Genomic DNA, 72,089 nt, shown 5'->3' on the forward strand with positions numbered 1-72,089 from the left:
TAACATATTTTATTCAATTTTTTTACACACAAAAAAATTCAATTCACTTTGTAAGTCATGTTCAACTCAATTTTGAATGAACATTGTCAATTTTTAATATACATGACATCCATTGATGTAGGTAATTTGATAAAGAAAGTTTCCATTTTCGATTAGTTCATGAAATTGTTTTTACAGCATTATCAGACAGTACAGACAAAAACGACAAGCAGATTCTGAGTGTGGTAGACTTTGGAGGACAATGTGCCTACTACGCCAGTCATCAGGTGTATCTCAGCAGAAGGGCTTTCTATCTACTGGTGATAGACATGTCAAAATTTTTTACAGAAAAAGTTGACGAAAATAAATGTGAGCAACAAGGAACAATGTTTGCAGACTGGACATATGGAGGTAATAAAAAGTTTTAACGATAAGATAGTCAAAGTGTCTTTTATATTTTATTATTAGTATAAAGAACATTTGATAATTAAAAACGAGAATATTTGGCGCAATAGATATAAGTATTGAAGAAATAGCGAGCCTCAGTTCAAGTTTAACAAAAGCGATTTAAATATTGTGATATAAGTGATTTATATTTACAACCATTCTTTTTTTGTCCCATATAGATTTCGTTCATCAATTACACCTAAACAACTATATATTAAGTAAACAACTAGATAATTATGTGTCGGCTGTTCCAACAATGAAACATGCCATAACGTACAAATTGATAATACATACTTTTCTACTTAGATTCATTATATCTTATTACTAGTATCTAGACTGTCGCAAATATTTAATAATGATAATGTGTCTTGTTTTTCTTAAATGCGGGATTAACGATTGCAGTCAATGCAGAAATAAAATATGAAGTCCGCTTAAGCGACCTTTTTTTCTTCCATACTCACCATATGTGCCGTATATCATATTCCTCCTCTAATTATGTTCCCCAAACGAAGTTGGGGAACATATTGTTTTTACTCTGTTTCTTATTAAGGTCTTCCGTCTTCACGGAAGACCTTATAGTGATTCTACTGTTTCTTATTATTATTCTTATTTTTTAGACAAATTTTGTGCACGCGATATCTCGAGAACTATTCATCGGTTTTTCATCAAACTTTCAGGGATGATGCGCTCTTATATTATGCCATTGTTACATTTGGAAGAATTTTTGAACAACTCGCTTTCGGTGCCAAGTTATGGCCATTTTCCTGATTTTAAAATGAAATTTTGTCAGTTCGAGATCTAAAGAACTACTAAAGATATGAACTGGAGACTTGTTGGAGAACATAGGGCAGGACTTCTAGATATGCGGAATGTCCTTTTCGTGAGTCGTCAGTACTTCCGGTCGCTAACGGAAGCGAATTAAAAAAATCAAAATTTTCAACTTTTTTGTTTTTCAATATTTTTCTTTGATTTTTATAAAGATAATAGAGACTCTTTAAAGAATGTGAAATGTGCAATTTGTTTTAGAATTGAAAAATCCCATCTCGAGATATTCGCATTTAAAAATTTGAAGCGGGTTCAAAATGGCGGCTCTCTCTGTCAACTTCAATATTTCGCGATAGGGGTTTACGGAGGCAGCTTAGCGTTTGCTTGAACGAAGGTAACATAAGGATAAATGAAATGTAAAGGAATACTTGGATTGTCACGTCGTAGTTACGTTGCAATTCTGTCTCAAACTAACGTCTTCTATAATTGTAATTGGTTGGTTCTCAAAGTAAAAAAAGAAAAGACTAAATGTGCAAATGAAATTCGATATGTAATATATTTTTTGCACCACGGAATAACAGATCTAAATGATAGTTATAAGTAATTCTTTCTCAAGGAAGAATATCAATGAATGTTTGAAGTATAAAACTTAACAACGGATTTTTCCTTGCAAACTTGTGTCATATTTTGATTATTGGAAAAGACAAAAGTAAGAAACCTATTATTTGAAAGTTCGCTTAATGGAGTTTATATTAACGTTTTTTTTTTCTTCTCAAAGATGTGCTTCAAGTTATTGAGCATAAATGATAAATTTTGAATACTGACCTGTCTTACATAATTCTAAGTCAGAAACACTTTTTCAGAAGTATATGTAAAAGTAGATTTGCAGCAGAGGTCCCAATAGCGTACTTTTAAGCGTATTGGATTTTCATGCTGACGACTAGTGTTAAATCCTCTTCATGTGCAAAATATTTTTTTCTTTTCAGCTCGATTTTACGTTTTCTTTCCGGAATCGGACGGAAGACCTCTCGTTGCTCGCAACGAGTTTCATATCTAGTTATGTTCCCCAAACGGAGTTTGGGAACATATTGTTTTTACTCGGTTTCTTATTATTATTATTATTAAGGTCTTCCGTCTCCAACGGAAGACCTTCTTGTTATTCTTCGGTTTCTTTTTTCCCTATTATTATTAAGGTCTTCCGTCTCCAACGGAAGACCTTATTGTTTTCGTTCGGTTTCTTTTTCCCTTTTATTATTCCAACCGATTTTGTGCACGCAAGTTCTCAGAAACGACTCGTCCAAATTTCACGAAACTTTCAGATCTGGTAGGTATTGATCTGAAACTTATTGGAAATTTTTTTGATTGATGACGTCACTTCTTATCTCGAGATATTTAGGATTTTCTGATTTTCAGAGGGTCGGCTTGTCCAGGAAACTCCTCCGAAACGACTCAAGATATCGACTTAAGATTTTCAGTGAAAAGAAAGGAAGGTTTGATGAGTTGCAATTGGGTCTCCAAATCTTTCTAGCGCAAAAGGCGCCGGAGCTCGGTAGGGCCCTGAAAAAATGTCTCAGAAATATCTCACAAGATTTGACACATTTTGTTTCAGATCTTCATACCTGTTCATAATTTGTTAAAGCATATTGAAAAAAAGATGTGCAAAATTACAAGACCTTTCATTTGATACAAAAAAAATGGGGCTGACCCATCAAATTAGGGGCTCAGAGGGACCAAAAGTCTTTCATCTATTACTCTCTAATGATCGATATTTTGTTATATATTACTGAAGCAAAAGTAGTCATCTTAACAGTTTGCAACAATATATGATAAAATTTTGATCATATGTTACGTAATTAGGGGTCACAAGGGGCCAGAATGTCAAATCTTTGACGCTTTATATCTCAAAAAGGGGGAATATTTTTATAAGCAATATTGAAGAAAAGATGGTCAGAATAATGTTCTAAGCAATATCCATACTTTGAATTTTTGTAAAACGGCCCCATTAAGGACTTGTAGGTGTGGCCCCTAAATATTTCCATTTAGCATATCTCCACAACGAAAAGAAATCTCTGAATAGATACTGAATAAAAAATCTTCAAAATCACAAGACCTTTCATTTAATACCCAAAAAATGGGGCTGACCCATCAAATTAGGGGCTCAGAGGGACCAAAAGTCTTTTATCTATTACTCTCTAATGATCGATATTTTGTTATATATTACTGAAGCAAAAGTAGTCATCTTAACAGTTTGCAACAATCTATGATAAAATTTTGATCATATATTACGTAATTAGGGGTCACAAGGGGCCAGAATGTCAAATCTTTGACGCTTTATATATCAAAAAGGGGGAATATTTTAAATAGCAATATTGAACAAAAGATGGTCAGAATAATGTTCTAAACAATATGTATACTTTGAATTTTTGTAAAACGGCCCCATTAAGGACTTGTAGGGGTGGCCCTAAATATTTCTATTTAGCATATCTCCACAACGAATAGAAATTTCTGAATAGATACTGAATAAAAAATCTTCAAAATCTCAAGACCTTTCATTTGATACCAAAAACATGAGGGGGGGGGGGGGCTGACCCCTCAAATTAGGGGCTCAGAGGGGCAAAAACTCTTTAATCTATAACTCTTTAATAATCAATATTTTGTTATATATTACTGAAGCAAAAGTAGTCATCTTAACAATTTGCAACAATATATGATAAAATTTTGATCATATGTTACGTAATTAGGCGTCATGAGGGGCAGAATGTCAAAACTTTGACATTTTATATCTCAAAAAGGGGGAATATTTTAAAAAGCAATATTGAACAAAAGATGGTCAGAATAATGTTCTAAACAATATGCATCCTTTGAATTTTTGTATAACGACCCCATTAAGGACTTGTAGGGATGGCTCCATAACATTTCCGTTAAGCATATCTCCACAACGAATAGAAATCTTCGTTTAAATGGGTTTAAAAACAAATAAATACTGAACAAAAAATTTTCAAAATCACAAGACCTTTCATTTGATACCAAAAAAAAAAATGGGGCTGACCCCTCAAATTAGGGGCTCAGAAGGGCCAAAACTCTTTAATCTATAACTCTCTTATGATCAATATTTTGTTATACATCACTGAAGCAAAAGAATAGTCATCTTAATGATTTGGAACAATATATTATAAAATTTTGGTCATATATTATGGATATAAGGGTTGCAAGGGGCCAAAATGCTATATTTTTTATGCTTTACGTCTCGAAAAGGGGAAATATTTTTTAAAGCCATATTGAACAAAAGATGTTCAGACTATCGTGATAAATATCAGAAACTTTAAATTTGATGAAGAAAAAGTTAATGTCTTTCTCCTTTAACTAATATCTCAGTCAAAATCACATCTCATCTTATCGAGAAATTCAACGGAAGACCTACTCGTTGCTCGCAACGAGATCTCATCTAGTTATTATTATTATTATTATTATTATTCTTACCGATTTTGTGCACGCGATTTCTCGTAAAGTACTGGACCGATTCTTATGAAACTTTACCATCTGATAGGTACTGATCTGAACCTTATTGGAAATTTTTTTCGTCGATGACGGTCGTGAGATATGGACGATTTTCTGATTTTAAAATGCAATTTTGTCTTGATTTAGTAGCGAAAACTGCTTTAGATATGAACTGAAGATTAATTGTAGATGATAGTTCATGACTTATAGCGTTGCAGAATCGCCTTTTCGTGCGACGTCAATACTTCCGGTCGAAACCGGAAGCGAATTTAAAAAACGTAATTTTTCAACTTTTCTTTTTTTATATTTTTGTTTTAGAATTGGATAGAGACCCTTTTGCAGAAGCCAAATATGTAATTTGTTTGAAAATCGAAAAAGCCAATCTCGAGATATTTGCATTTGAAAACGCGAAGCGGCGATCCCGATGGCCTAATGGTTAGCGCGTTGGATTGTCACGCGGGCGACCCGGGTTCGATCCCCCGTGTGTCCAAAAAATTTTATCACTTTTTCTGCTCGATTTTTCGATTTTTATTAATTTTAGACCATTTGCAACAACATATTTTCAACTTTTAGGAATATCTTACGTAATAAGGGGTCACAAAGGGCCAGAATGCTAAATCTTTGACGCTTCATATCTTGAAAAGAGGAAATATTTTGATAAGCAATATTGAACAAAATATGGTCAGAATAATATTTGTAACAATATGCATACTTTGAATTTTTGTAAAATGGCCCCAGGACTTTAAGGGGTGGCCCTTAATATTTCCATTCAGCATATCTCCCAAACAAAAAGAAATCTCTGAATAGGTGTTAAAAGAAAAATTCTTTGAAATCACAAGACCTTTCATTTGATATCAAGAAAAAGGGGCTGACCCCTCAAATTAGGGGCTCAGAGGGGCCAAAAGTCTTTCATCTTTAACTCTTAAATGATCAATATTTTGTGATACATTATAGAAGCAAAGGTATTCATCTTAACGATTTGCAACAATATATGATACAATTAGGACCATATGTTACGTAATTAAGGGTCACAAGGGGCCAGAATGTCAATCTTTTACGCTTAATATCTCGAAAAGGGGGAATATTTTGATAAGCAATATTGAACAAAAGATCGTCAGAATAAAATTCTTAACAATATGCATACTTTGATTTTTTGTAAAATGGCCCCATTAGGGACTTGTAGGGCTGGTCCCTTAATATTCCCATTCAGCATATCTCCACAACGCAAAGAAATATCTGAATAGGTGTTGAACAAAAAATCTTCAAAATCACAAGACCTTTCATTTGATATCAAGAAAAAGGGGCTGACCCCTAAAATTAGGGGCTCAGAGGGGTCAAAAGTCTTTCATCTTTAACTCTTAAATGATCAATATTTTGTGATACATTATAGAAGCAAAGTTATTCATCTAAACGATTTGCAACAATATATGATACAATTAGGACCATATGTTACGTAATTAGGGGTCACAAGGGGCCAGAATGTCAGATCTTTGACGCTTTATATCTCGAAAAGGGGGAATATTTTGATATGCAATACTGAAAAAAAGATGCTCAGAATATCGTGATAAAAAAAGAGAAACTTAAAAAATAATGAAGGAAAACTTAATGTCATTCTCTTTTAACGAACATCTCAGTCAAAATCACATCTCATCTTATCGAGAAATTCAACGGAAGACCTACTCGTTGCTCGCAACGAGATCTCATCTAGTTATTAAGGTCTTCCGTCTCCAACGGAAGACCTTATTGTTTTCGTTCGGTTTCTTTTTTCTTATTATTATTATTCTTTTTTTTTCTTACCGATTTTGTGCACGCGAGTTCTCGAAAACGGCTTGGTCGATTTTCACGAAACTTTCAGATCTGATAGATATTGATCTGAACCTTATTGGAAATTTTTTATAAGTACGTCGTCACTTCCGGTCGTGAGATATTGACGATTAACTGATTTTTAGAGGGTCACCTTGTCCGGGCAATCACTCAAAAACGAATGAAGATATTGACTTGAGATTTTCAGTGAAGGTAGAGAAAGGATTGTTGAATTGCTTTTTTGAGTCTATATCTTTTCCGCGCAAAAGGATATGAAGCTCACCTGTGCTCGAGAAATAGGCTCGGAAATATCTCGCAAAATTAAATATGTTTTCTCTGATATCTTCTTACCTGTCGATCATTTGTTATAAGATATATAATAAAAGTTGTGCAAAATTAGATTTTCTTTCATCTGATATGAAGAAAAGGGGTGTGACCCCTCAAATAAAGGGCAAAGAGGGGCCAAAAGTCTTTCATCTATAACTCTTCATTTATCAATTTTTTGTTATGAATAACTGAAGCAAAAATGTATATCATGACAATCTGCATCAATGCATTGTTAAAACTTGATATTATGTTATGTAATTAGGGGCCATTAGGGGACAAAATGCTCAATCTTGGAATCTTTATATCTACAAAAGGGGAGATATTTTGATAAGCAGTATTGAATAAAATATGCTCAGAATCGTCTTTTAAACATAATACAACCATTCTATATATGCAAAAACGTCCTATTAAGGATGTAAACGGCTGGCCCCTAAATTTTTCTATCCTACATAGATCGAAAACGAAAAGAAATATCTGGATAGCTGTTGAAAAAAAATCTTTAAAATTAAAACCTTATCATTGGATAGGAAGAAAGGGCCTGACCCCTCAATAAGGGGCTCTTAGGAGGCGAAAAGACTTTCATCCATAACTACATGTATGTAATAATTTTATAAAAAGTAAAGAATTTAATCAAAAGAGAGAAGTCTTGATATCATTATGATCTAAGAAAGATCATCATCAAAATCATATCCTGTCGAAAAATCGGACGGAAGACCTACTCGTTGCTCGCAACGAGATCGCATCTAGTTATTATTATTATTCTTTTTTTTCTTCTTTGTTCTCCGGTACTTTTTTTGTCCGCGAGTGTTCTCAGAAACTGTTCACCCAAAGTTAAAACCTTTTTAGGGTTAATAGGTGTCAAGTGTAGGTGTGCACAACGAAGGTCATTTTGCGCGCATACGCATGCACGTGCGTGCGCGTGAAATGAGTGAAATGACTGATATACTTATTATAGCCATAACTTTTATATTTTTTATTGAAATGCTTTGAAACTCATTCTATAAGGATATATTAATAGTCTAGATAATATGACATGGTCAAATTAGCACGAACTCACGTGCATGCACGTGCGCATCCCTCTGATTGACTGAAACAAAGATTTCAATATCTCTTTTGTTTTTTGACGAAATGCGTCATGCATTAGGATATACTACAATATAATATATAGCAGGTATCATGAAAACACGTGCATGCACGTGCGCTGCAATCTGATTGGCTTAAACTTTAAATGGGTATAACTCCTTTGATTTTCAACCAAACAGGATGGGACTTAGAACATAGATATACATAGTAGATACATACAAAATGGTAAGGTCATCATGCACATGCATGCACGTGCATGCACGTGAGATGGGTAAAATAAAAAATACACTTGATGAAGCGTATTTTTTAATACTTTTGGATTAAATACTTTATTATTTTATATATTAATGTATATATAGATAGTGTAGACAAGAGAATATGGTCATTACGCACATGCATTTACATGTGCACGCGTGCAAATGCTAAAATTAGAATATACTCGGTATACTTCAGGGAAAAGTTGTTAAAGTGTAAAATACATAGAGTTTGTCGTTTTTAATGAAGCTTAAAGGGAGTATGGCACCAAAAGGGAGTTGGGGAGCGTTTGGGGAACATCTGTAACGGTTCCCGTTACAATTAGCCCTAGTTATTATTATTTTTCTTCTTCTTCTTCCTGGGTACTTTTTTGTTCGGGAATGATCTTGTAAACTGTTCATCCGATGTAGGTAAAACCTTTTTAGGGTCAGTAGACATGTTATGTAGATTTGCCTAGTCAAGGTCATTTTGCGCACACGTGCTTGCAAGAGCGCTCACGTGCAACACGTGAAATGGCCAATATGATAGATATTGCCGTAATTTTTCTACTTTTTATGAAATGCTTTGAAACTGATAATGTGAGGACATATTAGTAGTACAGACATGGTGACATGGTCAAAATAGCGAGATCTCACGCGCATGCACGTGTGCTTCGCTCTGATTGGCTGAAACTAAAGTCTCAATATCTTTCTTGTTTTTTGACAAAATCCTTTGAAATTTTAAACATAGACATGTATTAGGATATCCTACAATGAAATATATAGCAATTATCATGAAAACGCGTGCATGCACGTGCGCTGCAGTCTGATTGGCTTATGCTTTAAATAGCTATAACTCCCTTGGTTTTCAACCAAACAGGATGGGATTTGGAACATCGATAGATAATGGACTTCTACAAGAAGATATGGCCATCATGCACATGCATACACGTGCATGTACGTGCGCTGCAATCTGATTGGCTGAAACTTTGAACAGCTATAACTCCCTTGGTTTTCAACCAAACGGGGTGGGAATTAGAACATAGATAGATGTAATGGACTTCTACAAGAAAGTATGGTCGACATGCTCATGTGAGCACGTGAAATGAGTAAAATAAAAAATACACTTGAATTAGCGTATTTTTTAATACTTTTGGATTAAATACTTTGATATTTAGTATATTAAAATCTATAAATTGTGAAGACAAGATTATATGGTCATTACGCACGTGCATTCACATGCGCACGCGTGCAATGCTAAAATTTGAATGAAATTGGTACACTTCTGGGTAAACGTTGTTAAAGTCTCAAATGCATACAGTTTGTCTTATTTAATGAAGCTTATAGGGAATATGGCACCAAAAGGGAGTTGGGGAGCGTTTGGGGAACATCTGTAACGGTCCCCGTTACAATTAGCACTAGTTTTTTTTTTATTCTGTACATCCCGTTTTGAAATTAGATTTTAAATCATTCGCAAACTATGTTAAGGAAAGGATTGCAAGGGGTCGTGAAAAAATTCTGCCCAATGATTTTTTCTCATTTTTACATATAACGTTCCTAATGTCAATGATACCATTATATCAAAGTATCAAGCATGGTCATCAGGCTTCTAAGGAAGTTATGGTTGCCATGGTAACCAACATTTTTTTATCTTTTGATATTTATGAGGTGAATGTTTTATAATGCCATACATGCAACAAAATTGAAGTAAATTAAATATTTTCCTGCAGATATTTCAAAATATGCTTTATATTTATTGAAATTAAAAATTGTTTCGGAAACTATTGATAAATGTAGTAATGCCATTGTTTTTTGGGGAAGTATTAATTGTAAATTTGCAGTAATATTTTCATCTCAAAAGCAGTTTTTAACGTCTAGACAAAAAATTACCCAATGAATTTTCCCAAAACTAATATATGCTTTACTAGTCATTATAAGTGACTTATGGTTAAAATATGAAGTAAGGTAATCAGATTAATTTTGAAGCTACACGCATTTCAGTACCCCCCCCCCTTCCTAGAATATTAAAAGATTACACAGATTTTCATACATGTATGTTGGTTTGTTGTTGGACCTTAAATATGCATAATCTGTTTAAAGACAATAAAGGCCATATGTATAGATAAATAAATACTTTTTCTCTGAAAATCTGGCAGCTGATGTTCATTTTAAGCACAATAATTTACTTATCACCAACAGTGGTCTTGAAAATAACTTCTTTTTTTCAAACTCAGTTTTTCATCGCCAAAACATTCATTCTGTTACTATATCAGTATAAATAAATAATATATTATAAACCAGTGACCAGTCCTCAAAGGCCTTATTCTTCGTGCTTTGAACACTCAGCGATGTTTCTTCTTAGTGACCTCGAATCGGGGGGGGGGGGGTCAGACATTTGAACACAGTGAATGAAAAGACGTTATTTTACATTGTACTTGTAACTGCATTATATATTTTTTTTATCAAATAAATGTATTCAACAATAAATTATCTTATTAGACAAATTATAGTAATTCTAAATATTCACATTTACAAATAGTTTTCCTTCCGATTCTATTCAAGAAATTACACTTCATTTTCTCCTGTACATGGATGAGCGCTATCTCCATTGTGACGTCATAATGACACAATTGACGTCAAAACTATAAATCTACTGTTTTGATTCAGAAATAGGGCCTAACCATTGATTGAAATAACTTTCCGTCGCTTTATGATATATGCTAGAGTGAAACATCTATGTTCATGCCCATATGATTAAAAAAAAAACATTTTTCAAATGTAATCCAATAAGCATGATGAGTTCACATGTTTCTTTTATTTATTTATGTACATATCTTCCCTGGTATTCTTTCAGAAGAAGTGTGTTGTGTATCAATACGAAGCATAAAACATTTTACAACAATCGTTTACAATATATGTGCGACGATGATCGAATGTTTACACGGTCGATGTCACTGCTGAAAATGCTTCAGATCTTATAGGAGAAAAGAAAATCCTCTGCGATATTTTTTTTAAAGATATCTAGGCATAAGTGGTCTTCGCCGTAACATGTTTATAATCAAAATCGCCTTTCATTCATCAATATTTATACATGTATCTAGTAAATCACGCCGTCTGAATTGTTGGAAATTATCTGTATATAGATGTAGATCCTATGATAAACAACAATCTTAAATAAAATTCTAATTTTTAAATGAAGATATAAACTCAAGATATAAATAAAATTTATTTTTAATGAAATAGATTTCAATGTTCAGAGATATATACAATAGACAGACGTGTTAAATCGTAAAATATGCACGTAGATAAAAAATACACTGTATGATCAACGCTCACGAACACTCTCAGTGCATCGTAACAATCTTTAATACCGTATAAGTAGAAATTTTAGCGAGGATTTAATTTTGGCATTATTAGCGAGGCTGTTGAGATCGCTAAAATTGAATATCGCTAAAAATATATTGCGTGCTATATGTACTAGCTTCTTGCAGGAGCATTTTAAAATCGCTAAAATTACTTCTCGCTAAAAATTAAATACCCATTTTTAAGGTGAAATCGCTAAATTTGCGTCTCGCTAAAATTTCCACTTATACGGTATCTTATACTTTCACTACTTTAGAAAATAAACCCCTTTTGTCATGAGCGCAAACATTCCGGAAATAGTTACAGCAAACATTCTTTTTTTATTCACCAAATGACGTGATCACGTGACGCCGTGCAATCGCGTCCTTAAGGGGATATACTTGAATCAGCATATCCGTCTGTTAATCAGTACCTCTAGCTGTTCCTCTGTTTGTAAACTGGATTTTGTCCGGACCTGTTCTCGGAGATTATTGCATAATTCTGTCAGAAATTCTATTCACTCATTATTCACCTTGTAAAGATATGCCCTGGTCTTTTCATCATGATTAAAAAAATACATTATTTTATTTTGTCCGGTGGTGTAAACGAAGACTATTGCAAGGAAGGTTTTCTGTCTCAGTGTTTTCTTTAAGAACATTTATTATTAAACAGCAGTTATTTGTATCCTTTGAAAAATATACAGACACGGAACTGATGATTTCTTAAATGTAATTTATAGCAGATGTCGCTTGTGCTTAAAGTCAGTTCAATTAAGGACTATTCTATTTGAATATCCTCTTTTGTTCTTCTGTCTTTGGCAATAGAAGCAGAAGGTGATTAAAAAACTTTCATGCGCTAAAAGTAATGCATAAATAAAATTTATAAGCTTAACTTAATTTGTTCAGAGAGTTGTGCAGAAAATCTTAGTTAAATAATTAAATAAATGCCTTTTTTTAATTTTAAAATATTTGTGAAACCCATTCAGTTAAAAACATTCACAATTATATTTCGTGTTGTTATTTCAGAGTATGTTTTATTTTGGCTGAAATCTATTCACACGTACTGTGCTGAGGACACATCCGTCATCATTGTAGCCACACACAGTGAAAATGCTACACAGAAGGTAATATGCATACATGCTACATCAGAGTGGACGTCTTTTTTCTTAGTTTAGACTGGAGGATGTAATTGTACTTTAAAACTGTACAAATATATTTTGCTGCATTAGAATATGCCATCATTAAGAGAGCTCGATGTTATTTGTAGTTGGAATCAATATCTTAATAATATTATCTTATTATTTTATCATATGAGGTTAGTCCTATGCTCGGCATACTCGGCATTAAAATTACCTGGCCACGAAGTGTCTATATGCAGTCCCTGAAACGTTCTACTTTCCCACCTGAACGGTGAACGAACGCTGAACGAACGCAGAGCGAACGGTGAGTGAACGATGTGCGAACGGTGAACGCAACTTGGTGAACGATGTGTGAACGGTGAACGGTGAGTGAACGCAGAAGGCAAACGGAGCGCGAACGCGAGCGCAAAGTGAACGGTAAAAGAACGGTGAACGCAAGATGAACCATCTATTCGGATTGCCTTCGGTCTTTTCCTTGTATTGAAATTATTCTTTTATTCTATAATTCAACTGTCATAAATAAATATAAATACACAATAGATAAACAAAAGAGAAATAAACAGATAAATAAATAATAAAACAAAAAATTCTACACATACGTATGTTTAAATCGATATTTTAATAACATGATTTTAATCGCCATCAAACGTGTTTTTGTTACCGCGTGTAGTTAAAAAATAAATTAATCTTATACAGTAAATAATTTGCTTATTCTTTTAACTAATAAAATAATGTGGAATTTAGAAGATAAAACTACTACTGATATAAAAAATAGATATATAAATAAATAAATAAATAAAAACATTTTTTTCTGCACATACCTATGATTAAATCGATACTTTAATAACATGATTTTAATCGCCGTCAAACGTGTATTTGTTACCGCGTGTACTTAAAAAAATAAATTAATCTACTTATATAGTAAATAATTATGCTTATTCTTTTCACTAATAAAATAATGTGGACTTCTGAAGATAAAACTGCTACTTATAGAATGATTTTATTACATGGTACTTATAGAATGATTTTATTACATGGTACGGGGTTGAAACAACCGTACATGTATTTCCGTGCCAAAGCGATTCTGAGTACAATAACGGATTTTTTTTAAATTCACAATTATCTGTTGACATTGACTGTTATCGTACTGAATAAAAATTCTCGTTTTATGTAAATTCTACTGCAAAATATTCTACGTATATTTATGTGCTTTTTTATTCTTTTATGACGATTAATTCCAGATGCAATGAATAAAAACAAATATTAATTTTAATCACATTTATTGTAAAACAACGATTACATTTTGTGACAAGTATTTGTCACAATCTATTTATACAAAGATATAAATACCCCGGCGGAATCCAGGGACTCACTACCTGCCGACTGACTTGGCGCGATATCGCACCCACAGGTGACTGTGGTGGGAACAGACCTCTTGGAACCGAAGAGTGAATGCCACATGGAATGAATGAATTCAAGTTCTGACCCAGGTCCTCACTCTATACTTGTCTCCCCTGGAATACAACAACAACATGGGGATAACACCCCCAGGGGTAGCTGGGTACTGTAGACCCCCAAAACCTGCCCTTGGTACCTCAAGGATCAAGCCGGTCCCTCAGGCACGGTGAGGTAGCCCCCAAATCTTCCCCAGTATTGAGGATAGATTACCCAGAGTTTTGAGCCAGACATGGTAGAAATCATCATTAGTGGTAATCCCCGAACTCCGCCGCCCCCAACCCAGATTGTGACTTAAAGAACGTTTCCATAATCCCAGCATAATATGTATACAAGCTATGTTGCTTGCGATACTTTGAGAAAAAAAAATAACACTGTACAGTAACACTGTACATAACACAGAATCATCAACTATCACCAATGACACCGACTTACTGATTATGTATCACACCTTAGAAATGTCCAAAAAAAAAAAACTCAGTATTTAATCATTTGTTACAACAGAAAATGTCCGATGAACACCAAATGGTCCCACCATATACATAATGACCACATCCTTCCTTTGATTCCGATTTCAACCGCTTGGGTGTTCCACCTACACAACATTTTCCATTTAGGAATATGCTTCTGTCACTGAAATTACAGAAGAGAAAACAGCAAAATCATGTACACAAATTTTAGGGAAGGGTGGGTGGGTGAAATTTTGCAACATGTTTACCCTTCTAGCTTTTTCGGTAGATTATGACAATCAGCGTCATAAGGTGCTTGATAATATTACGTCATCTATTTAAAACCCATAGTCTCGATAATGTTTAACTACTACAATTAGAACGCACGAGTTATCGCCCTTGCACTGGTATTAAATGCATTTATCAAAATATAGTGATAAACGCAATCAATTCCAGATGCAATGAATAAAAACAAATATTAATTTTAATCACATTTATTGTAAAACAATGATTACATTTTGTGTATTTGTCACAATCTATTTATACATAGATGTAAATACCCCGGCGGAATCCAGGGACTCACTACCTGCCGACTGACTTGGCGCGATATCGCACCCACAGGTGACTGTGGTGGTAACAGACCTCTTGGAACCGAAGAGTGAATGCCACATGGAATGAATGAATTCAAGTTCTGACCCAGGTCCTCACTCTATACTTGTCTCCCCTGGAATACAACAACAACATGGGGATAACACCCCCAGGGGTAGCTGGGTACTGTAGACCCCCAAAACCTGCCCTTGGTACCTCAAGGATCAAGCCGGTCCCTCAGGCACGGTGAGGTAACCCCAAAATCTTCCCCAGTATTGAGGATAGATTACCCAGAGTTTTGAGCTAGACATGGTAGAAATCATCATTCGTGGTAATCCCCGAACTCCGCCAAATGAACTTGTCTATACAAGTTCACCCGCCAATAACGCGTAAGGTGTATGTATGAAAGTTTTAGTTCAGCATTTCACCCACCTGACCTTTAAATATCAAAATTTATATGTACCTGTATAAGAGACACTTGTAAGCTAGGGCTCCATATAATCAAGGCTCGTTTTTGATTAAACCTCTATCAGAGCAATTAATTAAATTCGGACTAATAACTTGCTGGAAAAGCTGGCATTTCAATACTTTGAAACCATAATGATCCAGGCGAGATGCCCGGATCACTGAAACCAACATGTACATGTACAATCCAAGTGCAATTTATTCTAAAACAAAGAATCAATTAAATTCCCCTTTTTTATAATTTTTTTTTAAAATCAAATTGAGGGCTTTTTTCCCTGACGGACAAATGGTCTCACGTTGGGTATCTCCGTATCCTATGAATGCCATATCCAAATATCCAAGACTACACACAATCTATGGATACCTGCTATTGACCTTTTGTTCGATAATTTGTTCAGGAATGACCTATAATACTGCTGCTGAAAAGAGTGTGATCTAAAACAGCATTTGTTCATTGGTCAAAATAAATTTGCTCTTCCTGAATTTGACTTGCAATACCATACGCTAATTATAAAAGGTGGAAGGCAAATACTGAGTAGATAATGCAAGCCCTTATGCCCATCTTTAAATCTGTCTTACATATTGATTTTATTCCCACAGACAACTGGTTGCTACAATTAACTTGCACATCCCTTACATTTACTAGCCACGGGTGACAGGAAATGGGGTATGTCATCACCCGAATAATGCATTATTAGTTAGGGGATTACCATTGAAATGTACCCAAAATTGGCCTTGGCTGTACCAAGTTCAGACTATGATCCTTGATGATTTTTTTTTCCATCCAACTAGCTTAATTATGCCAATGTGACATTGCTGGAAAGGTGTGAACGAGGACCCCAAAGCTCAAAATGAAGCCACTGTCAAAATAGAATCTATAATATTTTGTATAAATGTTGACTTTTATCAAAAACCAAGCGTGTCATTCTTATTTATTCGAACATGATATGGCGATCCTCTAAAGCTCGCTCATTGTGAAAAGAAAATGTCCCGAAAACCCAAGATATACCACCACGCGGGTATGTTAAGGCAGCATATGGACCAGAATTCGGCGAATTAAGACTTTTTTATAATTATGTGACACTAATCAATCGGAAAAGTCAAGCATAAGACTTTTGTTATAATTATGCATTCTATAGACTTCAATGGGACTTATACTACACGAAGCACTTCATCACGACGTCACCACGTGACGTCTATAATTAGAAAATATGCCTTAATGAAAAAGTGAAAAGTTCAACACTACCCCGGGGATAATTAATTTCAATTTGTAATAATAATTGTGTAAAAACATCTCTGTACCATGAAAAGTGCTGCTAGAATCCAACTGTCCTATCAAAGAAATAATTATTCTACACTTTCTGACGAAACCTTCCCAAAATTTTTACATTTTGTTCATAACATCGTAAAAAATGCATTCATTCCCGTAAACCATACGATTCTAGCAGCACTTTCCAAAAACGATAGAATAAGAACTTTAGATAGAAACAAAAATTAAGCTTCAAATTGTGCGGCGTAGTGTTGAACTTTTGCTTCTTATTTGTTACGAACGACAGAGGAAAGGCTGATCGGCAAGTAAACACCCTCCCTGCTTTAATTTTTCGAAGAAATCGTTCAAGTATATTACCATACCTTAATCATAAGCTTTATTCCCACATGAATCACACATGATATTCATTCTAAATGCTTTTAAACTCCGATTTCTTGTGTTTGTTTACATGAATTCTCGTTACGTTTCACTTTCACTCTGCTACTGCATGATCACCAGGTATGACTTCACTGGTTTGGTATTTAACCACTGTGATAACTACAGAGACCCAGAAACGACAAAATTCTGTTTGTATTATGCCTCTGCATATTTTGATTAATTTTTACGACCTCAAATCAATCTTAGATATCGATTATAAGAAATTATTATCTCTTAACTTCACGTCATATAACTTACTATGACGTCATATCATAAAGGCAAGTAGAATATTTGGTTGTAACCTTAACCTACCTGCGCAGTACATATCTACATATATAAATATACAGTGCACATACACACATTTACATAATATATACACATACACATACATACATATACACATATACATACATATTTGTAAATAACTGTAATGTATTGAAAGCCAATGACCTCTTCTTTGGAAAAGAGTAAAAGGGGGGGGGTGTGGTTGTGGCCATTTTGACTATTTTGTTCTCATCGGGAAGAAGAGCTCCATCTAAAGATATACTAAAATGATGAAATTTTAATACTTAAGTTTATGAGATTTTCCTTGCCAAATGATAGTTGACAGCTTAAGATATTATATTACACCATAGCCTCCTTAAACTATTAAAATGATAAGGCAGTCAGCTCCTTAGGTTATGAAAATCTCAATTTTTTTTATTTCGTTTGAAAAGTAATGTGTATTTAATTGTACCTATGATATTTCTTTGAACTTAAGTGTATCGTTATAGTTACCTTTAATCATGTCATAGAAAGAAAAATTATCCAATTTCAAGATAGGATTTTAGACAATGCAAATGGAAACCCTAAGCTATATGTGCAATTTTTCATTTTAAATTAATGAAAAAAATGTTTTACTAAGAATAAACATTTAAAGGTATCCTGGCATGGGGGGGAAATGCATGACATGTTATTTATACTTTATGGTATTTAGTTCTTATATTATTATTATGTTTATTCACCAATCAAGGGCTCGGGGGGGGGGGGGGGGGGGGGGGGGGGGGGGGGGGGCATGAATAAATATTACAATATGATTACTGATTACGATTCTATACTCACCGTCAATAGAAACGCAACACCCTAACTTAAGGGGTGAAAATTATAAACGGGATATAACTATGTACCAAAAAAGTTAGGAATCTTTTACTTTGCCAAATCAGTTATTTAACGATTGAATGATTTTCATTCCATTACCGGAAGTTGATTTTTAGCTCCCTGAGCAGAAATCAAAAATACGCATTTTAAATAAAATTATTGACAATATTTTGGGCTTTCAAGCTTTTGTACCTGTTAATTATAAGTCTTGTACTAAAAGTCCGGAAAAAATATCCTTCTTTCTCTTCCGGATGTGATGCCTGTATTTCCTCAAAGTAACTGAAAGCACGCATTTTTATTGCTTATGTTGGAAATTTTCAAAATAAAGATAAGGGAGAACTCCAGATGCAAATATACACTACATAACGACTTTTCGGGCTCATGTGTTTTAAAAGCATGAATGACAGTTCCTTGACCGGAAGTCCAAGGGTTACTACACTACGCCAAGTTAGAGAAAATTCACCTCAGTATCTGAAAAACAGGCATTTAAAAAAGGACAAGAATATTTATTTCGCTCAGATTAAGACATTAACAAGTTTAGCTTTTAAAAAAAGCTTAGAGAGTCAGCCAGTGGATTTTTCTTTTCTGTGATAATGTTTTAAAGAATCATAGAGAACAGAAAAAAATGCCTTCAACAAATTTTTAATCAGTAGCAGAGTTGGGCACTAAAATTAAAACATCGTCTTAATATTTTTTCTGCATAGGAACAGAAGCGTTTGTGCATGCAGATTCTTGAATTTTTTGTCTCAAAATCAAAAGAAGGGAAGGTATGTATAAACATTTAAGTTCCAATTCACGTAACATAATTCAAAGAAGTTATAAACCTACAATCTCATTATCAGATCTATAAGATTGTAGGGGGAGGGGGATATATATGGACATTATGCCATTTTTAACAAAACGGAGCCCAATAAGCTTCACTGTAATCCTTGTTAGAGTTTATAATGCCACCGGTTGAATCACTCTTGGCTATGTGTTTAGAAAAGGGACACACCCTTGTCCCTGCGATACTTAAACAGCCGTACTGAACCTTCGTTTGAGAATACAAATAAAGGATTATTGAAATACCTAGTACATTTTCAAGTACATTTTAGAATTTAAAAAAAATAAACATTTATTGTTCATTGAAACAGGTAACATGTAAGATTTGACGGTATAGCCTAAGCTTTTTTTAGTTTATTAACTATCGTCATTTGACTTACTAGTAACTAGCTTAAAATTTTTTCATAAAAAGTAGAATTGAAATAAAGCAAACATTACTAAGACCTACAAATTAATTTATCAGACCTCTTATAATATAATAAACCTATTTATTCATAAATTAATTCTAGTTGTAACGCTGTATTTGATTGGATAAAATATTACTTTATATCGTATTAAATGGTTTGCCTACGTCACAATGACTCGCGTCAAAAACGTATCAATCCGCCCGACGTTACTTTCAAATTTCGTACAAATTGAAGTCATTTTGTTAGAACAATCATCTTTTTTTCTTACATCAAATGAATGAAAATTAAATTATTAGCAATGAATTTATTAGCTACCCATTTTATACGGTATAAACTGAGTTGGAACAGTTTACGCTTTTTTATAAACCGCTTCGCGGTTTATAAAGCGTAAACTGCCCCAACCCAGTTTATACCGTATAAAATGGGTAGCTATTAAATTCATTCCTTAAATATGATTGCCACAACCTAGATTATCAGGTCGTAGTTTATGAAAAACAAGCCAATTTACGGATAAAAAAAAAGCATGCGCAGATCGGGGAGGGGGGTTTCCAGGGCGGGCGGGGCCATAGGGAGTTATGGTTTATGACATTTAATTGCAAAAAACTCAAAACCTTCTTGAGATATTGACTGGAAATGAAAGTTTTACACACAGTCACACAGAAGTATGAATTTATGACATTGACGTTTAGACCTCAAAATACACAGGGATATTCCCTACGTCATATATATGGCCGTAGGGAGTTGTGGTATAAAATTTCATTGCAAAAGCGAAAACAAGTGTTTAAACAGACAGAATTTCTGAATTTAATACCTTGACCTTTAACCTCAAAATCAAGAGGGTCTTCAAAAGGCCATATAAGGTGTAAACAGTTGTGTAAAGTTTTACTGCAAAAGCTCAGACTTTACGCAATATTGCGGAGAAGAGAAAGTTTTACAGACAGACAGAACTATAGATGGACAGGCAGACAGACTGAAATTGATATTCTCTAATTTCAGCGGGAGACAACAAATGAGCAAGCTTAGCCAGTTGTGTTTTCTTTCCGAAGTATCTGTTGTATGATTTAACAAGTCTGTCCGCTTTTAGCATCGGGATCGAAATGATTTGTAGTGAAAACGAAAGTAAAAGCAGTAAAAACTGAAAAAGCTAAAAATATGTAGTAAAGCAATGTTTGTGCTGGAGATTTAAATACATAAGTAAAATACCTTCAATATATTTTATAAAAGAGCTTCAATATACGCGTCAAACACTAAATTCACCCAAAAGTAGCAACTGTATGCTTCGCTGCGTAGAACACATGATCAGGTGCGAACCAGTTAAATTACTTCGAACCAGTAAACTGTTTGTATGTTTACAAAAATAAGCATCGGGAAATTCCTTTTTGAGTTGAATTTACAGATTATTTTGGTGTTTAATAGGGATTTATTGGTTTATAATCTTTATTGATTTTACTGAAATAAAATTAGCAGGAATGATTTACTGCAGAACCACTCCCAGAATTCCAGGTCACGCAAGCGCATTGGAAGTTCTTCGTACCATAACTAGTCAGCCCGCGGGCTGACTAATAAACTTAGTGCATGGTAGAATTCGGGCTGCCTATGTTGTACCTGGCGGACTAGCACGTTTTAATTGAATGGTCGGAAGGGGGGATGTTTTAAAAGTTATGTGTTACTTTCTAAGGTCTAAAGATAACATTTATGTTTAAATGAAGTATCATTGTTTTGTAAATTTACTTTTTACATTTATGTATTCATTCTTAATCTTATCTTTAAACCTTATAAAGTAACACATAACTCTAAAACATCCCCCCTTCCGACCATTCAATCAAAACGTGCTAGTCCGCCAGGTACAACATAAGCAGCCCGAATTCTACCATGCATTAAGTTTATTAATGTCTTAATCTGAGCGAAATAAATATTCTTGTCCTTTTTTAAATGCCTGTTTTTCAGATACTGAGGTCGAATTTTCTCTAACTTGGCGTAGTGTAGTAACCCTTGGACTTCCGGTCAAGGAACTGTCATTCATGCTTTTAAAACAAATGAGCCCGAAAAGTCGTTATGTAGTGTATATTTGCATCTGGAACTCTCCCTTTTCTTTATTTTGAAAATTTCCAACATAAGCAATGAAAATGCGTGCTTTCAGTTACTTTGAGGAAATACAGGCATCACATCCGGAAGAGAAGGAAGGATATTTTTCCGGACTTTTAGTACAAGACTTATAATTAACAGATACAAAAGCTTGAAAACCCAAAATATTGTCAATAATTTTTATTAAAAATGCTTATTTTTGATTTCTGTTCAAGGGGCTAAAAATCAACTTCCGGTAATGGAATGAAAATCATTCAACCGTTAAATAACTGATTTGGCAAAGTAAAAGATGTCCTAACTTTTTTGGTACATAGTTATATCCCGTATATAATTTTCACCCCTAAAATTAGGGTGTTGCGTTTCTATTGACGGTGAGTATATATTATAGGTGTATAATATATTTCCTTCAATTATTATATCACACATAGTCACATACCTGGTGTAAAAAGCATATGCTTTCCTTAAGAAAATTGTCTATAGATTGTACACAAGCCATTCTAGACACCTATCTTTGGAATTATTATATAGCTCAGTTGATGTATCTTGAGATAAACACATAAGCATAACTAGTCTCCATACTATCCCTTAGAGTCAAACCTGATGCGTGTTCCGCTGTCTCGTCTTTGGAAATCTGTATGCCACGTTCAACACAAACCTAATGAAAAATATCTATCACATGCTTACAAATTGTGTCTCCCGATTTTCCTGTAAAATAAAAATTATCTTCATGTATGTAATCAATAACATTTTGCATAATTTTTTCAAACTTAGTCCGACCTTGCAAGGATTTGTTAAAGTGATATTAGGGGGGGGGGAGTTAATATGCGACAAACAAAATGCACTCTAGATATACCCAGAACCAATAGGTGATTACTCAAAACTGCTTAATCTACTTTACTTCATTTCACTGTACATGTGTCCAGGTCGGGGACTTGCATCCAAATTGTAAAAGTCAATAATTTATAAGTGAAATTACTTCCTTTGTAGGCACAAGGTCTACTCATGACAATTTCAGGTGATTATGGTCATAACTTCTACCAGTCAGAGATAGAACTTTGCTGGGGAGGGGGGTGTATCCATGCCCTTTTGGCATAAGCTTTAAATGCAACACTACAATCTAATTTCCCATGAAATGACCATCGAGATATAACTTCGGATTGTAGCCGTGGTGATAGTAACATTACCCATATAACCCAAACTCAATCCTCTCCCATTGACAATGTATTTATTTATTTATTTAGTTATTATTTTCTTCTTACTGCTCCTAGTTCAGATCCGGATTGATCCGGAGTATTTCCACCAAATCAAAAACTAGCACACACTAGCATGAATAATATATAGCGTTTATATATGAAAAGGATCATTGCGAATTTATATGCACAGATAAGAAAGGAAACTTGTGGTATATCTTGCTAAACATTCTCTGACCCAGCCTTATATATTTTAAGTAGGGATGTCAAAATTGTCAATAATTGATATTCGAATATTCGATAGTAGTATTCGAATATATTCGAATATTCGATCAAATAAATACATCTTGCATTAAAATATGACTGTATATATCTTTACTCTCATGTCAAGCAATATACCTTTTATATCATTATTTTGGAATAAAATTTCATGTAGAGTGTTGTAAATGCACTATAATTATATTCTTAAAATATTTTACAGAATAAATGCAGAGTTAACATCCAAAATATATAAATAAACAAAATTTCCCACGAAAATTCAAAGATTCTTTTAATAAGTTCCAGATCAATTAATTGTCTTACCAAACTGTACACTGATAACCCTACAGATTTATACCACACAGAACAATTATCTAACGGAGAGACATTAAAAGCAATTACTTTAACTAATTGATTTCCTGATAATGATTTTAAATTATGTATACATAACCAAGGGATGTTTGTTACTTTCAAAATGTGTCCTTTCAACAATACAAACTAATTCTAAGTACTGGACACTGTTATACATCTAATGATCAAATGAACAATTTAAATTGTTTTAATGAACACACTCTTCACACCTTTAAGGTAATTCAAGAGGAGTGTCTTTCAATTTTGTTTCAATTAAAATCTTTTTGTTGGTCAACGATAAGAATTTGATTCAATTTCTGATAAAGCTTCAGTATTACCAGATTTTTTTTTCTTTTTGATGTTTGTATACTTAATATCCGAATATTCGAATCATAATTTAATATTCGAAAATTTTCTTTCTTATGCTCGAATGTTACATTTTACGATATTTAACTGAGCGGACTCTTCTCATTCAATTTCCACTGAAAATAGTCCCTTTAAATAAGTAGTGAAATACTCCAATTAATTTTTTATTTATTCATTTATTTATTTCTTTATTTATTTGACAATCAATTCGAGGTTCACTTCTTGGCAGCCTTGTACTTTTGGCTGATGATTGTCACTATTGAATATTGATTGTTCGAATCATTCGATTGTCACCACTGTAAACAATGACATGCCCCTGAAATGTATATAGAACTTTCTGGACTCCCCCACGAAAATGCAGTAGATACTGTCAATAATCATTACGTACACGCATTATCATCATGGCCGCACAGCGAGCCACCAACACGCACCCCAATCCCGAGACCCAAGCCACGCAAACATTGACATTCAGTATATTAATTACTCCATTTTTTTTTTTGTTGCTAAATTACAAATGCATGTATACATATCCGCCAATTCGTGATATACATATAACCTCACCCCATGAAGCTATCTATGGATGATTGGGTAAATCAGTGATCCCGATCCTGCCGAACAGCCTTGCTACTCGATCTCCAGACCCGACCCATCTAGAATCCGGAGCGGCGTGTGTGTCATCTTCATATCCCCCTCTTGACTGCTATCTCGGCCATCCTTTCACTTGGTATCCTTATACGCTTTGCTGTATCAGTCTAAATTGTTCTTTCCCCCATCGTCCTTGGTTTTTGTGACATTACGGCCCGATGGCAGTGGATATTTGTGATATTGTTATAACATGAAATTTTGCAACATGTCTACCCTTCTAGCTTTTTCGGTAGATTATGACAATCAGCGTCATAAGATGCTTGATAATATAACGTTATCTATTTAAAACCCATAGTCTCGATAATGTTTAACTACTACAATTAGAACGCACGAGTTATCGCCCTTGCACTGGTATTAAATGCATTTATCAAAATGTGGCGATAAACGCAATTATTTTAGCTAACTTCTTCATGTATCTGTAGACATTTCCCGGCCGTGATTATACTTAGTCAAGATGTTGGAAAGAGGCATTCAAATTATTTGTTATACATGTGTAGATTAAATTTTCAAAACTAAATAAGTAATGTGTTGTCATGGTTTTTATTGAACAGAGAAATGTACGAGAGAGAGAAAGAGAGAGAGGGAGATACAGTCCCTGAAACGTTCTACTTTCCCATTTTTCCGTTCGCTCACCGTTCGTTCACCGTTCGTTCAGCGTTCGTTCACCGTTCGTTCAGCGTGCGTTCACCGTTCGCTCTTCGTTCACAGTATTGCGTTCACCGTTCACCGTGCGCTCGCGTTCACCGTTCACAAAACGTTCACCGTTCGCTCTTCGTTCCGTTTACTTTGAGTTCACCGTTCACTTATCGTTCAGTCTTCATTGTCATTCGGAACTCCGAAGTGAAAGGACTTATCTTTTTGATAGTAAGGATTTACATGCTTTTTAATTAAATAACTTAGATATCGTGTTTGAAGAATAATCATTTCATTGCAAAAAGTATCTATGATATTTATATTTCTATTATTATAATTCAGCTGTTACTTATTTCATGAATTTTCCCTGGAAAATAATTCATACATTAAGTACCTACATGTATGTAGAACGATGCTACAATATTAACTTCAAAAAAGGGCAATGTACAAATGTTTCACGCACGGCATCAATTTCATGTAATTTTAAATAGGACAAATTATTAATTGGTGAATAATAATTAATCCAAGTCTTTTACAGAACAAGAATACCTTAAAAAATTATTTTTACAGTAACACGTATTTAAACTACATGTAGGTTTGAGAGTTATGAACAGTACTGCAAATGTTCAGTTAATTAAATATCTTTAGAGATAATTAAATTGATGGTGTGGTTTTAAATTATAGAAAAGACCAACTGCTTAAAATAGTCTATTATTAGAGAAGGAAAATTCCGTCCGTCATCGTACCTAAACATATGTTTAAAAATATGTTTTTTGCCATTCAGTACAATTAAGACCGCTCCCCCCCCTCCGGTGCCTTTTCTCCCGAAATAAAATTCTTATTAAGTTTTTACAGTATATTTTAATTTATATTTAATTTTTATTGTAACACAAGAAAATCAGTCTTTAAACCAACATCAAACAGTCATTAAACAATAGTATTTTAGTATATACTTGTGCCGACAGAAATATTTTAAATTGGCAGGGGATATGTTTCACATTCAATTTAAAACTTAGTCCTTCCAAGTATATATTCGAGTTATTTTTTTTTTTCTGCAGGAATGCAAAAATCAGATCTAGAAATGATAGGGAAAAATATTTAAAAATTTTTGGAATACTAAGTGACTCTTTGCCTTCGGCATGTTCGGTGAAACGCGATTTCCACACCTCCACTGTGTCGAATCATTTTGATTGACAGCACAAGCACGCTACTACAAATGTAGCACGGACTTCCTGTGAACTGTGTGAACTTGATGATGGAAAATAAAAGCCAATGATTACTGTCAAATGGATTTGTTAATCTAAAAAAAAGCCATTGAATAAAAATTAAAGATAAGAGATGAAAAAGGTTTGAGTTCAATTATCTAAAGATATTTTTTATTGCTTGGAATATTTAGGAAAAATAATAAGAATTTTTATTTGATACAATATATATCTGAGAATCGAGGGGGTTATCTCTCTCTCTCTTACTCTCTCTCTCTCTCTCTCTCTCTCTCTCTCTCTCTCTCTCTCTCTCTCTCTCTCTCTCTCTCTCTCTCGTACATTTCTCTGTTCAGTAAAAATTATGACAACACATTACTTATTTAGTTTTGAAATTTTAATCTACGCATGTATTACAAATAATTTGAATGCCTCTTTCCAACATCTTGACCGAGTATAATCACGGCCGGGAAATGTCTACAGATACATGAAGTTAGCTAAAATAATCGTCATAAAAGAATAAAAAGGCACATAAATATAGAATATATTGCAGCAGAATCTAAATAAAACGAAAATTTTTATGCAGTACGATAACAGTCAATGGCAACAGATAATTGTGAATTAAAAAAAAAATCCGTTATTTTACTCAGAATCGGTTTGGCACGGAAATACATGTACGGTTGTTTCAACCCCGTACAATGTATTTAATTCATTCTATAAGTAGTAGTTTTATCTTCAGAAGTCCACATCATTTTATTAGTGAAAAGAATAAGCATAATTATTTACTATATTAGTAGATTAATTTATTTTTTAACTACACGCAGTAACAAATACACGGTTGACGGCGATTAAAATCATGTTATTAATATATCCATTTAAACATAGGTATGTGCAGAAAAAAAATGTTTTTAATTATTTATTTATTGATTAATTAATTAATTAATTAATTTATTTATATATTGTTTATCTCAGTAGAAGTTTCATCTTCTTAAGTCCGCATTATTTTATTAGTTAAAAGAATTAGCATAATTATTTACTATATGATTTATTTATTTTTTAACTACACGCGGTAACAAATACACGTTTGACGGCGATTAAAATCATGTTATAAAAATATCGATTTAAACATACGTATTTAATTATCTATTTATTTCTCTTTTGTTTATCTTCTGTTTATTTATATTTATTTATGACATTTGAATTATAGAATAAAAGAATAATTTCATTGCAAGGAAAAGACCAAAGGCATTCCGAATAAATCGTTCATCTTGCGTTCACCGTTCGTTCACCGTTCACTTTGCGCTCGCGTTCCGTTCGCGTTCTGCGTTCACTCACCGTTCACCGTTCAAACATCGTTCACCAAGTTGCGTTCACCGTTCACACATCGTTCACTCACCGTTCGCTCTGCGTTCGTTCTCCGTTCGTTCAGCGTTCGTTCACCGTTCGTTCACCGTTCGTTCACCGTTCAGGTGGGAAAGTAGAACGTTTCAGGGACTGTAACCCCCTCGATTCTCAGGTATATGTTGTTTCAAATAAATATTCTAATTATTTTTCCTGAATATTCCAAGCAATAAAGGTGATAAAGGTAATCTTTTTTTTTTTAGATTAACAAATCCATTTGACAGTAATCATTGGCTTTTATTTTCCATCATCAAGTTCAGACAGTTCACAGGAAGTCCGTGCTATATTTGTAGTAGCGTGCTTGTGCTGTCAATCATTCAAAATAATTCGACACAGTGGAGGTGTGGAAATCGCGTTTCACCGAACATGCCGAAGGCAAGGAGTCACTTAGTATTCCAAGAAATTTTAATATTTGACCCTATCATTTCTAGATCTGATTTTTGCAATCCTGCAGAAAAAAAATAATGGAAGGATTCAGTTTTAAATTGAATGTGAAACATATTCCCTGCCAATTTAAAATACTACTGTCGGCACAAGTTTATACTAAAATACTATTGTTTAATGACTGATTGATGTTGGTTTTAAGACTGATTTTCTTGTGTTACAAGAAAAATTAAATAATAATTAAAATATACTGAAAAAACTCAATAAGAATTTTATTTCGGGAGAAATGGCACCGGGGGGGGGGGGGATCTCAATTATACTGAATAGCAAAAAAGATATTTTTAAACATGTTAAGGTACGGAGAAGGAAGGAATTTTTCTTCTCTTATAAAAAAAATATTTTAAACAGTTGGTCTTTTCTAAAAATTTAAAACCACACCATCATTTTAATTAGCTCTAAAAATATTTAATTAACTAAATATTTGCAGTTCTGTTCATAGTTCTCAAACCTATATGTAGTTTAAATACGTGTTACTGTAGAAATAATTTTTTTATGTATTCTTGTCCTGTAGAAGACTTGGATTAATTATTATACATCCATTAATAATTTGTCCTCTTTAAAATTATATCAAATTGATGCCGTGCGTGAAGCATTTGTACATTGCCCTTTTTTGAATTTTATTTTTTAGCATCGTTCTACATACACGTAGGTACTTAATGTATTAATTATTTTCCAGGGGAAATTCATGAAATAAGTAACAGCTGAGTTATAATAATAGAAATATAAATATCATAGATAATTTTTGCAATGAAATGATTATTCTTTAAACACGATATCTAAGTTATTTAATTAAAAAAAACATGTAAATCCTTACCATCAAAAAGATAGGTCCTTTCACTTCGGAGTTCAGAATGACAATGAAGACTGAACGATAAGTGAACGGTGAACGCAAGGTGAACGCAAAGTAAACGGAACGAAGAGCGAACGGTGAACGTTTTGTGAACGGTGAACGCGAGCGCACGGTGAACGGTGAACGCAATACTGTGAACGAAGAGCGAACGGTGAACGCATGCTGAACGAACGGTAAACGAACGCTGAACGAACGGTGAGCGAACGGAAAAATGGGAAAGTAGAACGCTTCAGGGACTGTATATGAATTCAAGTCTACTTTGTCATCTTAAATGCATAAAATGAATATAAAAAAAACAAAAGTTAATCATTGTTTTGCGTGTATTATTTTATAATTATTCTACTTTTATATAGCGCCTTATATAATTATGGAATTACCCTAAAGCGATTTACACTTAGAAAACAAGTACAATATAAAACAAAGGACGAGTATAATAAAAAACAAAAAAGTAAAATCATAGGTCAATTTTTTAAAATTTTTGTTCCCCCTTTTTTATAAAATTGGATACTCCATTGTGACTAGAGCCTTATAAACTAAAGATGAGTTTTTAAATATGTGTTTTTAAATTTCTTTTAAAAACGTCAAGTGACTGTTCTTTTCGAAGATCCTGCGGGAGGCAGTTCCACAGGGTGACTTAAGATACATCAAACCTTCTAGCTCCATACATCTTACTTCGATTGCGTGGTTTTACAAGGCTCAGTGAATCCCCAGACCGTAGTGAACGTTGTGGGGATAGACCTGAACAAGTTCCTGGATGTATTCCGGGCGAGCTTCTGTAAGGCCTTGAAAGTGTACAACATAATTTTATATTGTGCATGGTTTGCCACAGGTAGCCATTGAAGAGTTATGAGATTGGTGTTATATGCTCATGTTTTCTCAAACGTGTCACCAGTCTGGCTGCAGTGTTCTGAACTTTCTGCAACTTTTGTAAGGATGTGGCATTGAGGCCAAACAGTAGTGCATTGCCATAATCAAGTTTAGATGTCACTAAAGATCTAACGAGTGTCCTGCAAGCATCCTCTGTTATGAGTGATCTTATTCTACCGATGTTACGAAGATGGAAAAAAAAACAGGATCTTGTAACCGAATTGATTTGGCAGTCCACTTTAAATAATTCTACATTGTTAGGAAAGCGTATTAAAATTTATTATCTTGGCTCTGATTAAGGGTGCACCCAAGTATTTTATCTTCAAAAAGAAAGATTTTGTTCCGTTTTACTGTATTACAGGTATAATTTGAGTGAACATTTGTATTTACAAAATTGTATGTATTAAAAACAGTAAAAACACACACACGATACCTATTATTCATATTGTTTAATTGTTTAACATTTTTAAAGCAATTAGTTATTAAGAGACAATGAATCAGGACGTGATTGACTGATTCTCACAAACTGGATGATCCGTTTAGAAAAAGTAAGTGTCCTGCAAGTGATTTATCATCCCTATAATCCAGTAATCTAGCAATAATATTGCATCGTGATTAAATGTTATGGATTTTCAGGGCTCGAATGGGAGGGTATTCATGCAATATGATAATTTTTTTTCCAAATAAATATTGTGATGTCTGAAATAATCAGATTATCAGATCGTAGTATTTCCTTTTCTTGTAAAATATGATCAATGTAAACTTCAACTTGTCCGACGACAATAGTCTGTATGTCGCATCGATTTGAAACATGTTGCATGCTGGTGGTTTTTATCGGCATATCCTCATCAACAGAAATGTTGATTATATAATTTCTTAATACCTTATCTTCTTTCTGGCAATCGAAAGTTATTTCAAGCCTTCTTTTTTAAATTAACTTCTCCTAAAATTTACGTTCTAAGCAATGTTTGTAAGTTTGTTGATACAACTGACTTTGAGCAAAATCGTTATTGGATTTTTAAAGCGCCAAGTAAAAGTCAAACCAATACAGTTCAAAAATCACAACTCAGAAAAAAGAACTGTGGTTCTGGTTTTACTTTACGTTGATGAGGGAGTGCGCGTATTTGTCTACTTTAAGATAAAAGTATACATGAAAAAAAGGCAGAAAAATTTCATTTATTTAATTTTAGCCACATGGGTTAAATACATGTACTTAGACTGATGACGTCATTACTTTTTACATATGTGATTTGTGACATTGAATGGTAGTTTTTTTTTTTCAAAACGACATGTATTCTGTCAATTTATGTTTCTTTCACAATTTATAGAACTCAGCACATTTTAAGATTTTTTTTTCAAAATTTGACTTTTGTAGGGACAGAGATATTGCTATGGGTGCTGACTCAACAAACTCGTTTTTGATTATTAATACAAATGTATATTCATATACTGTATATCTTAACTTTTTTCTTTTTCCTGAAGAAGGGACAGGGCGTCCCGAATTAGACATTTTTTATTGTTTGTTTCGTTGGTTAATTAAAGTGCATTATATAAATTTCCATCCGTGACCTTGTATCTACTTTGTAGATCCCACACTTAGGATATACAGTGTTGTTGGGTTTTAGTGTTTTTTTATATACTGTATTGTAAATATAATGTATGTATTAATTTTTTTATAGGAAAAAGACGGATTTTATGGACAGCTCTTGGATTTGCTACCTCGAGATTCGAATCTTAAGAAACATTTAAAATATGAGAGGTGTTTCTTTGTCAGCTTTCCTTGTGACGAAGGTGAAAATTTGGAAGTTTTATCTGAATTAGAAAACTGCATTGCTTCTATTGCCAAAGACAGAAGATGGAAAGAAAATATTCCTAAAGAATGGTCTATAATTGAACTGGCTCTAATCACAATGAGAGGTTCAGAAAAAACCGTTTCTATCGAAGAACTCAAAGAGAAATACTGGAACGCTAAGAAAAATGAAAGTTTAAAAATGGAGGATGCACTATGCTTTTTCCACGATATTGGATTGATTCTTCACTTTCAGGAGGAGAACCTTTCAAATACTATAATTGTTGACGTCCAATGGTTTGTTGATACATTTAAATTCATAATATCAGACAAAAATCATGTCCGAGACTTAGCAGAAACTGACAGAGACTGGCAGTACTTCCACAGGACTGGGTATCTAATGGACAATTTCCTTAGTCGAATTTGGGAGAGCTTATCCATAGACTTTTGGGAAAGGCCGACCATTTTGCAATATATGCAAAGACTAGGATTACTGGCGATGGGGGAAGTAAAACACTACGTCCCATGTATGAACAAAAGAGACTTCGGTAGAAAGGAACAGATAGCCTTACGAGGAATGGAAACAAAGTCATCTGTATTGGTGCTTCATTTCCAGTTTTTACCGTTCTTTTTTTACTGCCGATTGATAGTTGCCTGCATTGTGGGAACAGAGTGGGAGGTGGTAGAAGATGAAAGTATACCAGGCTTGTATAAAAACATAGCGATTTTTGTATACAAAGACCACCTAATTGCCTTGGTAGTGACGCAAACTGCAATTCAAGTCCAGATTTTGAGACCACAAAACGCACCTATTGATGCTAATATTGCCGGAAATATTAAGGAGACTCTTGAAAATAGACTTGGATACTTAACAACCACATTTCACAAAAAAGTTGCATATAGGGTTGCATTTCAGTGTTCACATCAAGATGTTCTTTGCGATAATGTGGGGTGCTATGTATATGAAGACGAAATATCTGGGAAAGGTCAAATATTATGTCCAAGACATGGATTTACAGGAAAACATATGATAAACGAAAACGCTCTGACAAAATTCTGGAGAATCGTAAGTGAACTAAACAAAAAAGATCATATCAGAAATTAGCTACAAAGTTTTAAGAGGATTTTTTTAATTTATATATTTCTAAAGTTTTCTATGCAATGTATTTACATTAATTCTTTAATATTGAAACAAATCTGTAAATAACAACTTTCATTTGTCATGTATGATTTTAACATTTGTCATTTTAAATCTAAGGACGCGCCATCTGTTTCCTGTGCTAAATCTGCAAAAGGTAAGCAACTCATCTACCGTAAATTTGGAAATTTTTTCGTCGATTTTATTTTGCGAATCTGGGTCAATATGCTGTTGATTAATTTTTACGCTTCAAATTTTTGCGAATGACCACTACTTTGTTTACATTTTCTTATTGTTGAATTATTTTTAAGAAAAATATTTTTGCGAATTCAAAGAACTCGCAAATTTGCTAAAAATTTATCTTCAACAAAAATTTCAAGATTTACGGTATATGATTTTTTGTAAATATACAGACATATTTCTTATCAAATATTTACATAATTTGAAAATTATAATTTGCAAAATTATTTAATTTAAATGTTAAATTGACTTTGGTTTGTTGCAGTTCCATTGGCCAATGAGGAGAAGCTTACAAAGCTTATAACACTGGGAAGAGATGCAATGCAGGCGTATTTTGATTCCATTTTTCCCCCTGAGGATTTACAAAAATGCCTCAAGGATAACAAGGAATCCCTTTGTAATGGGCCCTTCAGATTCACAGCTACTGAAGTTAGGAATGTTTATCCTGGTAATAATTTGTGACAAACATATACCCTTAAAATAAAGAAATAAACAAAATGAAATGAAGTTTTTCCTTAAGATATGACTAAACCGAATGATATTTTAATGTTTTTTAATATCCTAAACATTATTAATACTCATCCTCCTGTTACATCACAGCTTCCGGGTCAGTTGTAGATGCCTCTTCCTTTGATGTCCCAATCATGTACAAATTATTGAGAAATTTTGGAAGCAACATTCCACCGCCAACTAATGGTTGGGGAAAAGAGCCGACGATTGGACAGAAAACACAGGGTGACGACATTGAAAGAATCCGCAAGTACAGGAATCAGCTTTGTCATAATCTTTTTAAAACACAAAGCATGGATGACGAAGATTATACCCTTTACTCTGAAGAACTGACCCAGGTAAAACCCCAGACTTTTCCTTTTTATTAAACTGGGTAGTTTATTTTCTATCTTTGAATGAGTACTTTGGATATACCTTTCATACAGTATTTTCATTAATATTACATACACCTATATTAATTCTGTTATATGATTTTATCATTCATTTATCAAAGACCTATGTATATAATAAACAAATGCTACGTATTTAAGTTTAATGTTTTATTCGAGTTGGCAGGTATTGTCCACAGTGGTCTACACAACAGTGGGGCAGCCGGCAAAATGGCATACCCCCAACATCAACATAAGTTGTGCCCTCCCTGACGGGAAAAGTAGCACGCTGGGTTGACCTCATTCGTGCTACGGACACATTTCAACACAAATTATCTTTTATAATTATATTATTTTGCTTTAGCTTTAAATTGTATAAGATATAATTTTCAAAGTCAACATCACATATATCAACATCAACCATCACATATATCAACATCAACCACAAAAAGTCAACAAAATCAACAGTTCAATGGTTAAATTGAAGGTGACGATTTCGCCAATTTGATACGACCACTGTGAAGTATAGTTGACTGTCTTTCCCCGAACTCCTCGAATGGATAATTCGCCCAGTTGACCCTTGTCATGCATGGTATTCGGCCAGAGATCATTCCAAAGGTCCCAGAATACGGAAATAGCAGGCAATTCAGATCAGCATCGTTAGTCTCCTTCAACGAAATCTCTAAAAAACAAAAACCCACAGCAGAAAAAGATTCTCAATAACATTTGCATAACTCTAATAAATTTGGTATAGCCAAACCATGTAAAACGTTATTTAAACAAACAAAAGGAGAAAGGTTATATACTTAACACCTAGCTCAAGGGTTGAGGTGGGAGGGTATTTCATAATACAAAAACATAAATCGGATACTTTCATCACCCACCTTTCACTTTCACTGATGCATAGAAAAGGGGAGATAACCCGCAAACCTAGTGACTAAGTAGCGACACTGTATGGATGGATAAATAAATTCCGGCTTATCACATTTATAAGTTTTTTCCACAAAAAGGAGGTGAATGATGACATATAATAAAAGGATAGAGCTTTGATAACGGCGCATATTGTGAGATGAACTCAAATATGCGGTATTATCAAAGACCTATGTATATAATAAACAAATGCTACGTATTTAAGTTTAATGTTTTATTCGAGTTGGCAGGTATTGTCCACAGTGGTCTACACAACAGTGGGGCAGCCGGCAAAATGGCATACCCCCAACATCAACATAAGTTGTGCCCTCCCTGACGGGAAAAGTAGCACGCTGGGTTGACCTCATTCGTGCTACGGACACATTTCAACACAAATTATCTTTTATAATTATATTATTTTGCTTTAGCTTTAAATTGTATAAGATATAATTTTCAAAGTCAACATCACATATATCAACATCAACCATCACATATATCAACATCAACCACAAAAAGTCAACAAAATCAACAGTTCAATGGTTAAATTGAAGGTGACGATTTCGCCACATGGGCACCGTAGGTGCACACCGCCACCTGGTGGGGGTAGGCAACTTCAATTTAACCACCCACCGTGGACTCCTAGCCTACTCAAAACCCTCAGAAACCCATCCATCGTGAATATCACTCTCTCTCATTGCCAACCCACTGTAGAACTATCCTGCATTAATTAATTGGGCCTAACGCCCCCCCCCCCCCCCCCCCCCCCCCCCCTCCTGAATTTATATATTTCCAAGTTACTAGTATATTGATTTGGGTCTCAGATTCCATTATTAATATCCAGCTGGCAAGAAAGAACTACTACCTGGACTAATGTAAGAAAATTATATAGAAAATACGTTTTATTTAGATTCCCCCCCCCCCTTTTTATTTATTTGTTTATAAATTTGAATTTTATTTCTTATTTATTTATTTTTTAGGTGATAAAATACTTTCATGCAGAGATTAGAAACAAGATGAATGAGCACCTTTACTCTTTAACCCCCCCTTTCCCTTTCAGCATGATTATGCTATTCCTGTATTGTTGACAATAATTTTTAAGTGTTCATAATCCCAATTTGTAAACTGCAGAACATGTTTTGTGATATTTGTTATGTATCTTGCCAGTTCTGAGGGAATGATGTTATACATGTACCACTTATTTTGAAAGCGAACTCTTCAAAGGACCATTTAAAATTGATTAAATCTTGTATATAATAAGTACCTTTCAAACCAAGACACACAATGGAGGACTTTGTATTTACTGCTCATTTGTAAATGTAGTTGGACTGCAGCAGACATTGAAGGCACATATGACTAAATCCTTCATTCTAAACCCCTTCCCAGCTGATGCTCTATCAAAAATGCATGATCTTTTCACACCTTAAGCCCCCCCCCCCTCCTTTGCAGAAATATGCTATGGATTAGGTTATTTAAATAATAGACTTCAAAATCTTTTTAAGGCTGTAGAAAATGGATATATGATAGAGAGCATAAAAAATTAATATGCTTAGTCAGTGGAAACCTATCCTATATCCAATACCCTAAAATGCTGGAGAAGTTTATCTTAGACTTATCTTAATACTATGAATCTTGTAACTCCTACACACATGTGGATTTGGATTTGTATCCCCTAGCTAACCTGAATTTATACCCACTAGCTAATGCATGGATGTAAACTGCATGTACATATATATGCACCGACTAATGCATCTTAATCCCACATGAGATAAATGTGTAAAGTAACATAAAATAATTATGCTACATGTAACTGCTCAGATGAGAGATAAACACCTATCATATTACATGCAAATGGCACCTGGGTTTGAACTGGTATTTTCAATGGGAAAATGCCCCCTGAGATATGCATATGTGTCTTAATTTCCAACAGTAATCACATACTATTAAAAAGAAAATATTGTAGGAATTGGTTTGGATTGTAACCTAGCCTGTGGAACAATGGTTAACCCCCCCCCCCCCCGCTGTTAGGTAGTTAGGTAATCTTGCCTTTAGTGCTTATTAGTGATAAAGAAAACTAGTTACCTAAACAATTTACTCTTTGCGAGTTTAAGAACTGAGAATATAGAATTTTAACTAAAGCAACTTTTATCTGTGTGAAATAGCAAATCTTAACAACTTAGAGACACAGCAGAAACCAACACTGACAAAAAGCCCCAATTTGAACCTTATAAGTCTCATTATAACCCTTTCTATTTTATTTATTTATTGATTTATTTATTATTAATGCATGACCATTCATACAGCATATGCCATATTTGGAAAATACATAGAAGGTACCAGCTCTGTGAGCTGTGTTCAAATGAGCCTGCATATGCATTGACTGTAGCACCTGAAGAACTCTGTAAATTGTCCCTCATTCCCAATGCCAAATTTAATAACGAGTAAAATTGGTAAAAGTTCAGGAAATTTGAGTTGCAATTCCTATTTTAAGGTTCACTTTTCCCAATGAGAAAGATAACTCAAAGCAATAAATGTTAATTATTATGTTAATTTCCTAATTCTCTTGACAATTTATTTATTTCACAGTGCTTCAATTAGCCTATAAATTATTATTATTTAACTTCTTTTTACAGTCTTTTATTTGTAGAATTGTATTTCAATACCCAAAGTTCTCTTCTTGTATAAATATTAAACAAGTGACTAGACCCATGTTTTTAGAACATTGTCAGGAAATAAAAGCCCATGCTGAAATTAATCTCTGTGTAAATAATCAACATTTGTGAAATAATTTACATATAATAAATTAGTAAAATAAGTTTACCTTTTTCATGTTAACTTAAGATGGTACAAAACTTTTCATTTACTAAACACAACTTTATAGGATACAAGGCCTTTATGCTGTTAAGGGGTGAGAAGACATTAAGGAGGCCAGGGGGTCAACAATTATTAACCACCAGATATAAATTTAAATTTTGGGATATGATATCTTAAGCTGTCAACTATCATTTGGCAAAAAAAAATTTCATAAATTTTAGCTTTAAAATTTGATCAGTTATATCTTTATTGAGCTCTTCTTCTAAAGGAGATCCAAATAGCCTAAAAATGGCCACAACCACCCAGCCCCTTTAAATGTATGTGTTTATATTGTGTTATCATCAAACCTTCTCAATTAAGGTAAAGGCGCTGTTAGAGAAATTCATGATTATGCTCATGTACACTGGAAACGGCTTCCAAGGAACGAACAGCATGGCCTTCTTTTATTTCCTTTATGTATAATTTTAACTACACCATTGACCAAAATGACAACAAAGAATATATGCGAAACATGCCCTTCGCCCCATCTTACTTAATCTGAACCCTTTGATATATATTAACCAGCAAAATAGTAGCTAGCCTTGCTAGATATTACATGTAGTTAATTAAAATAAAATTTGGGGAATCCTATTTATATCAACTGTTACTAATGAACCATTGAGGTCCTAAATTACTATGCCCACATTGTTATTGTTCTTGTTGAATCTGAAGTTGTCCTCCCTATCAAGCCCCTTAAGAGAAGTGATATCCGAATAGGTGAGGATGCTGCTGGTCCTAATATATTATTATTATGTGGATTTGACAGACAATGTACAATTCAACTCTGGTGCATGTTACCTATGCCGGGTATGCCTCCCAGATTTTACAGCCTGAATTGTTGATTGTAATGCTTCCATCCAACTGAATTTTTTGACTCAAAATATATTTACTTTTTTAGTCATCATTCATATTTACTTACCTTGAGTTTTGTCATATAGCATGGGTACAACTGTAATATGTATAAACAAATACACATCTTACCTGATGTTTCAATCATATCATAAAATGCATTATTGTAATGTTACATTCAAAAGCACCAAAACTTGTTATGTATTTTACTTCAAACTATTTTATTTCACAATTGATTACTGCCTTTGTCGCAATTGCATATCTTTCATGCCTCTCTTTGGACCCTTGTTAAAGTTGAATGGCCTTGATTGAAATTTATATACTTTAATTAGAGTTCTGTCCCTTTGTGAATCTAGCTACATAACATTTCTAAAGATTTGTCAAACTTTTATTACTTCTCAATCTGTATTTTTTTTTATTTATTCACTGTTTTAGGACAAAAGGTAGACTGGTATGGCACAGCTAGGGTAACCCTTGAACATTTATTTATTTTTTAAAAATCACTCAATATCTGATAAATGCACCAAACCCAAAGTTACAAAAGCATTCTCATACTGTAAGAATTATAATTATGGATATTCCCATTTTTAAATCCCCTAAAGATTGGCTAAGGGACCTAAGTAACTAAATATAGGCCACCATGTGTACGGATGTTTATTGGCAAATGACCTTGAATAACATGGACCGAATAAAGTTGAAGTTCATACCTATTTTTACATTATCTCATTTTGTTTATATATTATTTCACTAAGTAAGTTTTTATTCATTCAAAATCTGCTGATGAAGTTGGTTATTATTACCACATTGTAATTTTGTACCATGTACCAGCATGGACCGGTGGCAAATCGATCTGTTTCAATCCAATAAAATACTTGCCATCGGGCAATATCAATGTTAATAAGATAATCTGTTTTACTTCTTTGACTGAAACTTAACTTTAAAAACTGGAAATTATTATAAAATATTTCATAATACAAAAACATAAATCGGATACTTTCATCACCCACCTTTCACTTTCACTGATGCATAGAAAAGGGGAGATAACCCGCAAACCTAGTGACTAAGTAGCGACACTGTATGGATGGATAAATAAATTCCGGCTTATCACATTTATAAGTTTTTTCCACAAAAAGGAGGTGAATGATGACATATAATAAAAGGATAGAGCTTTGATAACGGCGCATATTGTGAGATGAACTCAAATATGCGGTAATATGTTCAATAGTAATTCATCAATATCTCTAAAATGCTAATTTACTTAGCATCTTGAATTATACCTTTTGCTAAAATATATTTGGAATAATACAATATTTTCAATATAAAAATTACCGAACATGATGCTTAAATACTTCAATTGATCTTACAAAGAGACAAAAGCACGGGGAAACTTATTTTAATCCGACATGATATTTTATTTTCAGGCAATACTGAGACTCACAAAAGGATCTTTTAAAAGTAGAATTTACACCATTTGCCAATAGATTACGTACAGACGTAAGAGTTTTCAACATTGAAAAGTTACCTCTCCCTTATCTAAGATTCCAGATCTAAGATATGCTTTTTCCTAAGTTACACTAAGTGTTGCATTATGTATTGATATACACAAGTGAGTTTAGACTAAACATAGGTGGCGTTTCTTTGCAAATGAGCTAATAAAATTGCATAAGTTTTATATTTTATGTACAGAGAAAGTTAGTGTAAACTGATTTTTCTTATGCATACTTGGTGCCCGCAGTATACAAGTGCAAATGCACATTATGACGATGGCTGTTCTTTATCATTCAAAGTAATAAAACACATAAACAAAACAACAAAACAATATGGGCATCTCCTATTTAATTTAAAATAAATAATATATAATATTAAGGAGAATATTCTTGAAAATTCAGAAGGATGCTGCACAAATCCTATGCACTTTCTAAATTAATAAAACCTTAGGAAACTTACTCTTGACTTTGAATTTTTATACTATTTTAACTGAAAACTTAACAATAGTAACTAAACCATTGGAGTGTCGACATTTGTGCAGTAATAGCTTAAATCATTGAAATATCTTGCGTCTTTTTGTACCTTGTGTATGTAAGACAAAGTCAAGTATGTCATTGCGCCGAAGCGAATTTGTTAATGTTTCTTATAAACTTGTGTAGTTGAGGTCGATGAAATCATAATATGACGTCATAATGTGGCGTTCGCATGTCGTTGGTTCCAGGAATGTTTTAGTAAACAAGTCTTACTATTTTCTGTGTAGTAGGAAGTGCAATTATGGGTTTTAAATATATATTTACATATAAACCTCCAAAGGTAGCCTTAACTCACCTGCGTAAGTAATTTTTAATCTTAATAATCCTTTGTTTGTCACTGTATTCCTCAGATTGTAAAGTGATATGAGACATGTTTTTTGAAGGTAAAGAATCAACAATACAGAAAGAAAAAGAAGATATTGAGAGACAATGACCAGGTGTTACACGACTTGCCTCTAATGTTATAAACATATAAAAAAAAAATCTTTAAAGCTTTTATTTGGTATCACATGCAATTTTGATTTTATTTTTTATAATGAATGTTGAGAATTTCTTTGATGTGATTGTCAAGAATGAAAATGAATAACTATTTGTTATTTATTTACTGATAAATCATGAAAATAAATTACATATGATATTCGAGATTCCTCTTCTTGAATGTCTATCTGATTTGCATGCAGTCTCAGTCAATGTTACTTGGAGCACAGTTATATGTAGGTTCTACTTTTGAGAGTTGGTAGCCTATTGGCAAATCAAATGATTAATTAAAATGGCATAGAGAAATGACATGCGTGATTTTAAAAACAAAAAAAATACTTTTTGCTTTTAAGTGTCTATTCAGTTTTGACCATAAACTAAAAATTTGATTTTCTTTTACGAAACTTCATTCTTCAACATAAGCTGCCATAGGGGAGTATCATCGTTTCAAAAACAAATCTTGCTGCTACTGAAGTAAATAACCCCATTTACAATTATTGAATTCTACTCAAGCAAAAATATTATAACTGAAGTAAAAAAAAAATCACAATGGCTCTTTCAAATGATATTTCAATATTTTCAATAAAATAAAAATCAACAGAGATGTTAGACTCGTGACACGGTTACAAAGAACAGGGCTTCCATCAGGAACGTACTGTATCTCAAATCACATGGGTTTTTAATTTATTTTAAATAATTCTAAATTAATAAGCGGCAAATCCAGCATCATCAATTGTCAAGTGCATGTATAATTCTGATTCTTTAAGTCGTGTATATCTAAAGCTATTTTTATCAACAACATGATTCTCCTTGAGTTTATATCATGAATGAATCTGTCAATGTATAGCGTGACAAACCATATTCAATTATTTACAAAAGAATATTGTTTTCACACATTTTGCAACGATTTCCTTTTCTTCATTTCAAATACGGCCCATCAAATGATAATAAAAAGTTTGCGATAATAAATTCTTGAAGACCTGCACAGAGATTAACATTTAGTCAAGGTTTAAACATACATCAGAATCTTTAACAAAAAGTTTAAGGAATTTCAGGGGAAAAGTCCAAAACATCCACATTGACATTTTGATTGAATTGAAACTTCTCTCTTCTCTACAAAAAAAATTATGCTAAAAATAAGGAAATTTTCATGTACGTTCAAACAAAAAATAACACAAAACAAAACTGTACGAACGGCTTAAAGACTTCCTCTGAAGTTATAACAAATCCTTTTTTTTATTTAAGATTAAAAGGATACATAAATTATTAAATTTCATTTTTGAAATTTTTATTAAATGTTGGGGGTGACTGCAGAACTAAACAAGTCTCGTTGAACACATGTTAATCAAGAAAATTTTCGATATTTCCAAATTCTTGAGATCAAAAATTAAATCAAAATTCATTAAATTGCTCGTTGCAATTATATCTTACCTCATAAATTCAATAAAAATAGTACCAACTTCAAAATGCAGATTCTTATATTAATTATTTTATGAAATAAGACCTTTCTACGCGATTTTTTTAGTAAAGAAGGATATGGATATTACGAACAGTATTCAATCTCAAAGTCCATAAAACAATACAAAACAAGAGCAGAGCAAACATGGACCCCCGAAACATCAGAGGTGGGATCAGGTGCCATAGAGAGTGAGCATCCCCTTCCGACCAGTCACACCCGCTGTGTGCTACTTGTCATGATCGTGAAATAACGGAAAAATCCGTCGTCAATTCACTGTATAAATAAGGGACTAACAATTGGTATGAAAAACGTCAGTCAGCATTTGACTCAATGATAAATTTTATTTGCTGACAATGTCATTGTATCGACCATAGATCTTACGAAATGATGACTTTAAACGAGACTGCTGATATTCTTGTTTCATCAACTTGGTTGTCAATAATTAAGCTCGCTTTAGAAATTGATCATACGTAGAGCATGCTGTTGTGTATCGAATCAACTGAGATATATATACTCCGTATGCAGGTGATGAAGGTATATTGCTGCATAATAAGGGAGTTGACGATAGAAAAGTTAAAGTCATCACGTTTATCATATAGCTTGGTTGTTAGATTACCATAAGTGTCTTTTTCAAGTAAAATATCAAAGTATGTAACAGAAGGGTCGGACTCTGTGGTATGTTTTATCTCAAGCTCACTATGATATATCGTATCGACGTCGGAATGGAAATTACCATTATTAATTGACATAACGTGTTTGATATATCTAAATGTCGAATTGAAAGCAACAGCAAGTGTTTTATTCTTTTCACGCATACGATTTTTAAAAATTTAAAGATTAAAAAAAGTTAATTTGATTTAAAAAAAAATCCAACAAGCTCTAAAAATACGGTTATTTTTTATGGCAAATAAAAATAATCATGTCAATTTCTTACGAAAGCTCAGAAGGCTCATCGAGATTCAAGTTTCAAAATACGAGATTCAAAGTTCAAGATTCGAAATTCGAGTTTCGAGATTCAAGATCCAGATTAACCAATCAAAAGGCTCATTCGAGAGTCGAGGTTCAATATACGAGATTCGAAATTCGAGTTTCGAGATTCAAAATCCAGATTAAACAATCAAATGCGGGTTCAACATTTGATTACTCCCCTTTATTATGTTTTATCTATCAATAAACCGTTTAGTATATTTATAACAAATGAGTCATTTGATTAAATTACAATGCAAGAAAGAGTGTTATATATATTAAAAGGAAAGTTAAATAATCATTGGATTTTTGATCAGCAAGATATACTTCGATTTATATTATGACTTCTTAAATATAAAATAGAATACATATATCAGGAATATATATATTTTTGCATTGTCTCCTTTATTTAAAGGGTTGTTAACATAATAATAAAGTTATAAATAGTGTCTAAAGATTAACAAAATCACCACCCCTACCCGCAACACCTGCCCATTTTTCCCGACACTAAAAATGTTACTTTAAAAACTTGAAAGGCAATGTAGCCTTGATAAATAAAAACCGCGTTTGTTTTTCTAATAGAGGGAATACATAAAAATAAAGTTTTCAATTACTTATCTTCATCTAAGGCTTTGATTTCTTGAATTAATTAACAATTATATATGCAATACAGATTGCCAGTATGAATTAAATTAAATCCAGCATTCATTTTATCTGATATCAAACAGTATATTAGTCTAAATTAGCTGCAGAACTATAGCAAAATGGTTTTATATTTTAGTCTCTGACCATAGCGTTATGGTCAAAGAATAAAATATACTCGTAAGACCTTGTAAAGCTACAGTTCGATTCAGCAGTCAAGTCTCACTGCACATATGTAATCTTTATAAATGTAATGAAATATAAATCCTTGTTTTACTGTACAGTGTAGAGACGATTCATGATATTTCATAATTATTATAATCAATAACAATATTCTCCCTCAGCTATGATCTGATAGAAAAGTCTACCTACTTATACCGCAAGTCAACGATAAGACAATATAATATTCTATATATACGTATTTACTGTGTTGTTTAATGAGAAAAATAAGATTAAATATGTATATTTCAAGATGTAATATAAATCTTATTTTTAGTTCGTTTTAATACATAAAACTTTTTTCTTACATTATCATTTTAGAAAATGATCATATTGTTATAAATATAATCAACGAATTCTTGATACTAAAAACATAATAAAGGGAAGTAATCAAATGTTGAACCCGCTTTTGATTGGTTAGTATGGATCTCAAATTTCGAAACTCGAATTTTGAATCTCGAATTTCGAATCTCGTATTTCTAAACTTGAATTTCGAATGATCCTTCTGGGCTTTCGTAATTTCTTTTTAAAACTTTGCTGTTTTTAATTTGAATCAATGAAAACGTCTAACGTTTAACGAAACATTTAAATTCAATTATTGGAGAACTCTTTTGAATTGTATCTTGCTTTATTCCGTTTTTTTTCTGATGGATTGATTGTATATTGCTTAACGTTCCGATCGAGAATATTTCACTCATACATAGACGTCAGTGAATGCTAGTGAAAGGCTCTAAATATAGCCCTATTCTCGGCTCTCAGGGCCTTTGAACAGTGAGGGTTCTTTATCGTGCCAACGCCTCCCGTGACACGGAACTTATCTTTTAACGACGACGGACCTAATTCATTTCTACAATAGAAATTTTACTCAAATTTTAATATGAGGTAAAGTGACTTTTTCTGAGTTAAAATCGATGAAAAAAATATATGGTCATTGATATAGATTTTTGATAGGGAGCGTTTCAAAAGTAGGCAACGGAAATCGATGATTACTATAGAAAGTAATGTGAAAATACGAGTTTGTGGTATAAAAGTGATGATTAAAAAAATTTTGCAATAGAATTTTTATTCATATTAAGAAACCATGTTAACAAAATAATTTAGTAGCAAATAATGCCAAAAAATAAATAGGTCATCGGCCTAGATTTTTAAAAGGGGTGTGTCAAACTCTGGTGAATGGCATTTTTTTGGGGGGGGGGAACTTTCATTGAAAATACCTTTGCAAAATAAGTTTTGTCGTTTTATTTCCTTATTCTTCAATTTACTTTTACACTAAATAAAAATAATAGTTTAAAGTTGTTTAAAACTCTAGGGATGGTAATAAAGTAGGATTTCTGTGAAATATATATGCGTATAATACTCTAGGGATTGTCTCAAAGTACAATTTTTGTGACCCACGTCCCATGGGAATTAATATCTGAAAGTTTGATTATTTCAAAAGAATCAGGGGCAGTAAGCATATACGAGCTGCCCAATATTTTGTAGCGTTTATTATTTTCCGAGCATGTAAATCCTAAATAATTAACATTCCATCCACAAAAACTGTACTATATTCCTTTTCTTTTAAATGAAAACACAGCGTAAAGTTCACAATTTATTAATGGCGATAAATCAAAAGCATAGAAAATAAACAAAACGAACGAGTGACTTGGTCAAAACTTTCCTAACTACTTCTGCGTTTCTACAATTCTACCCCTTATATACTAATTAAACTCACTCCTCCTCTGACGCAATAATTTAACTCCTCTTTACAAAATAACTCCTCACTTGAAATACAAATACAAAATCTAGGTCATGGCTGAGGAGTAAAAGATATAAATAGGTTACCGAATTACATGTTAGCCAAATAATAGAATACTGCAGTTAACTTTAAATAATTAAACAGTTTATACAAAATAATATATAGACATAAATATGAAAACTATAAATCTGCTACACTTCCCCCCACGCAAGTTTTGACCCCGTCAAAATAAAATTAGCAATAATTTAAAGTAAACAATAACAAATAAAGAAAAATGTCAATTATGCACAATATTTACAATATTTACAGTCAACATTTCACAAATTTTAATTGCTGTTAGTGTTCTGTCGTCTCAGTGCATCTAAGAATATGGGGATCTCCTGCAGGGCTTCCTCCGTCACTTTTGCTACATCGACTCCTTTCGGGTCAAGTCCCTCAGAAAAATAAACATCCAGCGATCGGTTTTCACTCAATATTTCACTGTTATTGTACTTAATAGTTTTGGTCATTGTTAATTCAATGGTATGTGTTATAGTCACTGTGTTGTTATCCTCTCCCTGTTCGTCAGCGATTTCGTCATCATCTTCTAGTTCGTCACTGGATATCTCGATCAAATCACTTTCACAGTATTCTATAGTGTTACTGTCACTTCCTGCGTCCTCTTGCATTACAAAATCTTCTTCGTCACTCGATATGTCACTGTAGTCAGGGTGTTTGACAATTCTATCACTATAATCCATGATGAAAAGGTTACATATCAAAAGCACTTAAATCGAATTCGCTAATTAGTCGTTTAGAATATTCCTCATGTCTAGCAGTAACATGTCTCTTCAGATTATCAAGTCTCTTAAAACGTTCATCACAAAATCCACATTGAAATAATTTTACGTCATCTTCATGAAGTTGTTTAAAATGTCTTCGGAAATTGTCTAATCTAGTAAATAATAAACCACACTTTTCACACAATACTATCCTCATAACGTTTTGGTTTTCGAATGGCCCTTCCCCGTCTTGTTTTTGTAGATGTACCCCGTTTTTGTGTATCACGTGACTGGTCGGTCGGAGGAGGCTCTGCAGCTGGAATACACAGGCCGCGGTTCGTCTTTGCCGCGCTGACTTTTCTCGGGGATACGGCGGTCTCTTTAGAAGTTGAGGAGGGATCCAACTCGGGCATCTCTGTAGTTTTCTCGGGTATTTCTTTGATTTAGAGGAGGTGTTTTAGTTTAAGCTTTGCAGTTTTCCGTATTTGGAACGATTTTAGGTTGTCTGCGTGGACAATAACGGGATTAGATTTCCTTGAATGTCTAATTTCGAATAACACATCACTTAATTTTTTAGTTATAATCCAAGGTCCAGTCCAGTTCCGAGCTAATTTAAGCTTCGTTCCCACTATTTGTTTTGGCTGAAATCTCCTCACAATATCACCTTCATTGTAAGTTTTTCGTACGGCAGTTTTATCGTAGTTTTTCTTTTGCCTCCGGACAGCTCCCAAAGTTCTGTCTCGTGCTAATTTGTGTACTAATTCTAAGTTTTTACACAAACTTTTCACATATTTCGTCTCTGTTATCTTTTCTCCTTTTCCGATTTCTAGCGATTCTGTTTGTAAATCTATGGGTACAGTCATCTCCGAACCAAACATCATGCGGTAAGGTGTAATTCCAGTTGTGTCGTGTACTGAAGAGTTATAAGCCATCACAACACAATCAATGTATTCATCCCAGTCAGTTTGTTTCACATTTATATATTTCGACAACATCTCTTTAATTGTTCTGTTTAGTCTTTCCACCATTCCGTCGGATCGCGGATGAAATGCAGTTGTCCTTGTTTTCGCAATATCAAACATTGAACATAAATGTTGAAACACTAAACTTTCAAATTGTACACCTTGATCACTATGAAATTCATATGGACATCCGTATCTTTTAATCCATCCCCGGAAAAAGACAGTGGCTTTTGTTTTTGCTTCCATGTTCGGTATAGGAAAAATCTCCGCAAATTTTGTAAAGTAGTCCGATATAACTAAAATATATACATTGTCATTTGCAGTTTTAGGAAATGGGCCGGCTATATCTGCTGCGACTCTTTCAAATCTTCCACCAGCAATATACGTTTCCATATAATTCCGCCTTTTTCTTCCTGGATTTTTCCTTTCTTCGCATACATCACAGGACTTAACATAATCACGCACACTTTGTTTCATTCCCGGCCAATGATATGAACAAAGTAAAGCTCGTTGTTGTGTTCTGTGAATTCCCATATGTCCAGAGGTAGGTGCATCATGTAAATGCCACATGACATCCTCGCGCATTCCTTTAGGAGTACAGATGCGCAATCTATTCTTTTCCTTTTCCATCCAAAGAATACACAATACATTTTCATGAATCCGAAGTAATTCCCAACGTGCATACCAAAATTTACACTCGGGGTTTAAGTGTGAAATTTCCTGGTATGGAGGCTTATTTTCTTTTCCGTGTTTTTCAAATAACTTCAAAATGGGGAAAATTCCGTCATCATCTTCTTGTGCCTTACGTATGTTTTCAAAAGTTAATTTTGCTACTGGCATTTCTACTCCTTTGGCTCGCTTTGGTCTATTTTCCACGCGTCCTTTCTTCTTAGTTTTCACTTCAAAACAACTTTCCACACTGAATAAATTCTCAATATCACAAATAATATTTTCGGTAGATGCAATATCAATGTCAACCGTACGCTTTCTTAATTCATTCACATGTGATTGTTGTTTTCCATCATAAACATCGTTGATTTTGCGATTGCATTGTCTACAAACGTCCTCACTGTCCTGTTCACTTGGTTTGGGTAGTCGGGATAATGCGTCCGCATTACTGTGATTTCTCCCTGGTCGGTGTATAATTTTAAAGTCATACGCTGATAACTGTTGAAGCGACCGACAAACCTGTCCGTCTGGATCTCTAAATCTGTGTAGCCAGGTTAAGAATCCATGTCATCCATGATCAGTCCGTAAGATAAATTCCCGTCCAAGAAGATAATGTTTAAAGTGTTTCACAAAGAAAACGACAGCTAACATTTCTTTTCTAGTAACACAGTAATTTTTCTCATGAGATGTTAAAGTTCGGCTAGCATACTGCATCACTTTTTCTTCACCATTTTGAATTTGCGACAATACACAACCAATCGCATCATTACTAGCATCGGTATCTAGCACAAATGGTCCACCATCTACATCCGGATATCCAAGAATTGGAGAATGCATAAGTTTATCTCTAAGTTCATGAAATGCATGATCACATTCAGGGGTCCACTTCCACATACAGTTTTTCTTAGTTAAGGCATGAAGGCATTTTGCTATTTCCGCAAATCCTTTAATAAACTTCCGATAGTAAGACATAATACCCAGAAATCTTCGTAAGTCTGTCACATTTCTAGGAATTCCTATATTCTTTATTGCCGCAATTTTCTTAGGATCTGTATGCACACCATGTCTTGAAACTACGTGTCCCAGGAATTCTATTTCCTGTCTAAAGAAAAAGCATTTTGTTGGTTTTAATTTCAGGTTCGCTGAGTCCAGTCTGTCACAAACTTGATTAAGATTTTCAAGATGTTCTCGGAAACTTTTGCCGAACACGATAATGTCATCCAGGTACAGTACAGCAATATTCCACTGCAATCCATAGAGAGCTTTTTCTATTATCCTTTGGAATGTCGCTGGCGCATTACACAAACCAAATGGCATAACATTATGTTGATAGAGTCCTCCTCTCGGGGTTGCAAATGCTGTCTTCTCCTTATCTGCTTCCGACATTGGTACCTGATGATACGCCATATTTAAATCTAGCGAAGTAAACCACAACGATCCAACCAAAGTGTCCAAGTTGTCATCTATTCTTGGAATTGGATATGCGTCCTTTATCGTTCTTGAATTAAGTCTCCGATAATCCACGCACACTCTCCACGACTTATCCTTCTTTTGCACTAACACAAGCTGAGATGACCACGGACTATGGGATTTTTCTATAATCCCCAAGTCCTCCAATTTCTGAATTTCACTATCCAGAATATCACGCTTAAATAAAGGCATATGCCGTGATGCCTCTTTAAAAGGTCGCTCGTCATTCAGAACGATATGATGTTCTCCCAGAGTTGTCTGTCCTAAATGTCCATTAGGATCAGCAAATGTAGTAACACGTTTCTGCAGAAACTTCTTAAACAAAACTGCCTCTTCCTCAGAGAGGTTAACTCGACCTTTTTCAAACACAGGAATTAAGTGATCTGGTAACTCCTGTGGACCGTTTTCCTCCACTAGATTAACTTCACTTGAATGAAGGCGCTCACTACACGACACTTTAATCACAGGAGAAAATATTGCAATTTTAACACCATGTTTTACTGTCACATCCGCTCTCCCTGGATTGAATAATCTCAAGTACCCGTCTAAGCTGTTTGCGCTTAACAGTGTTCTCGCCACCAGCAATCCATGTCGGTGTAGAAAAATTGACAATATAACTGGTACTCCTTCTTTATTTTCTGAGTATGAAAATTCTGTTCGAATTACCACTTCATGTCCTGATGGCACGGAAACATCCTCTTTTGCTATAATCCAGTTTGTACGTCTAAGACATGTGCTATTGTATGGAACTTTAACAAGTAATCCTCCCTTCTCGTGATCCCAGTTACATCTAAATTTTGAATAAAAGTCTACTCCTAGTAGATTTTGAGAAACTCTACCGACAAATACTCTTAAATCCGTCTCAAAGTCGTCAAAGTTGAAAGTCATGTAGGCTGTTCCTATGACAATTAAATCTTGGCCACTTGCAGTCATAAATCTCTTTTTAGCTGGCTCCAGCACTGGTCGATTCTCAGGAGGAATTTCATTGAATAGCTCTTCAGTTATAAAGGTATTCTTCGCTCCGGTGTCTACTTTCCACGTTACTGATGTGCCCTGAATCAAACCATCGACGTAAAACCCTATCTTGTTCTTACTGGCTTCGATTTTAAGACAAGATGGAAAATTTGCAGATTCTTCTGTCATCTCTCTTCTAATTTCAGCATCAAATCCCCTCTCTATGAAAGTATTATCATCAGTATTGGTTCCTTGATAACCAGAAGATGAAGAATTTGCATCCAACTCGGTGCCAGGCCAGTTTATGTAGCCGTCCGACGCATGGCCTACTGCCTCGGCGGCGCTGCTTTTCCCTGAGGAACTGCTCCGCCATTCTCTCTCCTTACAACTGGTCTTGTTTTAGGACAACGGTTTCTCAGATGACCCTCTGACCCACATGTATAGCATCTCCTTTTAATGGTATTCACCTGTAGGTTTCTTGTATTTTGATAACTTTTATCTCCCACCTGATACGTAGGCTTTGCGTTCACTGCATAAATATCTTTTCTTGGTGTTCTAGAATTCTTTGCAGATTGTTCCTCGCCTATCCGGATACATTCCTCTTGCATGGCTGAAGTAACTGCTTCTTGGACTGTTTTCGGTCGCGTTCGCTTAACTGCCATTCTGAACTCTTCGTTTTCAGAACAATTGTCAAGAAATGTCTTCAGACTGTTTTCCTCGATGCAGGCTCGGTTACCAGGATAAGCTCTTCTGTATAGATCTTCAACAGCTTGTCCGTAATCTCTGAATGTTTCATTTGCACGTTTTCGGCGCAATTTTGCTTCAGCAATGTAGCTATCCTTTAAGGCTGTGTGTCCAAATCTCTCGTTTAATGCATCTGTCAAAAGCTTATAATTCCCCAAGGTATTGTCTGGCAGTCCGTACGCATAAGTCTCTGCCTGACCACGTAAAGTAGTCAACAGCACACCTCTTTTCCTTTGCATAGTCCACTGGTTTAAAGTAGCAACATTCTCAAAATATCTATAGAACTCCGTCCAGGTACCTGCTCCCTCTCCGGAAAATGTTCGTTTAACTGGAATACTTACACTGCTTCCAGTTTGATTAGTAATTCCTGGTGTTGCGACAAAATCACTTCTATCTCTCGGCGATATTCTCGGCGTTCTCCGTTGTCGATTTCCGTCTCCTGTCCTTTCTTTAGATTTCCAAAATTTACACAAAACACTGATCAATATGACAACTACGACCAGAAAAACGAATATAATGATCAACTCTCGCGTAGCCCACAATACTAATTCTCCTGGAAAGAATCTATAGGCCACAAACGATAGAGATGTACCAAGTGAAATCAATCCGAACCAAAATCCAAGTAGGTATCTCCATCCTGCCGAATTCTCTACGTTCTCTTCCTGTGTAGCTATATCCGTTTCTGCTACTGGAGTATTTAGGTCGTCTCCGTAAATTGGACAAACGGGTGAATCGGCCTCATTAAATTCTGTCAATAAGTTTCGACGTACAGCACTATGCGGGGGAGTTTGTGGAATATCCGTGGTTCCTCGAGGCGTAGTCATCTTAATTTTATTTTCCTCCAAAGGTTGCATATAAAGAAAACAGATGATTATAACATGTGTCACTAAAACGGCATTTACAAAGATATCCAGCCTGGTAAAATTCTAAAATTATATACACATCTAATCCAAACGAATTCACAAAAATTCTATCGGTGTGACACAAATGTTTCCTTGAATGCCTTAATACGACAGCCGCAAAATGGACATTTGTAAAATTCACTTTTCCCTCCGTTTGCTGTTGCGATGCACTGACGATTCTCGGCTTTCATGAACATAACAAAGCAGTTGGGACATTCCTTTCGTTCACTTAGGTCAATCTGCCCAATAAGAATAAAATTCCCATTTTCCGTAATGTCATAATAATTCACAAATCTTTGTTGTCTTTGCGTATCCATAATTACGAATTAGTAAATCCCACAAGAATGAATTATCACTGTAAAAATTCCAAGTGTAAATCCAGTTTTCTTTTTAATCCATATCGCCATTAACGAAAATTGTATCCCACCGCTGGCCACCACTTGTAGCGTTTCTTACTTTCCGAGCATGTAAATCCTAAATAATTAACATTCCATCCACAAAAACTGTACTATATTCCTTTTCTTTTAAATGAAAACACAGCGTAAAGTTCACAATTTATTAATGGCGATAAATCAAAAGCATAGAAAATAAACAAAACAAACGAGTGACTTGGTCAAAACTTTCCTAACTACTCCTGCGTTTCTACAATTCTACCCCTTATATACTGATTAAACTCACTCCTCCTCTGACGCAATAATTTAACTCCTCTTTACAAAATAACTCCTCACTTGAAATACAAATACAAAATCTAGGTCATGGCTGAGGAGTAAAAGATATAAATAGGTTACCGAATTACATGTTAGCCAAATAATAGAATACTGCAGTTAACTTTAAATAATTAAACAGTTTATACAAAATAATATATAGACATAAATATGAAAACTATAAATCTGCTACAATTTTTTAAAGAAAATTATACCAGTGCTATCATTAAGTTGGTTTATTTTTCATATAACGAGATGTCCAGTTTGATGCAAATAGCAATAAAATTTTCAACATTTGATATGTAGTTGAGTTATCACGATGTGAAGTTGTGTGATTTTTCCGGAATTGAGAAATTTCCATCAAATTCTCACATTCCAAACAAGATTTAGATATGGCCGCACGAAAACAACAGAGTAAAAATTTAATAGATTGTTTAAAATACCATAATAAATTATATCCCAAAATATCATTCTGTTGTTTGCATGCGGCCACCCTGAAAAATATAAAAAACGATGTTTTTTTAGGCCGATTTTGATCGCTTCCGGTTTCGGTTTTTATATTCAGACGTAAACAAAGTTTGGGGAAACAGAAAATGTGACAGTAGATTTCCATTTAACAGGTAGGGATGAATTGAAAATCAGAGCAATTGTAATTTTACATGCACTACTTACATGCATTATTCAAAATTGAATCCCCTCCTAAACTTATTAATGATAAAAGATTCGACATGACAGACTCCGCTAACTCAATGAACTCGGGGGGACGGTAATCATGTCAAACAGTTGAAAATAGAAAATGTGTATTTAAAATATATTAAATAGGAATACAACATGCTATCTTCTTTCAAAGAAAACTACATGATAAAAAGTTGACTTAATCATCGATTCTTCTTGATTTAGGCCCGAATCATGAACCCTCGATCTGCCGGTTGATCTGCATGATCAGTTGTGAAAATCTTTACATATAGCATGTATAGGGGCCTACGGCATTAAAATATAAATACACTCTTTTCTGTGTTGTTGTTTATTACACATTTTTCTGTCCTAGTACAAATACAACCGAGTCTAGCGTTTATGTATTCAATAGACCTTACCCTGGTACCGGTACTACGAATCACCGGAATGCCCTGTAATCACCGAAATGCCCCAAGAAATCACCGAAATGCCACCGAAAAGCCCCTTATATTGTCAAGAATAAACAAAAAAATAATAAATATTGATGAAATTAACTGTTCTTAAGCCTAAATACCAATTAAAAATTTCATAATTTTAGCGTAAGTATTTTTATTTGAAGATATGTGCCTGTAAGTATCAAAGAAAGATAACTCTCACTGATTAAAGACACGTGCCAAAATAGTTTTATTTATTTTAATTTTCCCTCTTTTTCGTATAAATATATTCCTAACAATAAGTTATTCTTTATAAAAAAAAATTGTTTGTAATATTGTTGACGTATTTTCTTGATCGGACATATGTGTAATTTTAATAGAAAATCCTATATTAACAATGTATATATTAAGTTACATTTATAATCAAATAGAAAAATTTTACGTTTATAGTATGTTAACAAAAATATATGCCATATATGACTTCAATCAAAATTTATTTTTTATTCACTGAACTATAAGATTATAAGCTTGGTATAATCAGGGACTTATATATGTCCTTGGTACATTGTGTAATTTACAGGGATCGATGGAAATGGTTGTTAGTGTATGATAAATATTACATGTATAAATCAAAGTTTTGCTGATCCAATTCGTAAATAAATGACATTAAATTATGTTCACACTATTTCTGAGGAAAATAAATCATTATTCACTTTTTTTCATTTCAGCACAGAAAAGAACTGCAATATTGAAAGAAATTTAATAAAATATATAGAAATTATATTTATTTAATTTTTGTTATATAAGATAACAAACTTTTTTGGAAGTTTCATATTTTACTATAAAAGATAAAAAAGAACGAAGACAAATTAATTTGATTTTATTGTGTTCAATGTTCAATTGGTTTGAAACAATTGGATATCTGAAATAATCATTATGTTTACTGTGTATACACAGTGATCAATTAATTGATCTAGAGACAGGTGTGTAGTATTCTTATGTCATGTTACATCATCAGGTATGTGACAATCAGTGACCCAAATTACGCACGTGCGCTATACAAACACAGGAAAGGGGATCGTTTGCTAATGAACAGTTTACTACATCAATTGAAAATGAAATAGTAAAAGTTGACAATTTACCTTAAATTTTTTTAAGTTGTTGAATGGGTGGAATATAGACATTACATGATTTATCAAGCACTTGCTACTTCGAAATATTTGCCACTATACAAGAGAAACGATCCGTAATTGACCTGACTGACAATGTATCTAATCAATTGCAAGTAACAAATTAAATTAAAATAAATATTTATTTTAAAAAAATGAAAACATTTTTATTGCTTAACGTAGTACAGAGTTTAAAAACTTTTTTTTCCTTTTGTGATTGCATTTGTCTTTTGAAAATCTTTCATATCGATCGTAAATTATCACAGGAGTTGGTCTACCGGTACCTTTTCTCTCTCTCTCTCTCTCTCTCTCTGATTTTGTTTGGTAAAACATTATCTTTATAGTCCTTAAAATAAGATATTATTAATAAAAGATAAATTTACTCCATAAATAATGACGGGTATTTAGATTTTACCGCCAGACCTACATGTATTTCCCCAGACAGGCGTCGGCAGGCGTATAAATTGTCCAACCTGGTTCACAAAAAGTCAATTGAAAAGGAAGAAAGAAAAAAAAAGAAAGAAAAGGACACAAACATTTAATAAAAAAAACTTAAACAAATCAAAATCCCCCAAAACTTCAACTAGTTAAAAGAACAGTGTACGTATGATATAAGTATCTGTAATAATAGAATGTGCACTTGACTATAAAAATTAAGACTAGGAACCTATACAAACCATATTTTAACATTACATTATTAATCAAAGGTCATAAAACAATAATTGTGACGTGTCACAATCACTTGTCATCATTTTTTTCTGAGAAATATCATTATTATTTTATATATATATATATCTATTAGCATGATTAGGCTACGTAGATCTCGCTTCCTAGAAAATTATCATCAAATACGAGTTATCTCCCTTTGAAGTACGCGAGCACAAAACCTGAAAATAATTAATTTTACCGTCAGTTATGCTTTAATGATAAAAATAAGAATTAATTTTTATGAAAAACATCATGTAAAAACATATGTGTGGGCATTTCGGTGATTTTGTTGGGCATTTCGGTGATTTGTAAGGGCATTTTGGTGATTACGGGGCATTCCGGTGATTCGTGTTACCCCCCTGGTACCTGTGTACTTTGTGTAAATGTATGGTGTGCTATAACAGTCAAAAATTTAAAAAAATGGTAAGAGTTGTTTTTTGTTTGTTTGTTGTAAAACCGTTAAAGAAATGAAAAAAAGATAGTTTCTTAAAAATAAGCTAACATCACTAAATCTAATTAATGTTCTTTGCAGAATAAATAATAATTATAAATAAAATTATTTCTATTTTTCTTGTGGGAACAATGTATTTTTTGTTGTTTTTTTAACCAATTAATTAAAATATTATTAACGTAGAATTAAACTTTTTTAAGTATTAAAAAAAATAATTAGATTACCATGGAATATTTTAAATTCATTTAAGTCACCATTCAAATGAAAAAAATGTTTGTCATTACAAGCTTCATCTTTTCTGTTTTAATTTAAAGTACCCAATAATGTCTTTGCCTCTGATTTTATTCATTAAAATCAAATAGGTAAATCAATAAAACTGCTATTTAAATTGATTTCATGAATGAAATAATTCTATATTATACCTGGTAATATTAATACATTATTCCCTTTTTTTTCATATATAAAGAAAATCTTATGCAAATTTATATACACTGTACCAGTACCCCCCCCCCCCCCCCTCATTCCATAGTTATAGAAAAATGTGCATACATAATATATATAGCAATTTAATTTTTATATTTATATTTTAATTGTAGGATGCCTGGAGATGGTCCAAAACAATATTCTCTTACTGGAGCTGTTACTTGTTGGTATTGTCAGTGTCATGCCCATGTGGCCTCAGTATTGTGGTTTCTTGGCTATGAAAGACACACAAACTTTGCAGAAAGACCTACTCAAGACTGGGCTGACTACCTTGAGGATGCAGCTGTGCTTCCTGCAGTAATGGATGGCTCATCAGAAAGTGAAATGGGTGCAACGGAAGAGTGACATGAATTGCGACATTGGTTTATTGAGAGTGAACATTATTGAGAGTGAACATTCTGCAGATTATAGGCGTCTCCATATGTGTGAAAATTCTCGAGAGGGATATTAAGCAATATACAATCAATCAATCAATCAATCTGCTGGATATGATATCCACTGCATTAGACTCCCATTATTGTTTTCAACAATATAGTGGAAGGCTGTGTATATATTGTTATTTATTAATTGTTAATAGGGATTTTTAGGTATCTATGATTTTTTTTAATGTTTAAATTGTGATCTCTTAACATCTGTTATATAATCGAGAAATTAAAATATAGTACATTGTACATCCCAAAAACATATTAGATTCATTGCATGAGTTTAACAAGTTCGGTTGTAAATATTGAAAGATTAATTATGTACCTTGACAAATGAAATGATTTGTTATTATCATATGATTATTCTTCATGAATAATTGTTATCAAAATTAATATACTGATGTAAAATGCATAATGCATCACAAGATGTTTCTCAGATAACAGTAACAATTATAGTTTATTATGCAGTGTGTTTATTTGCATATTGAACTTTGTTAATAATTAACATGACTATATACAAGTACTTGTTATTTTTTGTAATATAATGTAATTACAAAACCTTTCCAGACAAACATGTACTAGTATAACTAATTCTCTGATGCTTAGTTCATTTTTATGACATTGTGAGGATGATATAAACATTATCTTATTATGAGTAAATGTAGTGTATAAGGCATGAGTGGTGTGATGTTAAACTTCTATGATCTTTTCGGTAAAAGTATAGGTGGGTGATGGGACTTCTGGAATTTGTTTTTCGCAAACTGAAATCCCTTATTGTTATTTTTGTCAAGTTTAATGAATTGTTATAAAAAATGTTAGTTGAATACATTTCTTGTTTGTTCACTTTGTGCATTCAAAGTCTTTTTATGTTAAGTACATAAAATAGCACTTGTCTTTGAAAAATTAACATTAAAGGTTATTTTTCCTCTTTTATAGTTTCTGATAGATTTAATAGCATTTTATTTGAAATATTTTTACCGTAAAGTACATATTGTGAGTGGAGTCCATTTAAAGTTATCTTAAGTTCCTAGATATCTCTGATTTTGAGCATAAAAACAACTGTTTTACATTAAAATCCATTTTTTACCACTTTTAGCTAAAAATAAAAAATAGTTTCTATTCATATGTTTAAGATCATTTCTGTTGTATTTGTATTAAAAATCCATCTTTTATTTCTTTAATTATATTTACAGAAAAAAAATTATTAAAAATTTCCAGAAATCAGTGAAAATTGTGTTATTTTTGTATTGACCCCAAATTGTCTTAATAGTGGTTTTTTCATCAAAATATGACTTAAAAGATGTGATTCAATCATAATTCTTTTAATATTTATAATATTTTGTCCATTGTGGTTGGGGCATATTTACGGTCTTAATGCCCCTGATTCTTTAATAGTTTCTTAGCATACCTGTTGTTAACTAAAATACTTGTACCTGATAAACTAGAAATAAGCATAGATAGTAAAAGTTTAAGTATAAGGGACTGTTTCAAGATAGGTGTTTTTGAATTTTCGTTATATGCGTGCTTTACTGTATATGATAAAATAGACAAAAACTGATGCATTCATCACGAAAATAGTACAGAAAAACAAAAGGTTCATGGGCCACATTGCTCACCTTACCACACTGGCTAGAGAAAAAAAGCAAAAATCACTTCAGTATTGATAGTTTAAATTGGGGACGGGGTGAACAACCTGATGATGCTTCCATATCAATATAACAACTGGCTTTGCTGTTATTGAGCAGATTTTTTTTTAATTTATTCATTTGACACTCCCTCACACATTATGGTCCAGCCCTACCCCTGGGGCCCCCATTTAAACCACTACAACTATTACTACCTTAAGATTTTTTCTTGATATTTCTAGGTAAAACTTTGATCCCCTATTGTCTCCCACCTTAACCCCCTCCCCCCTTTTTCCACTTCAGCTCAGGTGAGCTGAAATATCTATCAATTCGTAATCTGGAAATATTTTCGCAAAATTTTCCAATTGGGAATTCATCGTGTGTTTTTTTTTTTTACAAAAGTGCATGTTATGGGTCTTAAACTTTCAACCAAAAACTTGACAATAATGCACCTGTGTTATTTTACTCTGCGTCTAGGTTACTATAATTGTAAAAGTATAAGAACTTCACACACAGGTAAAATACTTTATTAATAACCTATTTCACATTTCAGGACAAAATGATGAAAGGTACAGATTTAACTATGGAGTATCAAACAGTATCATTCGGTATCAAATACATGCATTGATGAAATTTAATATACAAAAAATATTTTACTTGTATATGTTTGTTTATAATGATTTCACTCAGTCATTTTAAATAGCTACATGTATTAGCTTTTACCATATATACAAATTTTGATTTTTTTAACTAGTTTTTTTTTATGAGATATAACATATATACATGTGGGGTTAAACTAACCATACACTAACTAGCTAGAGTTCCTAATTATTTCATCACTTCTGTATATCTAAAAATGATATACATGCTGTTTACATGCCGAACAACACTATGAACTTGCAATATTGTTACATATGAAAAGTTTGTAAAAAATTTCCCAGTGGCTATTCATATATTCTGGTGCTGTAAAGTTGGAGGTCTTTTGGTTGAGAGAGTAAAGGTTGGAGCAGCAGACATTGGCACACTAAAGAAACCTCACTCCTCATTGCTTCCTAGTGTCATTCACTGCATCTTGTGACTTCCCATCAGGGTTAAATAATCTTGTAACATGTGTTAAGCTACAACAATCAATCCATGCCTGCAAGGTGCATTTTTGGAAACGATGGAAATTCAAGAAAAATTCCTGACGACGATGGGTGCTCCAATAGATGTAGAAATTTGAACTATAGGCATATTGTTGTTTCTACCTGAAATACACAAAAAACTGTGTGATATTCAGATAAATAAATAAACATTCAATCAATCAATATCAAGTGTACACATTTTTTTGCATTTTTTTAACAAAGGTAAAATAATTTTAAAAAACACTATGCGCCCAGAGGCAACAAAGATTGGAAAAGCTATTTTTAGCTTAAGGGTCACAGTCAAGGTCAAATTCAGGGTCATTTACCTTGGTCTCATTTGAAAACTTAATTAGTGGAGTATGCATACCAAATATGAAGTCTCTATCTGTTATGGCTAGCCTAATGTTAAAGTTGACAGCAGACAGACAAACAGACAGGACAAAAAATATATTCGCCTCTGATCTATCGATTGGGGCGCTTAAAAAATATATGAATAAACTGAAAAATTCAAAATGAAAATTAATATTCACACCCTAATAAAGCATATGATTAATCAGCATTGTCAGTTTACAAAGAATAGGAAAATGATTTTTAAACATTTATCTCCCTTTTGAAAAAGTCATGCGTGAAGTTTTCATTTTAAAAGACTTCAAAAACATACCTAAACAAGTCTTGGGTTTTATTTATTCAGCAGCAGGTATTTCCTCAGTACAAGTATCTCAGTCTGTAGATTTTTTCTGTGGTAAAAAAAAATCATTAAATTTGAAATGCAAAATACATTTGAGTATTGTGATCTACATACATGTACATGCATCTTAAATTTGTATAAAATAGTATTATCAGTGTGATTCAGTTTTGAGTTGTTAATTTTTTAAAGCTGCGAGTGCATGTACTGTAAAAGATGAAGGCAACTTATTATTATCTTTTTTGGAGGAAACAATTATGAATGATACACAACTTTATTGAAATGATTCAACAACTTTTTGCATTAAAACAAATGATTCAAGGGTTCAAATAGCGTATAATCCCTATTAACCGCCCTAGGCGCTTATAAAATTGTAAAAAGGGGGCGTTTTTTTTTTTGGTACTCTATTTATGATATTCAATATCATATTTTAAAAAATCTTTTGAAAAAAAAATAAATACAAGGAACCAATAAATAATGTCTAACTTTACTTAAAGTGAAGATAATCAACCCAAATTATGATAAATTATTCATTTTCCATTGAAATATTGGATATTAATAGATAAGTTTAATTTTCACTTTCTTCAAATATTTTGATACGATTCTCCATGATTTTAATCACTTTACAGGGGGCCCTTATTTCCTGACAATTGAAAAAGACCTAAGGGGGCGCTTATAGCAGCAGGGGCGGTTAATATGGATTATACGATATATGACGTATAAGATAGCATACTGCCATACTTTATTCTAATGATTACATGTTGCTAACACAGGGGAATTGCCAACAACACACATGTAGAACCTTTATTTATTAAAGAAGATTGCTATTTCAATTTCATTGCCATATAGGAAAATTTTATCAATGATTGAATGAAGCTAGCACAAAATAAATATATTTAAAAATAAAGTGATAAGCCTGTCTCAACCTTGCCGGTACTTTACTTGATTCATCTCTAAGCAGGTAAATAGCCAGGTTTATCTGTATGGCTTTATATTTAAGCTTGGTTGAATATTCTTTGAGAATTAAGTATGCTTATAAATTAACTTGGCTACTCTAATAAGGTATTTTGCTTAACATTAACAACCTATTGCAATTACATCCAAAATCTTTAACATTTTTACATAGTCCTAAACAGGTCCAGTCCAAAGACTATTTCTACCTACATAGCTATTAATAACTACTTAGGTATTTAAAGCTACCCGAAGTAGCTATTTTACCTACTTTTTATAATTTCTGCATTTTGCGGCCCAAAGACCAAACGGCGCAACATGGTGAATACCATATCTTTTGATACAGTCACACTAATGATGAATACAATAAATTTTTGGTATAAAAATGATTACTTCCTGAATCGTCAATTTTACATTAGTTTCTATACAAAATTGATTATATAAGAAGTAATCATTTTTTGGCCAAATTTTTGTCATATCCATCATCAGTGTTACTGTATTAAGAAATTTTGTGTTTATCGTGTTACGCCGTTCCTGTATTTGGCCACAAAATACAAGTTAAGCAGAAAGTAGGTAAAAATAGCTACTTAGGGTAGCTTTAAATACTTAGGTAGCTATTAATAGCTACGTAGGTAGAAATAGTCTTTGGACTGGACCTGCTAAAGATGCATTAAAAGAAATATATTCAACAATAATAATAAAACATAATGAATAAATGCAACATTTAGCCTAAAACAAAAAATCCAAATATGGTTACCTGTTCCAAATGAAATACTGAATAGTGTTGATATCACATCAGAAATGTCTAACTTTAGCAGCTGTAAGATCCTGGCGTTCCGGGCTCTTGTTTTCTCCTTCATGTGCAAACACTTTTATGTTCATTTAGCATCATGCATGCTTAGTTCATCTTTAGGACGAAAAGGCAACGTAACAGACATTATTCAGAAAAGATCTTTCCTTACAAATCACCTCCATTAGAAACATCAACTTGAGCTTATTCAAGTTATTGTCTCCGGCCACTGTCCAGAATTCGCTCTAGAGTCGTATCGATAATGGGAGACAGAGGGTCGTACATTTGGCCGTAGTTTATGACGATGTTTGTACTTGCTGCACTTCATTTCTTAATGAAGAACGAAGCTTCAAATGAACAAAGCCAGCCTAACCGGCGAGTCAGGAAAGTCATCAACATCCAACACGTTTTGTTTACTCTCCATGCGCTTACGGCAAATGTCGTAAAATAATAATTTACTTATATAATCAACAAATGAATGTAAATCGAATTGTGTAAAATAAATTTGAATTGGGAATAAAGGTATGAAACTACGAGGGCCGTTCAAAAATTACGCGGACTGTGCTATTATTTACTCTTACAGACGTCATATAGTTATGAAATTTCACAGAAATATGTATTTCAAAGATTCCAATAAATTTTGGGCAAAATTTCTGAATTAAAAAAAAAATTCTACTAAAATTATCGGTATGTTGATATCGCTGATGGAGAGGTACGGAGCATGACAAAAATGTTGAAGCAAAAGCATGCGGAATCCAAAATTTAACTCAATTATTTTCTATAATTCGCGATATTTTTCGACAATTTTTTCAAATACATCTTTAAATAGTTCTATTATTATGTATTTAGATTTCTGACGTGATATTTGAAATACTAACAGAAATAAAGAGATTTTTCTCTGATGCGATTCCCGTGAAAACGACTGTGAAAATGACGTCTCGTGAATTGACGGCGCACCACACGTTAGTTAAATTATGTGTAATGCTTGAGATATCGCCCACATAGATCCAAAATATGCATAATAAAATATGTAGTAAACTAGTGTATTCGTGACATTCGTCCACAAATAGCAAATTTGAATTTTAGACCGTTAGACATCTGTAAAATGGCTACATGGGAGGAAGGAAAGAAAATTATCGTCGAAAACTTTATCCGGACTGTTAAGAACGTGATTGAGAGTCGCCAATATCACACTATATCTCATAAATACCTGCTGTGTTTTTTATTTAAAACAAAAAAGAATATTCTATATTCTTTACTAGTTTAACAGATTTTAAGCTTGACAAGAAATGGTGTTTGGATGTTGAGTAGATAAGGTAACTCAAACTGTACAGGTACTCTTGGGAAAATGTTGAGAAAATGAAAGCTCAACCACATATTTTTAATAATGCCTGTGACGTCAAAGATTTTGCTGCTCCGTGACTTATTGATATGGCCTGAAAAATCACTCAAAATTGATACCAATTTACAACATTTTTATATGAAATTTTGTAGACCATATACGTAAAGATTCTTTTAAAGTATGTGTGACATTTTGTCCGATTATTTCGTCAAATATTTTTTCTGTGCAACAAGTCCGCGTAATTTTTGAACGGCCCTCGTATTTGTAAACATCAAAAAATGTATATATCAATAATCTTTAGCAATACATAATAACGTCGATCTGATTCAAGGCAGATGCGCGACTTCCTGTGCAGTAGCGCGAAATTTCGAATGAGGTCTGTCGTCCTTAAGTCCCGGGACTTTCACTAGTATTGTAGAGCGCTTGGCGAAGGAACATTCACTACCTAGGTTAGCTGCGAAAGGAAATCGAGCCCGGGTCTGCCGATCACAAAGTGGACGCTCTATCACAAGGCTACTGTAATCGTTTCTGATAACTGACTAGGCTTACATTAAAACTACCGTACTTGTTAATTTTAATCAAATTCAAAGTTTTGTGGTAAATGTTTTAACAATGCGTTATAACAGAACATCGTCAATATGCTGATATTTTATATGAATTTTATCACAAAATAAAAACTCCTAAAATCCATTTTAAAATAATTAATTTTTTTAGAGTTTTGATAAAATTTCTAGACATTCAATGTAGATGACATTCAGCTGATATGGAAAACTCTGGCGACCTGCAGCTTCCTGATCAAAAACGTTCTGGTGCTCGTAACTTCTAACTGGTGATGACATTGAACTTGACCCAAAATTACACCACCCCCACCGGAACGGGTCGTTGTTTCATTGTTTTGACCTGATGCTCCAAATTGATTGTTTTCCTCACCAATATTACTTGAATTCCTTCGTCCATCCTCGGGATCTGTGTCCTTTTCTGAACTTCCTAGCTTGTACAAGGTATAGCAGCATACGAAGATCTTAAAAAATTTAAATATATCAATTTTTGATTTCAAAATTTTAACTTCTAAGACAAGAGGTTGCATATATGTAGGCATCTGAGGATAATGTTTTATTGATATATAAATCATATATTTTTAGGAAATCTAATGTCATGATGATTTTTGTAGTTAGAATTCATGTTTTAACTTGACAGTAAAAAAAGTTTTTAATCAAAGTAAATGAAAATTTAATTAAATGAAAAAATAATAAAAAAAAGATCTTCACATAATCGAAATTTCTATCTAAATTGATAATCCATAACAACTTAAAAGACATTCAGTATATTTTACAACATATTTGCTCTTCCAATTTCGCATGTGTATCAATAAGAATATGATAAAATTTTGATAGAAAGTTCTATATTCTAGTATACCTCAAGCACTATATAGCATGATGCTGCCAGAGAGAGATAAAAGCCCCAGCCCTTCTCTTGGTTTTTATAGTTTGCAACAACAAACATGCATCCAGAAAAACTTATGATTCCTTTAAAATGAATGACAAATCAATAAATAATACAAATTTATATATGATGAATGATATAAATTAAGGGAAGTATATACCTAAATTAAAATGAAAGTTTACAATGAAATACAAGAAAATGACCATTCTCAAGATCAGTAGTACACAAAACTATAATACACAATGACCCCCATAACATCAGATAAGGGATCATGTGTCATAGAGGAGTGATCATCCCTTTTCACCCCTTGAAATCCACCGTGTGCTCCTTGTAAGGGAAAATTCTTCGAAAACTTCGAGTAGTCTAACAGTAGTATGAAGAACGTCTGACAGCATATGACTTAATTATAAATTCATTTGGTTGACAAGGTCGTTGTTTCGACTATTCAATTTACAAAATGTTGATACTTGACAAGACTCTTGATATTTTTGTTTATCAACTTGTTTGTCAATAATTTACTTTTTTAGAAATTGTAAAATCACAGAACATGTTCCTTCGTATCGTATAAACTGAGAAATATAAACCGCAGGTGATGAAGATATATTGCTTCATAAGAAAGGGAAGTTGACGATTGAAAAAGTACAAGTCATCACGATTATCATAAAGCTTGGTTTTTATATTACCATGACAATTTTTTCCCAAGTAAAATATCCAGTCTTGAAACTGATATGTCAAACTCTGTTCTATCTTTTATCTCAAGCTCGACTGGATATATTGTATCGACATTAGACATAAGAATGGAAATAACAATTGTTGATCAGCAAAAGTGCGTCCATATAATTATCTAAATGTAGAGTTGAGGGTCACAGTGTAAAGTGCTTCTCTTTCCACGCGCAAATCAGAAATATTTTTACATTGTTTTTTTTCAGTTACAGTATTGTTTTATGCTTAAGAAATACATTTCTTAACTCTGGAAGCGTTTTTGCTGTTTTAGATAGCATTCAGAGTTACTTCTAATCTTGAGAACTTTAAAGACATCGATAAAAGCAAAACGATCGGATTTGAATGTAAATCTGTTTGCTTGCAAAATTGCATTTTATTATTACAACATATATATGTAGAGTGAAAGTATATGATTGATTGATTGATTTTATACTGTTTAACGTCCCTCTCCAGAATATTTCACTGATATGGAGACGTCACCATTGCCGGTGAAGGACTGCAAATTTAGGCCTATGCTCGGCACTCACGGCCTTTGAGCAGGGAGGGATCTTTATCGTGCCACACCTGCTGTGACACGGGGCCTCGGTTTATACGGTCTCATCCGAAGGACCGCCCCATTTAGTCGCCTTTTACGACAAGCAACGGGGTACTGAGGACTTATTCTAACCCGGATCCCCACGGGGCATGAAAGTATATGAAATAATACCTGAAACGGGATATAGGCATATAAAACACAATCCAAATTTATGACAACATCCCACGCTATTTTGTTGGTCGTCTTTATTGCAGCATAAGGTATACAAGAGAACAAATGTTGAAAGGGCCATGATGATTAGAGCGGTAGCCTGGAATCCCAAAGCTGTTGCACCAAGTCCTGGAAAAACAATACTAAATTTTTTTTCAATGATTAACAAAATATTGGATACAACATGTATTTTTTATTTTATTTGAACCGGAGACATTACATCTGATAGGTATACAATATTCATACATAAGATTTGTAAAGGCTATACAATATATGTGTTAACTACATAACTACATAACAATAACATTTAATTATTTAGAGCATCATTTCTTAAGAAAAATACAAAAAATTGCCCAGGTTACATAGTTCTTTAATATTTGTAGAACTCATTAACTGTACTAATTTAAATATTTATGGTTTTTTAAAGTAATAACTCTTGATATTTCAATTCTAAGTTCTTCATATCCAGGACATTTAATACAAAATGAAATTGGTCCTCTATCTCACCTGACATATATATTTCACATTTTCTATCTTTTCTTTCTATGTTACTATACCTTCACCTCTCTATTCTTAAAGCATGAGCTGATAGCCTTAAACGACTGATAGGTATTCTATACTTTGAATGTAATGGTTTTCTTAAATACGTCTGTAGTGCAGCATTATCCACTAAATGTTGAAATAAAAAATATTTAGGAGAATTACACATTCTTGCCATAATTTCTTGTTTATATCAGTAATACATTCTGTGAAATATAATGTTCAGAGTATTATTATCAATACAATTACTATTATACTTTTCAGCTAAACCAAGTCTTTGGAATTCCTTCTTTTTGTTTACAATCCATTCATCATTATTTTCAACCATATCTTGATAACATGCTTGTAATATACAATTATCACTGTTTTTTAATTTTACCCAGTATTTCAAAATTTTCTTTTTCAAGTAAAAGTGGAAATCTACCTTATTCACAATAAACTGCATCATTACTGGTGCTTTGTCTGACCTTTTAAACTCTTTTACAATAATTCAAGTGAACATTTTCTATGTCTTAACCCTTGTGAAATCCCCATACCTCAGCTTCATAACTCATAACACTGTTAATATGAGTTTCAAATACATCTAATTGCGTTTCTACGTTAAAATGCAAACCCCTGATTTTACACATGCCTTAATATTATCATATAAAGACTTGATAATACAAAATAATTTCCCTTGAATACCCCGAGTACTAATTTTAAGCCATGAGTTAAGTCTATTGATATAAAAGAATGTTTTTTGATAATCTACCAAACAACAATAAAGTTTTCTTTTGTTTTGTTCCTTAGGAATTTGTTAACTAATGTCTGTAGAACAAATATCGCATCAATGGTACTTGCACCTGGCTTGAATCCAAATTGCGCTTCTGTAATTATGTTATATTCTTTATCCCAAAACATCAGTCTATTGTTTAATATGCTCGTAAATAATTTAGCCATGCGACTAACAAGTGTAATTTCTCTGTAATTATAAGGATTATTAGTATCCTCTTTCTTAAAAACTGGCACTACACACCCAGTAGCCCAACTCTGGATAATGGCCTGACGTAAAGATTTTATTAAATAACATGTATAAGATAGGCATGAGTATTTGTTTACAATGAATGAAGAATTCGTTAATCTTGCAATCTTCTGCGTTACTTTTATCATGTTTTAATTAATCAATAGCATATTCAATTTCTTGTTTCGTAATTTTCTGATCTAATTCACAGTATACTGATGATTGTGTCTCTAGGTAATTAAATTTATTATTCCTATTGTTTTCTGTATTACATTCAAGCAAGGTTTTGAAATGTTCTTAGAATTTGTTAGCCGATAAATCTGAACTTATTTGCCCTTTCTTACGTTCAAACAATTTGTAAAATTTCTTAGGGTTATAGTTCCGAATAAACTCGATTTTATTACCTTGATGTCTCTCATAAATGTGTCTACATTTTTACATAACTTTCTTGTAAGCCGCTTTTTTATTAACTTATAACAATCTATAATCAGTAGATTTCTGTTTATTGAAATGGTTTATAGCTGTGACATATGATATGTACTTTATCTTACACTCTTCATTATACCATGGTTTATCTTCAGTATGTTTTGCATTAATATTCTATTCATATTGATAGAGATATAACTTTGTATAATTTTACAGTATGGCCGAATCAAATGTACCTGCATTTGTTTGGATTTTTTTTTAAATATATGTTTGCAAACTTGATGATCTGTCATAGCAATTTAATGTAGATTTGATTTATTGGCGTGATCTTTGGCAAACTGAAATATAAACGATAAAATACTTTGGCATTCCTTATTACTTGTTAATCAAAAAGTAAAACCAGCAAACTGTAGTCTGCTTTTGATAACTGCAAGGAAGCAAAAGAAAAAGACTAAAGATTTATTTTTTGGATGTAGATGGAGAGCAAGGGGACCGGAGAAGAGGCCTTAATCTCACAGAAGTCAGAATTTTCTATCAGTTGCCTATATGAATTATAACGCAGCACAGTTAAGGTTACAAATGGAAATATCGGCGATTTTTTAAGATAAAAAATACATACTTTATTAGGATGGGCGATTCTTTTTACGACTTCACTGATATCAAAAATATGTAATAAGGTCTAAATCTACATGTTAGGGACATTTAGATTTTTTATTTAGACTTGTCATGTGATATCGACGTCACATGACTTTAGCAATTATACTTGCAGTTTAGAGGTCAACTATAAATTTCAATATTGCAAGGGCATAAACAAGTTAAAAATCTTAGTTTAATTTATTATCCTATTCAACACTACTTGTAGATTTTGAAAAGTGCTGCGAACATATATAAATTCCCTTTTTTAATTGCTTTAATTTAATTTGTTGGACGGCAGGTTGAATATTTTGCTGGTCAACTACATTTAATAAAGCTATAATTAATTTATTTCCAAGATTTCAAGAGGTTCGCAGCACTTTTCAAATATCTTAATGCTTCTTGAGTTAATGTGTAAAATCTTGACAAGATATATGGAGGGTATGCCCTTGCAATAAATCGATTTATTAGGGCCCCAACATTACTTTTTCAATGAATCTGCATACAAAAACACGATAGTGTCGCTTGTCTGGAGAATGTACGTACAGTTTACAAATAAAATACTAAAATACACATCGTATCAAGGTTAACGGCTTTTTATTTAACCGCAAATAATATTTTATTTGAGAACAAAAGACATTTTTCATTGTACAAAATGCGACTTGATAAGCCTTTCACTGTGTACAAACTGCGTCATTTTTGCGAGATGACGTCACATTGACAAGTGCATTGCGATCGATGCATCGTTTATATACTGTTGTGTGGGATTTAACAAACGACAAAACTGCATGTAAAAGTAAGTTTGTATGTAGTAGACAGCTATCCAGCTGTTTGAAATAGCAAATAATTTCATTTTGTGGTATTTTAAAGACCTTATATTATGAGTGACGTCATAGTAAACATTTCCCGTACAAATTAGGTCCCGCCTCCTTACTGTTACCTTAACTGTGCTGCGAAGTACACAATTTAGGCTTTTGTTCATTTTTTTTCACAAACTGTAATTCAGATAATGTTATATGAAATTTACAAAATGAAGACGCCATAAGAAGTAAAAATCATTAAGTGACAAAAATCAAATTAGGTATATTTCGGCTCCATAAGAGATCTGAATCATCAGGAAAAACACGTGAAAAACTTTCCAGCAACTATTAATGAAACATAAAGATGCTTTCGGTAGAAAATCCATGCATTGGTGGTAAGGTGAATTCTAAAATCAAGCAAACAGCTTCAATAATTAAAATCAAAATGATCCAAAGGCTAGAACTCGAACGATTCACAAAGTTACATGTAACATGAAAATGATGATTAATAAGCACAATTCTAGAATGATAAACTGGAATAAAAAGAATATAATTAATATAAGGAAAACAGATTTTTTAAAAATGTATTACATGTGTATGTTTTAAAATATTACCTTTAATACTTTCATCACAATTTACGGTGTAGAGAATTCCTTTGAAGCAGTTTGGCGTTGAATTTTGTTTGATCCAAAATGGTGAGAAAAAGCCTGTTGTTTGTAAAACAAGACCTGGCAACAACAGAAAAGCAAGACAACAAACTTTTACCTTAGAATCGGACCTCATGGTATATACACAGATTGAACGCGGATGTTAACTGGTATGATGATGGCTTATTCTGCTTTTGGTTTGAATTTCAGAATAATTGATAAGAAGCTTCATTCGGCGTAACTGCTCATGTGTCAATTGTTGTATCTTAATTATGATAATCCTTCCGTGTTTTTATTTGGTAGTTTAGAACTGAAGATCAGATTTTAATTTCCCTCTTTGATGAAGTCTAATATTTACACCTCTTTTTTCTGTTAAACAATGATCTCAGCTCAATAGGAAACAACCTTGATAACGCTGGTAGCTTGATTTTAAACTATTGTATGATTTGAATAAAGTTTATGTTTAAAAAAGGAAGGTTTCAAGAGTTATGATGTTATTGTTATTTGAAAATTGTTTCCTAAAATGACACTTCAATACATGTACAACAATCCTCTACCATCATACATTGTATCAGTTTCTCAGTTTTCTAAATAGAACATTTACACTGTCTTTATTTTAAACTGGCGATGCTCCTGCACGTAATCAAAATTTGTTTTTCTGTTGGAGGAAGTATTCAGTGTGTGGTTGTAATTGTAATTGCTGTTTCGTGCACGCATTATTACAGTATTCCTTTAGGTATCCACACATTTTGTGTTTTATATTAACTTTTATGAATTTTATAATGCAATACAATGGTCAGTTGTCGTAAAATTCGGCAAATGATCAGTTTATGGAATTCTTATAATATATATATATCACATTAAAGCTAACAGAAAATGAAAGAAAAAGCTTTATTAAAACTCAAATTACAAGTAACAATTGACCTTTTTTACAGTAGTATCATGTAACAAAGAATATGTTGAAGTCAAGGTTATAAAGATTCATTCTTTTTTCTTTTTAAATAATTGACCTACGACC

General features: G+C 33.1%; 3 protein-coding genes and 1 long non-coding RNA gene across 4 annotated transcripts in view; 2 read left to right on the plus strand and 2 right to left on the minus strand.

The window, feature by feature from the left end:
- Window positions 1-135: 135 nt before the first annotated feature.
- On the plus strand, window positions 136-33,385 carry LOC134246927 (probable serine/threonine-protein kinase qkgA; the record flags this gene model as incomplete). Its single annotated transcript, XM_062729271.1, has 5 exons — window positions 136-390; window positions 12,503-12,600; window positions 31,594-32,769; window positions 32,962-33,060; window positions 33,347-33,385. Coding segments are annotated over 5 exons (1,667 nt in total), but the record flags the coding sequence as incomplete, so codon positions are not given.
- On the plus strand, window positions 33,367-41,042 carry LOC134246924 (uncharacterized). Its single transcript, XM_062729269.1, has 4 exons — window positions 33,367-33,529; window positions 33,682-33,929; window positions 39,989-40,061; window positions 40,972-41,042. Exons 1-3 carry the CDS (start codon window positions 33,403-33,405, stop codon window positions 40,046-40,048), a joined length of 435 nt encoding a protein of 144 aa, XP_062585253.1. The 5' UTR covers window positions 33,367-33,402; the 3' UTR covers window positions 40,049-40,061; window positions 40,972-41,042.
- A 23,807-nt stretch (window positions 41,043-64,849) lies between these two features.
- On the minus strand, window positions 64,850-67,163 carry LOC134246925 (uncharacterized). The gene is made up of 3 exons (XM_062729270.1): window positions 66,987-67,163; window positions 65,531-65,640; window positions 64,850-65,135 (listed from the first exon to the last, which is right to left on the minus strand). The coding sequence occupies exons 1-3, from the start codon at window positions 67,105-67,107 to the stop codon at window positions 64,869-64,871; spliced, it is 498 nt and encodes a 165-aa protein (XP_062585254.1). The 5' UTR covers window positions 67,108-67,163; the 3' UTR covers window positions 64,850-64,868.
- A 4,819-nt stretch (window positions 67,164-71,982) lies between these two features.
- The window catches only part of LOC134246926 (uncharacterized), a 4,009-nt gene continuing 3,902 nt past the window's right edge, over window positions 71,983-72,089 (minus strand). The window contains exon 3 of the long non-coding RNA XR_009987740.1: window positions 71,983-72,089. This exon is cut by the window's right edge and continues 106 nt beyond it. This is a non-coding gene — a long non-coding RNA (uncharacterized LOC134246926).

The sequence above is a fragment of the Saccostrea cucullata genome, unplaced genomic scaffold (assembly GCF_032062105.1).
Source record: "Saccostrea cucullata isolate Sc308-1 unplaced genomic scaffold, CSIRO_AGI_Scuc_v1 ctg3531, whole genome shotgun sequence".
Lineage (NCBI taxonomy): Eukaryota > Metazoa > Mollusca > Bivalvia > Ostreida > Ostreidae > Saccostrea > Saccostrea cuccullata.

Excerpts from the sequence above, each read along its gene's own strand:
- LOC134246924 (XM_062729269.1), top strand. The coding sequence starts at position 33,403 with ATGCAGGCGTATTTTGATTCCATTTTTCCCCCTGAGGATTTACAAAAA. Across the intron at positions 33,530-33,681 it reads AGTTAGGAATGTTTATCCTG|CTTCCGGGTCAGTTGTAGAT; the intron begins GTAATAATTTGT and ends GTTACATCACAG. Across the intron at positions 33,930-39,988 it reads ACTCTGAAGAACTGACCCAG|GCAATACTGAGACTCACAAA; the intron begins GTAAAACCCCAG and ends TTTTATTTTCAG.
- LOC134246925 (XM_062729270.1), bottom strand. The coding sequence starts at position 67,107 with ATGGCCCTTTCAACATTTGTTCTCTTGTATACCTTATGCTGCAATAAA. Across the intron at positions 65,641-66,986 it reads ATGCCTATATCCCGTTTCAG|GAATCATAAGTTTTTCTGGA; the intron begins GTATTATTTCAT and ends TTCATTTTAAAG. Across the intron at positions 65,136-65,530 it reads CATGCTATATAGTGCTTGAG|ATCTTCGTATGCTGCTATAC; the intron begins GTATACTAGAAT and ends AAATTTTTTAAG.